The sequence below is a fragment of the Nicotiana tomentosiformis genome, chromosome 10 (assembly GCF_000390325.3).
Source record: "Nicotiana tomentosiformis chromosome 10, ASM39032v3, whole genome shotgun sequence".
Lineage (NCBI taxonomy): Eukaryota > Viridiplantae > Streptophyta > Magnoliopsida > Solanales > Solanaceae > Nicotiana > Nicotiana tomentosiformis.
In genome coordinates, this window is record NC_090821.1 from 139,232 (window position 1) to 211,320 (window position 72,089).

Sequence of the window (72,089 nt, forward strand, 5' to 3'; positions counted from 1 at the left end):
CAAGTCATAATATATCATATAGATCTACTCATACCCTCAAACTACCGAACGAAATGTAAATGCTCAAAATGACCGATCGGGTCATTACAATGAATAATTTGGAGTTTTCTATCTAGAATAGAAATCAAATTATTTCTTGGTTATTGATTACGCTTAAATGAAATTAAATTTAGAGCAGCTCTCTACATAGGCGACGCTGGTGAACAGTACTTAGAACCATAAAAATGGCCACTGCTTCTTCGTTCGGTGGTGAAAAACCACCGGACCAGTCCCAAATAATGCGTATCAATATTGCGCATAAACCCCAGGTAGGCGCCCCTATCAATTATTCCCCACCTGCTGCAGATTTCAACAATGGTAGAAGACTCAAGTTCGCAAAAAATTGCCTGGGCATGGCTGAAACTCCAATTCTTATTCCTGGGTCAAAACAAGTTACCCTAATTCATGGAGATTGTTATCCACCTCATATACAGTCGACCAACCAAGTCTTAGGCAACCTTACCGCCAGAACCGTCTTCTATCACCAACTGAGTAAACACCAGCTGGTCGAGCATGAAACTACAGATATCCAAATTAGACAACACCAGTTCCCAACGACTCCAACTGATCTCGACATTGACCATAATCCTTCAATCAATAATTACAATGAACCAACCATCACAACTTTGCAAAAAACCACTTATGCAGAGTTAGGCGTGCCTAATATTCGACAAAATGCCCAGGTTAGTTTTGAGGCCAATTGTAATGAGCAAATGAATGGTATAGATTCACAAAGTCATTTTGAGATTAGCCGTCATGAGAAGTTACAAGAACAATTAATAAAAGAAGTTGCTACATCTTTGTCACCTTCAGCACCAACAATGTACTGCGGACATGTTATCACTGAGAATAATGAGCCTTAACTTGTACTCAAGCAAGGGATTTCAAACGTACTCAATGACAAGCATGTAAGAGCCCAACCACAAACTTATCCAAATCCTTTATTGCCTAGTAATCTAAAGGAAAAAGAATGCACATCACAAGCAGGGTCACAGGTCTCCAAAGCTGAAGAATCCCCACCTCAAACCTCCCAACAACAACTAAATTTGAACAGTTCCAAGACCGTAAATAACCAGCCTAAGATCTCTACTAATTATGATCGACCTACCAGAAAAATAAATCCACTTAGCCAAGCCCCACAAATACATGTTACTAATACTTTAGGCTCTAAGGATAACATTAATACACATCAACCAGCAGGATCCAAAGAACATGTCAAAAAAGAACCAAACACCACTGAAACCACACCCCCTGACCTTCACTCACTTTTATGCTACTAAGATCAGGGCCAGATTTGAAGCAGAGAGAACACCTATTAATTTCACTCCTCCGAATATAACCACCAAGCAAGGCAGGCCTGCTGTTGTTTTTAAAAGAGAAGATTACATGGTCACTATGGCTGCTAGATGTAAGTACACTGTTGTGGGGAAGTTTAGTAACACTATGCCTAGAATGTAAATCATCAGAAGAAGTTTTGCCAATCAAACTGAACTCAGGGGAGGAGCTAAGATTGATCACTTCAACTCAAGGACTGTCTACATTGATCTAGACAATGAATATGATCATGTCACAGTTTGGAATAAGCAATTCATGTACATTCAAGGCCAACTGATGAAAATTGAAGCTTGGACACCCATCTTCAGCCCCAATGAAGATTCTCCTATTGTACCAGTATGGATCATCATACCTGAATTGCCTTGGCATCACTACTACATGGAAATTCCAACCCCATTTTTATCTTATGTTGGTAAAGCTGTATTCCTTGATTTGGCATCATTTCAAAAAACTAGAGGCAGTGTTGTTAAAGTGAAAATGCAGATAGACCTAATCATGTTTGGTTAGGTTATGATAAAAACCAAGATGAAAATAGAGATGGGCAATGGTTAGAAATACAATATGAGAGCATTCCTGAATATTGCTCTTACTGTAGACACCTAGATCACGCAGCCCATGTATGTCCAAAAAAAAGAAAGCACGAACATATGCAGAAGGAGAAAACAATTACAATTAATGATGAACATACACTGCAACATGGAAAGAACACAGCAGTGCCATATAACTCACAGCAAATACTAAATCAACAGAATTAACTCATTCAGCACAAACAGACTTCTCAACACCAGCATCAGATCAAAAAACCAAAAATGCAGCATAAGAAAATGCAAAACTTCACAACTTAGAGGCAAACAATTCACAAGAAGAATGGCAAACCCAGAAAAATAGGAAATTCAAAGGCAATGCATTGAACAACAACAAGAAGCAGCAAGCAGTCTATGTTGCCAAACAACCTATTGTACAGCTCCAGCAGAATTTGACAAAAGACCATGCAGTATTTGCCACCAAGAAATCAGATATGAATTGCAACATTCTTCCAGCTCCACTTGAGAGGAGTGATGATTCTGGTGCACAGACTCAACAAATCACCCCTATTATCCTTAATGTTTCTATTAATGATAAAGTCAATGGAGGAATGGAGATTCTTCAGGAGGAAACATTTGTTAATAAAAATGGGGATACAAATAAAGGGGGTCTTCCTCATGGTTTGAGTGAGAGTGCTAAGGCACAACTATCTGGACATAGGTTGGACCATACAACTGCTACCACTAAGGATTCTACACAGGTAGGTCCTTTGATTACTGTTACTTCAGAGGAACAAGTTGAAACTCTACTAAGAAGAAAGGCAATTAACAACCACCATCCTATGGAGTCAACTTTTTGGCAAAAGTAAAGAAGAGTTGAAGATGCTGAATGTTACCATAAACCAGTCATGCCAGGAAATACCCTCACAAATATTTGAAGACTCTGGCATAAGTGGAAAGAACAATGAAGTCAATTCTGAAAAACCATTATGGAGTGACGAAGCACAAGTACTGGAATATCAAGAAGGAACAAAAGCTACTTCAACAGGACAGCAAAACAGTAGTGACAACGAGGAAAGAATGCTGGACAATTTGAATCATATTATTGCAGATCAACATAGACTACTGGATCCCAGAGTTGATGGTAATCAGAATTTTTTCAAGCGACAGCCAATCTCTCCAGTTGTACTTGATAAAGAAGCTCTACTACAAGATCTAAACGAGGGAGGAAAATATGCAACACGCTTACAGATGTTGAATGTCAATGCAACAGTATCTACTAGATAAAGTGGAAAGGTTTTGTTCAATTATGAAGGTGCTTTGATCAATGTTGTAGATAAAGATCCAGATGGAGATGTTAATGTACGATCATTAGATATTTTCGTATAACCAGATCATCTAAAAGCTGGGTACACAGACACTCATCTCAATGAACTAATGATCTCAACATCTTTGGCTTCGGAAACACCTAGCTTGGAATCTATCTATGCTTTGCAATTCAAGAAGATTCAACAGACATTTTTCTGATTGTGAACAGAATGCTATGGTGGCTTCAGAACAATCACAACAACAACTTATACCACGACCAACAGATATTTTGAATCCTACTCTTATAGCATGTGTTACTGAAAATGGGAAGCCAATACAATTGCAGATGAACATACCACAGAAGACACCTTTGCAAACATTACATGACTTAGTGACACACAATTTTGCAACTGCTGAGATGATTTTAATGGAGCACCAACAAATAGAAGAAGAAGGAGATGATGAATCAACTGTTGGAAATTTCAAGCAAGTTGCAAAGGAATTTGACCTATCTCCTAGAACTATTATAAAGGGTGGTAAGAAGACAAAGAGGCATACTCAGCACAAAGAACCCCTACAACCACCAAGAATCTTGCCCAGAAGGGCAGCCTCACAAACTAAATGATTTTAAGTCATTAATCTGGAACATTAGGTCTGTGAATACACAGAAGGCCTTTCCTAGGGTACTCAATATGCAAAAGGAGGACAAGTTCATTGTCATTGCACTTCTGGAGCATTTTCAAAAGGCGGGTCATATACAAAGGTATAGAAGAAGATTGAATATAGAGACCTCTTTCTCAAATTTGAATGGGAAAATATGGTTGTTCTTTTATTCTATAGTGGAATGGGAACTGATTGTGGAAACTGATCAACATGTGACTATTAAATTATTTCACCCTGGCATTAGAAAATATATAATGATGACTTTTGTGTATGCAAAGTGTTCATCTTTGGAAAGTGTGGAATTATGGGACAATATGTATTACATGGCAAGTGATATAGAACTCCCTTGGTTAGTAGGAAGAGATTTCAATGTAGTGTTACATGAAGATGAGAAAATAGGGGGATTACCAGTTTATCCACCTGAATATGAGGATTTTGCATTTGTGTCAGCTCTTGTGGACTATTTGATCGAGGCTATAAAGGGAGTCCATTTACATGGTGGAATGGAAGACCTAACGCTCAATGTATATTTAAGAGATTGGATAAAATTTTGGTAAATTTTCCATTCCAAAATATGCTGCCATCAGTAGAAGTCGAGCACTTGATCAGAATAGGATCAGATCATGCACCATTGCTCATAACTTATGGTGTACGGACTACTAACTTTGTCAAGCCTTTCAGATTCTTGAACTTCTGGATAAAGCATAATTCTTTTAAGGATTTGGTGAGAAAGAATTGGGATGCTGACTTCATTGGGGATCCACTCCTTTTATTCAAACACAAATTAAAGAAGGTCAAGGTGGTTGTATCTAAATGGACCAAGGCCACATTTGGTGATATCTTCAAACAACTACATATCCTGGAAGATATTGTAAAGGTCAAGGAGATGTTGTTCGAGGGGGAGCCTATAATCGAGAACAGAATTGTCCTTCAAAAAAGTCAAGCATAATTGAAACATTATCTCAATTTAGAGGAGCAGTACTGGAAGCAGAAAGCAGGGATGACATGATTTTCTGAATGATATAGAAACACTAACTTCTTCAACAATTATGTCAATGGTAAAAGCAGAAGTTGAAGTTAAAAATGATACAGAATGCTGATGGGAACTGGTTAGAAGATCAGGAATAAATGGCTAATATTGTAGTTCAGTTCTACCAGAATCAGTTCACTGCAGAAGGAGATCCTACCGATTTTTCAATGCTGGAGAATGTACCTACAATGGTTACATTGGAGCAAAATTTGGAGCTGTGAAGATATCCAACACTAGAAGAAGTGAAGGCTGCAATTTTTGAACTTAGTGATAATAGTATCAGTGGTCCTGACAGATTTACTGGGCTATTCTATCAAGAATGTTGGGATGTGATTTGCTACGACATACACAACATGGTTCTTCACTTTTATGGAGGTGTTACACTACCAAAATCCATCAGTCATACAAATTTGGTACTACTGCCTAAGAAGACAAGTATTCAGACTTTCTCAGACTTAAGACCTATAAGTTTGAGCAACTTCATCAACAAGGTATTGTCAAGGGTGCTTCATGACAGACTAGAAATGTTCTTGCCATCTCTAATCTCTCTAAATCAGTCTAGATTTCTAAAGGGTAGGAACATCTTTGAGAACATACTTCTTACTCAGGAAATTGTCACCGACATAAGGCTGCGAGGTAAGCCAGCTAATGTGGTCATTAAGCTGGATATGTCAAAGTCCTATGACAGGGTATCTTGGAAGTATTTGTTGCATGTCTTAAGGAAAATGGGATTTGCTGAACACTTTATCACAATGCTGGGGAACTTGATATCTAATAATTGGTATTCAGTATTGACGAATGGGCAAAGCACAGGTTTTTTCAAGTAAACAAGGGGAGTCAAGCAAGGAGATCCTTTATCTCCGGCACAATTTATATTATCAGCTGAGGTGCTATCTAGATCATTGAATAAATTATTTAAGGATACAACTTTTAAGGGATTTGGTCTACCTAAGTGGACTGATCCCTTGAATCATCTTGCATATGCTGATGATACAATAATATTTGCCGTTGCTTATCCTCCATCCTTGAACAAGATCATGGCAGTCCTTGCTGGGTATAAAAAGGTATCAGGCTAGTTGATCAACAAAGCTAAAAGCTCATTTTTCATGCATTCAAATGTATCTCATGTATTGTCCCGGGCAGTGGAAGATATTACAGGAATTACTAGAGGTCAATTCCCCTTCACTTACTTAGGTTGTCCTATATTCTACTCAAGAAGAAAGAAAGATTATTATGCGGACCTAGTGAAGAAAGTGAAGGCTAAGCTGCAATCTTGGAAAGAAAAAATGTTATCTTTTGGAGGAAAAGCAACACTGATTGGTAGTGTTCTGCAAAGCATGCCACTGCATCTACTATCAGTTCTTGACCCCCCTAACAACATACTGGTCCACTTACATAAGATCTTTGCAAGATTCTTTTGGAGTAACAAAGAAGAAGGAAGGATTAGGCATTGGTCTTCATGGCAAAAGTTATGTCTTCCTAAAGAGGAGGGAGGACTAAGCTTCAGCTCATTACATGATGTTTCAAGGGCACTCTTTTCTAAACTCTGGTGGAGATATAGGACCACTAAGACATTGTGGTCTAACTTCATGTGGAACAAGTACCGCAAAAAAGAAATATCCATTGTTGTGCAATTCAGAAATGGTTCTCATGTGTGGAGGAAAATGTTATATGCCCTGAACAAGTAGAACATGAAATCCTTTGGGAATTAAAAAGTGGTACAACTAATATATGGCATGAAAACTGGACACGATTGGGTGCACTATACCATGTGGTGCCTCCAGAATTTCTAGTAAATGAAGAAATCGAAGAAGTGTCAGAATTATTGCAAGGAGGAGAATGGAATGAACAGTTAATAGAACAAAATATTCCTGAAGACATTGTACAACACATTAAAAAATATGTGCATTATGAAGGCAGTGAGGTATACTGGGACATTTCTCACTGGATGTCAAATCCTTCAGGCAAGTTTAGTGTTAGTAGTTTCTGGCAGATCATTTGACACAGGGACAACCCTAATCCAGAATTCAAAAACATGAGGATTAAATGATTGCCTTTCAAAATATCATTTTTCTTATGGAGATTATGGAGACATAAACTCCCTACAGATGATCTATGGAGAAGGCATGGATATATCAATGTATCAAGATGTTGGTGCTGCCAAAATCCACAGGAGGAGACATTTACTCATATATTCCTAACAAGCTCTACTGCTAACAAAGTTTGGAAGACATTCTTGGGGGCTGCAGGGATTACAACAACATTAATACAGCTTAAACAGGTTATAAGAGCTTGGTGGAATGCAAAGTGTTGTCCAAAATTGAAACCTTTGTTTCAAGCAGCTCCAACTATCATCACATAGGAATTATGGAAGAAGAGAAATACATGCAAAAATGGGGGATCACTGTCTATTAATAGAGTCATTCATGAAGTTTTCAAGACTCTTCACTTCTTGGCAAGAGTTAGGTATTCATGGTTATCCAACATAATAGATGCCATTGGCCCGTGCTAGCACAAGCCCAATAAACTGTGTTGACTACCTTTGATCCAAAATGTCTTTAAAAGTTAGGATTTTATACAATAGACGGTCGATTCACTATTTACTTCTCTTACTTGATTTATATATATTATACACTAATTATACATGATTATACGTATTGTATATGAATTATGCATATATTATTCATTCTCGAATTTTTTTTGTTTAAGCAGATGGGTAAGCGGCTATTTAGATTAATTCTTCTCCTTAAATTTTTGCACTCGTATAAAAAATCAATTATAACATTTATAATAAGATTATTTGACAGAATTATTCTTTATCTCTCTTAGTAAATACAATTAAGGATGGACAAATGATTGTTATATCGTTTATTAGACAATAAGCATAACTTTGAAATAAAAAAATAATTAATATCTTCTTGATTTGTTAAGATGACACTTATTTTGTACCAATTTTGAAAAGTTAAAATGCCTATTTTGGATCAAATGTAATAGTATATTTTACTTGAGAAATTTATTGTTTGTCATTGTTCAGATACTTTTTGCCACCATACTTTAGTGAGATAGAAGAAGATAAATTATTTGCAATCACATTATTATCTTAATCTTACATTTGAAGAGGACAGCGAACCAAACTATTCAAAAAATATAATACAAGTGTTTTATTAAACATATGATACAAATGTTATATAAAGATTGTTTTAGAAATATTTACATTTAAACCTTTAACTTAATACCTAAACTTATCATTTGGTTAGTACAAACTCCTAAAATATCAAGGTGTGACAAAGAGATGTCTCTCCTTACTTCTCAATATATGAGTAATTTTATGGATTAAACCAGCAAGCTAAGTCAATCGAGTACAATACAGTTTTTTAATATTAAACGCCAATCGTCGTATCATATGGCACGCAAATATAACAATCAAGTAAAGGACAAACAGAAAGTGAGCTAACTTTTGTTTGCAAAATGTTGTAGTAACCGTCCGCGTACACACTATTCTTCCCAAACCCACTAGTGGATTATGCTGAGTTGTTGTTGTTGTTGTAGCAATACTAAGTGAATTTTGGTTCTCAAGCAGGTTTATTTTGTTGTGCCAAAGACTATTGTTAATGTGATAGAGTAATGATTAACAATGCCTGCCTTTTTCTAACGTCAAATTGATTTTCACCTGACTCCCTTTATACAATTTCTCAAGATAGCAAATTTCATTAAAACATTAAACTTCTTTAAAAACCAAAAAGAAAAACTATAAAAAAAGATATCAGAAAATTTTCATTTTCTCTTCAAATTCACTTATTTACAGCATGCATCTTTTTAGGATATCATAAAAACATTAGAAAGAAATTGGACAAATCAAAATGGAGGAAACAGAATCAAGTTTCGCTATAAGAAAGCGAGTCCTAACTTTTTTTTTTTGCAAACTTTTCTCTGTAAAAAGTCCAAAATGTTTGGACTAACACAAGACTTTGGCCATATCCTTTGTGTGTTAATATTTTAATCCTAAGTCTTAACTATTATTTATTAAAGTAAAGATCGATGTTTTTTCAAATAATACTAAAACAAATGTATGCTATTTTATAAAGAAGAATTAACTCAAATAGTCGTCCACCTTATCATTTAAACTAAAAATAGTCAGTGAATATATAATATATGCATAATTTATGTATTATATGTGTATAATTATGTATAATTAATATATAATATATATATATTATTAGAAAAAGTAAACAATTAATATGGTCGGCTATTTGTGTAAAATCCCTTTTATAAAATCATAAAAGACATGATCTATAAAATTTAGAAAAAATAATTGGCGTCGTATTTTATTCGATGAAAGAACAGATTGAAGAAAAGGGGTAGAAGAAATTAAAAAATTGGCTATTACTAAGGAGGTCCCACAGGTAAGTGGATGTACTTTTTGAAGTATGAGTTAAAAGAAATGCAATTGGGCCCCACTTGTTCTGCCAAGTCTTCTCGTGTGTCCATAGAATTGAGCAAAAACAGTGTTGTTATTAGTGTCAAGCACAGAAAAGGTACACGTACAGAACAAATGAGTACAACAATATTGATGCACCAAGGCAAGCTGGCATGACGACCTTCAATTGCTTTCAAGACTCTTCTATATAGTAGAAGTAATAATATTTGATATATATAATTAAAAACTATTTTATACAAGAGGTATATATAAAATATTTATTATTATATAGTATAGTATAGTATAGTATAGATTATATAGAAAAGCCCTGATGGTCGACCAAGGATAAAATGGTAATTTCACATAGCTAGCCTTAAATTGAACTTTTTATTGGTTTGATGAAATACGTGTCCTCCCTCACATTCTTACTTCTAGAATCCTCTTTCACTATTTCTTTGTTAATCATCCACCATTTGCTACGATTCAAGCCGTAATTGTTCATTAGTAGTAGACCTCTCTCACTAACCTTTTCTTATACTTCAAATCTTCTTTTAGGATTTTTACTTTTTATTATTTTTAATCAGACTTTGAACACAACTCTTTGTTTCACAATTTGGGATAAACTTGTATACTGCTTCTTGCTGAATAAACTCTTGAAGCAGCAATCATTACTAGGATGGAGTATTTTTGGAGCTTTCGAAGGGCTGAATGAAAATATTGAGGTATACCCTTTCAATTGTTATTTTGAAGGGTTTATATATTATTTTTTCCTTTTTTCTATTTATGATAATTAGTCGGTCGAAGGTTGATTCTCTGCTAATTTTGAGGTATAACCCCTTTGAAACGTTGAATTTTTTAAGGTTTAAAATAGGGAAAATTTACTAATTGTTGATTTAAAATTTTGATGTATAACCCCCTTTTATATTTTTGTTTGCATTATCGGACTACATTGCACATTGATTCATCATCCATGCTCTTATAGTCCTGTTCTTTCGCTCACTTATTTTTGTGTATTTTTATTGTTTCTCTTTTGATTCTTCTTCCAACCTACTCTTGAATGAGGTTCAAGGTTGATCTCATGATTAGAAATGGTAGCTTTTGTACTTTTGATTCCTTTATTTTATTATTTTAACTATTCAAATATTTTTAGGAATCTCATAATGTGCGTAGTGGGTTGTCAATGCATAGTCAGTGCAATGTATGAGATTTTAGGATCATAAAGGTAATAATCAGTGGTTAGTTTTTGATGAATCATTTTTATAGTTTAACTGAAAAAAATTTGAGGAGACTGTGTGGAGATTGTTTATCTTTACGCCATTTGCTTGCTTCAGTGGCTGCCATATGAATAGCAAGAATAAGTCATTATAGATCAGTTACCTTACCTATCATGATTGTTGTTAAATTAAGAACTCCATACTACATTTCAATATGAGTACTTATTTTCGGTTCACACCTCAGAATATTCATTCTTACCAAACAAAAATCATGGATTCAGCGGTACGATGCCTACCTATTTGAACTTGCAGGATGTGTGTGTCATATTTCAACTATAATTTAGTTTATCCGCAGACATAACCAATGCTCACGTAAGATATTAAAAGTAGAATAAATGGTTTTATGTCCTGTACTCTCTTTTCTTTTTAAAAGACATGGTTAACTTATTGACATTTGTATATGACAATATATTCAAGTCCTACCGGTTATAATTGAACAATTAGTTATGCAAAAAAATAACATGTTGCAACATGTCTAATGATTTGTTATTCTCGATTACAGGAACCACATATGGCGAAGAAGAACACAATCAACTCAAAATTTTCAAACATTTGAAGAAAAGATAATTTCCTATTGAGCTCAACAGTTGAATACGACCTAAATACGAAGTCCATATGACTTAGAGTCAACTCATTAATTGGTCTCCATGTTCTTCTTTTTTTTTTTTGGCTAAAAACATCCACTTGCTATTTCAGTGATTGGGTTTAGAATAATGTATGAATACTTCTTTCTCATCCATTTGAAATCATTAAAAGTAAATTAAAAGTTGGCATGTGTACTGTTATAACTTGAACTTAGTGGGATCACCTTCCGTGAGTAAAATACTTATCTAGCTCATCTTATGAATACCACTTCTCTCTTGATAGTTTTCCTTATATCATCTCAATTACTGAAGTTATTATCCTCTGAAACCTTATCTACCTTACCTTATAAGTACAACATCTCTCTTTTGATAGTTCTTCTTCTCAATTACTGTAGTTATAATCTTTTCAAGTTGTATTTTGAGTCCTCTAGACATATTTTATTGTTACTTACATTTACTTTTTTCCTTGACACGCATGACATCTAGAATATTTGTAAATGCCTTTTCTTCTTTTACTTTTAGATTTATCATTATTTTTCTGTATATTCAGAGCTTATATTTTTGTTGTTTGTGGATTAGTGTACCATTTTTGTCTTATTTATTTTCTATGTTATGTAGCCACATGTGCAGGTACAACTTATCTTTCTTCCTCCCTCCCTCCTTTTTTTCCCTCCCTATAAATACTAGCGCACATCCATAGTATTGTTTAGTTCTTCTGATGGGGTTTTATGTCTGTATTTTGTGCCAGTTTTATGTCTTACGGAATAAGATCATATATACTTCTAAAAGTATTTACTTTCGATATCCTTGACACATAAAATTAATTAATATAATGTATGCTAGATACAAATGTTTATGTTCCACACTTCTGCTTGCTTATGAAATTATTTTTTAGCTTTGGTTAATAATCAGTCCATGTACAAAGTTTCGAAAAATTATAAGGAATACATCAATGCCAACTTGGAAGTGGTGTTGAGGTTGATCCACGAGCACATTCAGATGATATCCTAAAACTTATGATCGACCAAATCAATATTTTTGATCAATTTTTTTAAAGAAGCTTATACGACAATTCAGGACTTGTGTTCATGCAATCGAAACTAAGTGACTCAGCCTACGGGCTACATGAAAGGTAAGCTCCTAAAATTTTGAGGAAAATAATAGTAATTAAAGTCAGTAGGTTAGGTATTAGACTTGTGTTCATGTAATCGAAACTAAGTGACTCAGCCTACAGGCTACATGAAAGGTAAGCTCCTAAGGTTTTGAGAAAAATAATAGTAATTAAAGTCAATAGGTTAGGTATTAGACATCTGATTCACCAATGTCCACTAACTATTTTGACTTTGCAACTTAATAATTAAATGAGGATTCATTTATTTTGTTAAATACCGAATGATGTTAGCTAAGATGAAAATTCTGTCGTGGTGTTTGTGATGGATACTACTCTGCAGAATTTGAGTGATAATTACTATGTAGAATTTAAGAATAATGAACCTTGAATATTCCATATTTGGGTAATGGATATTGGGATTAGTCCTTTCATATTGGGTAATGAAATATTGGTTAATTCCTACGGCTTCTTTGACCATTCCAGTTGGATTCCAAATGAATTCTTCAAAGCATCATTCGAGAATGACAATCAATTTTTCAAAGCATCATTCGAGAATGATAGTCTGTTTAAATCTACAATGCTGGGCCCGTACCCTGCACGGGTAATTCTCATCTAGTTAATATTAATAAAAGGCTTGTTGGTGATTCCAATTTTGAATTGGATTAAATCACGTGTAAAGCTCACAAAAGAACTTGTCGCAATTTTATCCCATTTGGAATGGGATTAATATTTGATTAATATAAAAGTTTTCAAGCAACAGATTCAACTTTGAGTTGGAAAGATCTGACCGCCCCATTTGAATGGGATTCGAAATTTTATGGAAAATTTTACAAAGTTTAGTTTGGAATAAATTTTTACTCCAAGTAAATCTTTACTTCAACCGAATAAGAAAAGGTTTATAGGTAATGTTATGTAAATGGTGATGAAGAAAATTTGCCGTAAGAAATCTTGAGAAGAAAAACCACTTTGTGAAAGTAAGAGTGGAATACAAAGTCAAGTGAGAAAATACAATTAGAAGAAAAAATATTTCTTGTTCTTCTACCTTTGAGTTGAGCTTTTTGAGAAAAAATTCAACACAATATTTTTCGTTCAATTTGTTCGCCGATTTCATTAATCAAAGCGTTGATAGCAAGGGTTGGTCTCGGTGTGGATACACATAGGGTCTTCGCACTATCGAATTTTTTTCAAACAAGACTCATTTTACCAGGTGCGTCTTAAGTTCGATGTTTAATATGTAAATAAATTTTAAAAGCAAAAGATCTTCCTAGGATTATTATTGTCTTTCGCTGCGTGTAGGGATGGGCATATTTCGATCCGAACCGAAGAAACCGACCGAACCGAAAATATTTTTATTTCGATTTCGGTTATTCAATTTTTTCGGTCGGTTTCAGTTTAAAATTTTAAAATTTTAGTTTTTCGGTTATTAATTTATTTGGTTCGGTTAACCGAAAAATCGAATTATTAGCAAACCAATAAATTTTCGGTCAGTTTCAGTCTAATTTACCGAAATTTTAAAAGAAAACCAACAAATTCGCCAGTCCAATTATTACATAGAGAGAGCCCAATATGATAATATTCAAACCGAAAACCGATTAGAAATAAATCGAACCGAAATTAGAAAACCGAACTGAACCGAACTTATTTCAGTTCGGTTTAGGTTACTACTTTTACAAAATCGAAAACCAAAAACTAACCGAATTTCTTCAAACCGAATCGACCGAACGCCCACCCTAGCTGCGTGTTACAAACATTTATATGCAATCCTTCAAATTTATCTAAAAAAACAGTGAATGAGACAGTATTGTGTCATTAGAAGAAACTTCACTTCTCTATGTAACGAGCACGTATTTGGTCATTAGGATGACCATAAAGTTTTCCGTTAGTAGTAACTTGTAAACTAATGTGATCATGACATTGTAGGTGCTTGCGATAGGACGAATGTGACTTTCTTCAGTTGGTTTGGGTGGCATAGCCCTCAATTGCCGTACCCAGGCGTTAGTTTCTATAATCTTCTGGAATGTTCAATTTGTATGGTCTCAGTTTATGAGAATATTTTGTGTGCCACTTCTGATGATATATGCATTGGGCACAAGTATATGTCAGTTCCATAGATCAAGGCTTTCGAGAACTTCTGAGTTGGTGATTTGTCACCTGGCATCGATCGATTATCTACCCAAGAAGTTAGAGAGTCCCACATACGAGAAAAGATCACAAATAGAGTTGAACCAAGTAACATTGCAACAACATAATGATAGTAGGGTTGGAATATCCCCGCCCTCCGAACCGGATGTGAGGGTCTCCCCTCATCCGGCTCTCTGCAGGGAATCCACTTATCGCTTCTCCTAATGTTCCAATTTATGTGAACTTATTTGATTGGATATTGAGTTTAAGAAAGAAATGAAGACATTTAAACTTGTGGTCCTAAACAACCCATATCATTTTTGGGGATATAATTATGTGGCTATAAAAACTTCTCACTGAGGATAAAATTGAAAGTTTAAGTTAAATTATTTTCAAATTTAGAAATAGATCATTCTTTTTTTAACGGACTAAAAAAATATTAACATAAACTACCACCAGAACGGAGGGAGTACTTTTTGTGAATACCTAATTTTTACACTATTTTAACATCTCCTAAATCTATAAGTGTTTTATTACTTTATTCATTCCTTTTTCTTTCTCGGTTCTTACTTATTTTTATTGCATTTTGCTCATAAAAAAAAGACCAAAAAAATACTTTTCTTTTTGTGTGTGCTATTTTAATTGACTAATTATTTGATAAGTTAATCAAATTGATTTCTCATAATTGTTAGCTAATGAGTTTTATTAGGTTGGTATTTAGGTTAATTAGATTATAGTTTAATAAGATAGGATTAAAGGAAAATGAGCTAAAATTAAAATGGTTAGGTGTGTACTAGTGCAATGTCAATGCCAATTAAGTGGCTGTTAGGAGAGGGTTCAAACGACGTAGTTTTAAGCAGAACTACGCCGTTTCATTTAAGTAGATCAAATAAATCTCAGCCTTTATTCTCTTGATCTAATGGTCCTCACTCAATACCCCTCCTAGGTATATAAAGCTTAAAAATTCAGATTTTTCCCCATTTGTCAACCCTAAAGCCTTCCCCCATCTCTCTCTTCTCTCTCCTTCATCTGCCGCCGCCACTCCCTCACGGCGGCGGCGCCCGCCGGAATTTGTCATCGGCGGCAGACCACCTAAAACCCACCCAAATTGTATATCATTTTTCTCCTCTTTTCCTCATCTACCCGAATCCACAAGCTAAACCGCAAAAAAAACCTCCCCCCGCCGTGCTCTGCCACCACTGCCGCCGCCGCTCCGCCACTGTCCGGTGGCCCAAGTCACCTCCATAATTATACCCATCTCCTCCTCTCCTTCTCTTCTCTCCATATCTCCAAATCAGGTCCTCAAAATCCCAACCAAACTCCGTGAATATCCAAATAAATCAAAACCCTAGTCGCCTCTATTTCTTCGATTTCGAAGAACTTCCACCTTCAACCACCACTGACCAAACCACCATCCAAACGCTGCCTAATTACCACGACCGCTGCCCGAAGACCTCAATTCCGACCTAGGGCACGTTTTCTTTGAGTTAAAAATGCACGAGTCGACGGTCATGCACCGGAATTGGTTGCCTTGGTGTTTTAGCTCAAAGGAAGTGTGCTTGAGTCGGTTGTCCCGCCTTATCTCACTCCCCCGATGCCACGGATTGTTCGGTATGCTTCAATCTTTTCCCTTATTTTTCTTAATTTCTGTTTTCCCGTTTGGTTGTGCATTTTAGTTTAATCTTCTGTAATTTTTATTAGTAGTTAGTCTATGATAAGTGTTTTATGCTAGTTTCATGAAAAACCCACAAGAAGTTGAATCATTTATTTAGTTAGTTATTTGTTAGTTGTTATTAATTGTGTGTGATAGTTTCGCGATGCTCGTTTAGTTTCTGTTTCGCATATTAGCTTGTGATTTCAGTCGCTCGAGTTTAGTTTGCACAAATCGAATTCATTCAATCTAGTTTGTTTGAATATTTAGTTCGATTACATTTTAAATCTTGTTTCTACTTTGATAGTCCATAGTTGTTTGGGTTTGATTGTTTTGAGAAAATATTTGGTGTATTGGTAAAGTTGAGAGTGTAGTAAGGGAATGATGAGGGGGGGTACTATTTGGTTGCTTTCTACTGTTCAGGCACTATTTGGAGCATAATGCTCCAAAAACCTATCCACAGTTGGTAAAGAACACTGTTTCTTGGGTAGATTTTTGGTTTTGGACAAATTTTCAATCAAAAAGTTATCATTTTGGACAGATTTTTTGATAAACAAAATCTGTCCCAAGAGTCCTTCCTCTCCTATATAAAGAGGAGGTCTTTCCTCACTAAAAAGGATACACTCTACACATCTTTACACACACAAAAAAAGGATATTACCTTTTTCAGAAAGATGACAAAAATGCTTCTTGGTTTTCTTCTAGTTTCTTAGCACTTAAGTTTTCTGGGAACTTTAAGTTCAATTGTTGGGACTACTCTGAGTTTTTTGGCTGCTGTTCAAAGGTTGTAGCTGAGCCTCATTTCTGCTGTTGTCGAGCTCACTTTGTTGACATTAAAGCTCTGTTACTTAGGTATTAGTCTCAACCTACAATTTGAGCTTAATTAATATGAATGAATGCTGAAAAGTTTTCACTTCTCTGGTAGTTGCTGAAATTTCTATTTAAAAATATTGAAAGCTTTGCTAAAGTTCTTCTACTGTTCTTTGTTTTCTTTCAACGTTAGTATCTTTAATTTAAAGGTTGAGAAAGCCATGTAAATTGACTTGAAAATATTTTGGCATCTAATAGCTTAAAGTAAACAGAATGCCGCTTTTCCTTCTTTCTTTTTTAGTTAATACGGAGTGCCTGTTTGGAGTTCTCGTAAGTCTCATAAAAGCTCCTTAAGTAAATAGACTCATGTATTAGTGAAATACCAATGTTAGAGTAACATTCTTGATAACTAATTTTGACAAAAAAAAAAAATGAGTCCGCCTAACATGTTCTTAGTGGCTCTAATTTGTTTGCCGGTTTTAATCTTTTGGTCTTGTTCTAGATAGAGTAAAAATGTTTGATTAGTTTTCGCTACTCTGTTGAATCTGAGTCACACATGGTAAGCTTCAAAGTGAGATCAAATACTCTATTTTGATTCTTGTTTAAAGCTAGAAGACATTTAAAGCTCGTTAAGAAATATTTGTTTGGTTGAAATCATAGTTAAAAATAAGTTTCTCGTTGTGGATCCACAAATTCAGGCTAATGACCATGGGAGCAGTAAAGGAGTTAATTTGTTAAGAAAGAATGAATTAATGAGGTTTGGTTAAATGGTTGAAATTCCATGCTTTGAACGTTACTGGCCTTGATTTTCTTTCTTAGCTTTTGTTTACTTTCATGTTTATTCTTTATGTTCTTCTTTGTCGTATTTTTCTACTAAGCTAATGTGATTTCTTTTGGGAAAACTACCCTCTATAGTACCTCAAAATTTTAATAGCTCATGTTTTTTCCCACTTACACGAAATGGCCCTTCGGCCCAAACATATTACATCTAATAGCCTGAAATGTCTATTTTGTATATTTTTGTATAGTGACAATCTATTTTGTATAATGACAGTCTATTTAGTATATATTTAGTATATATTTAGTATAGTGACAGTCTATTTTGTATATATTTTGTATAATGACAGTTTAGTGTATATAAATTGTACAGTGGCAGTCTATTTAGTATATTTTTGTATAGTGACAGTCTATTTTGTATATACATTGCATAAAATTTGTATATAGAGTGTATCGTGCATCTTGCAATGTATCTATAATATATCATTAATGTATCCCGAGCGCTTTTGTGTATCCAAAGTGTATAGTCTGTTCTATAATGTATAAATTTTGAATATATAAAGTGTATCATGCATTTTACTACGTAGTGATGTAGTAAAATGTATATATGAAAGATTTTCTAGAATTTAATATTGTGTTAAAAATTACAATGATGATAGTTATTGACAATTTATATCTATTATATAGTATTTATTTGAATGAACATTTACTTTCTTTGTATGTAAAGGGGTATTTGATTTAAAGAGTGAAGAACATATTATTGTGTATTAAATAATTAAATAAACCCATGAAACGAAAACCATAACAATAAGGATATATTACTTTGATGATGACCGACTGCTTTCATCTAGCCAATTAAGAGTCAACAATAACAAGGATATATTTTTTTTGGGTTTTATTGTACACTACTCTATTTTTTATAATTGAAAGCTTTTTTGATTTGGTTAGAAAATTAAAATAGATTTGTATTTCACGTTGTTTGGGGATTAAAGATATATTTTTCATTTCTAAAAATGAGATTCTTAGAAGAAAAAAAAGCATTTGATATATCTGGCGTCGGGTTTGGGATGTGGCTGATGAGGCTTTTTGTTTCAGGTAAGTTGAAACTTATTTGGGACATTTGTGTAAGTTTCCCTTCTTTAAATTGATATTGGATGGCCCAAATTATAATATCATGGCTACCCACATAATTAATTTCCAATAAAATAGTTTTCCTTCTTTAATTAAAATAATTTAATAACGTAACCACTTCGAATAATTTAAGCGATAGGCGTTTAGGCACGTTTCAAATGTAGACTATGTGTTCATACACGATTTGGTCAACATTTAATTAATAAGACATTCATGTGTGCATTCCTGCTCTCTGACTCTTTAATAATAAATTGTGTTTGACCAGTGTTCATATCCGTTCCTTGGCTAAATGCACATGATTAAAAAAAAAAGACCTTGTGTGCTTACACACTCCTAGATCAACAAAATTAATACAATTTAGTTAATTATTAAGCGACAATAGACAATAATAGTTTCAAGGTAGATAACACACGATTTATCCAAATAATTCAAGCCAAGTTTTAGTCAATAAAAATGACCGTGCTAGAACCTCGGGATTCAGGGAGTATCTCACACCTTCTCCCCGGTGTATTGTTTTCGTGAACCAATAATAAAATCAAACCTTCTTTTGACTAGAGATTCAAATAAAAAGTGATTTGGAACACCTAGAAAATAAATTTCAAGTAGCAACTCTGTAAATAAAATAATTCATACTCAAAATTGTCATTTTAATTGGAAAAACTCTTTTAACCCGTAACAGTACACATATTATTTTGCGGGCGATAAAAAGTGGTGTGACACTTTTTAATATAAAAATAAATAAAAATTCACAAATGCAAGTATTGTTGAAGTTTTAGCAGGAAGTTATTTATCGAATGATAATTTTCATATCAGGGCTCTGCAACCAGCTGACCAGTGGGAACATAAGAAGGCAATAGACTATGTATTTATGCAAGGAAACGGCCCAGTTAATTTATACCTTGTAGAGAGGGGGTAATTAGTGCCGGGATAACTTATACCTTCTTCTTAGAATTTATGCAATTGTTATTTTTTATATAACACACCAAACAATGAATAAAAAATAATATCAGAATAACTAATCGCAACATAACTATTCTCGGCATAAGCCGTATTCAAACCAAACAACCCCTTAGTCTGCTACATATCTTCACATATATTATACATTAGTCCTTCCAATTCGTAACTTAAAAGGTGAGTCACTTATTTGATTGGGGGGGGGGGGGGGGGGGATATTTCGTATAATGGTAAATTATAATAACATTTCAGAAGTCGTTGGGAGAAAAGGGCAATAACATTTTATTTTTATTTTTTTTTATTTTGGAAGGGGGAGTAAGAAGAAAGAATAAATATAACATAATACCCCATATATACCACAAGTGCGGTATGGGGAGGGTAGTGTTGCGGAAGCCAAATGTATATATAGTGTGAATGAGTCACAACTACTATACCAAAAATTATGACAACCACTAAATAATAAACAAGACAATAAGACAACAATAAAAGAACACCAGAATTTACGAGGTTCGGCAAATTTTGCCTACTTTCTCGGACACAATCAATATTTTATTCCACTCCAAAATTACAAGTGAAATATTACTAAAGATAGAAGATACAAATGCCTTAAGAAGATAAAAAGGCAAATGAGAGGTGTGTTTAAATCCTAAACATTAGGCCTCCTTTTATAGGGTGAAATTCCCATTCAAAATTGCCATCCACCGATGTGGGACTTTTGACAATTTCAACAAATCTCCACCTTGGCAAAATTTCACATCTTCAATTTTCTCTCAATAACAAATTTTGATTGTGTCTTCATCTTCAATCTTTAGTGTTCAACAATGTTGATCAAATCCAAACAATGTTGAAACTTGACCGCAGTCACCATTTTTTTCAGCATATCAGCAGGGTTCTCCGTAGTATGAATTTTCTTCACCGTGACTCCACCTTCTTCTATGATTTCTCGTACGAAATGATACCGAACATCAATGTGCTTCGTCCTTGCATGATAAACTTGGTTCTTCGCTAATTGAATAGCACTTTGACTATCACAAAAAATTGTAATATTTTTTTGTTCAATACCAAGCTCCTTTAGCAACCCCTGAAGCCAAATTGCCTCCTTCACAGCCTCCGTAATAGCCATGTACTCTGCCTCTGTTGTAGACAAAGCAACTGTTGACTGCAAAGTAGACTTCCAACTAACTGGTGCCTTTGCAAAAGTAAACACATAACCAGTAGTTGACCTTCGTTTGTCCAGATCACCCGCAAAATCTGAGTCACAATATCCAACTACAGACCGATTGCCTTCCTGCTCAAAAACTAACCCAACATCTACAGTACTATGAATATACCGTAGAATCCATTTCACAGCTTGCCAATGCTCCTTTCCTGGATTATGCATATATCTGCTAATAACTCCAACGGCTTGTGAAATGTCAGGTCTCGTACAAACCATTGCATACATCAAGCTACCAACAACATTTGCGTATGGTACCCTTGACATATACTCCTGTTCAGTTTCATCCTTTGGCGACATAGTAGTACTTAGCTTAAAATGGGGAGCAAGTGGCGTACTAATTGGCTTAGTCTTCTTATCTATGCCAAAACGCTTTAGTACTCTCTTCAAATATTCTTTCTGAGATAAACAGAGTTTCTTTGAACGTCTATCTCTTATTATCTCCATTCCAAGAATTTTCTTTGCCTCACCCAGATCCTTCATCTCGAACTCCTCCTTCAGTTGAATCTTCAACTTATCAATTTCTTCCGAATTCTTGGAAATTATCAACATATCATCAACATATAGGAGAAGATATACAAAGGAACCATCATTAAATTTGCGCAAATACACACAATGATCGTATTTGCTTCTCTTGTACCCTTGCTGCAACATAAACTTGTCAAATCGCTTGTACCATTGTCTAGAAGATTGTTTTAATCCATACAATAATTTTTCAAGTTTGTATACCATATTTTCTTTTCCAGCAACTTTGAATCCTTCTGGCTGAGTCATGTAGATTTCCTCCTCCAAGTTTCCATGTAAAAATGCAGTTTTTACATCCATCTGAACTAGTTTCAAATCCAACTGTGCTACCAAAGCCAACATAATTCTAATGGAGGAATGTTTTACAACTGGAGAAAATACTTCATTGTAATCAATTTCCTCCTTTTGAGCATATCCTTTGGCCACCAATCTTGCTTTGTAGCGAACATCTTCTTGGTTAGGAAATCCTTCTTTCTTTGCAAATACCCATTTGCACCAAATTGCTTTCTTTCCCTTCGGGAGATTGGCCAATTTCCATGTATGATTCTGATGAAGGGACTGCATTTCTTCATTCATGGCAATCCTCCACTTATCTTCTTCTGAACTTTGGATTGCGTCTTTATAAGTGGTAGGAACACCATCAGCTACAATTGAGGTTGCACAAGCAACCGTCTCTATAAGACGAACAGGTTTCGTTATTGTCCTTTTTGGCCTGCTGGTTGCTATTGATTCAAGTTGTTGTCGAGGTTCCTGAGTTGGAATCTCCCTTTCTACTGGCTCTTCTTCCAGAGGGTAATCTTCATGAGTTTCCTCCTCTGCTTCTTGTGTAGGAAAAATAAATTTTCCCTCAAACTCCACCTGCTTTGATGCACCACCAGTTTGTTTGACATCTTCAACTGTCACCTTATCTGTTATGGCAGATTCATCAAAGGTAACATCTCTGCTGAATATAATATTCCTTGTCTCTGGACACCATAAGCGGTATCCTTTGACTCCAGAAGTAATCCCCATAAATATAGCCTTCTTTGCTCTCGGATCCAATTTTGACTCTTTCACATGATAGTATGCAATTGAGCCAAACACGTGCAAAGAGTCATAATCTACAGCAGGTTTTCCATACCATTTTTCAAATGGTGTCTTGCCATCAATAGCAGCAGATGGTAGACGATTAATGAGGTGGCATGCATATGTAATTGCCTCAGCCCAAAATTCTTTGCCCAAGCCAGCATTGGACAACATACACCGTACCTTCTCCAGTAAAGTCCGGTTCATACGTTCTGCCACTCCATTCTGTTGTGGTGTATTTCTGACAGTGAAGTGTCGGACGATGCCATCATTTTCACAGACCTTATTGAAATGATCATTTTTGTATTCACCTCCATTGTCTGTGCGAATACACTTGATCCTCCTGCCTGTTTGATTCTCCACCATCGTTTTCCATTTGAGAAAAATTCCCAACACTTCATCTTTCCTCTTCATTGTATACACCCACACTCTTCGGGAAAAATCATCAACAAAGGTTACAAAATAGTGCTTCCCACCCAATGAAGGTGTTTTGGAAGCACCCCAAACATCAGAGTGTACATAATCCAAAATGCCTTTAGTATTATGGATCGCTGTACCAAATTTAACCCTTGTCTGTTTCCCTTTGACACAATGCTCGCAAAACTCCAAGTTGCAAGTCTTTACGCCTTTTAACAATCCTTGATTAGATAGAGCTTTCAAGGATTTCCTCCAGCATGTCCCAAGCGCATGTGCCATAGCCTGGTTGCTTCTGCCTCTTTGTCATCACTGGATGTCACTGTCGCTGTCCCAATAACTGTACTACCACGATAGCGGTACATGTTATTGTTCTTCCGATTGGCCTTCATTACCACTAGTGCACCGGAGCATATTCTCATCACTCCATTTTCTGCAATGATTTTGAACCCTTTTGATTCTAGGGCTCCCACAGAGATGAGATTCTTCTTCAAACCCGGTACATATCGAACATCTGTTAATGTTCTGATCATTCCATCATGGCTCTTTAATCTTATTGAACCAATGCCATATGAGGTAAGAGGGCTGTTATCCGCTGTGTGGATGACTCCATATTCTCCTTCTTGAAAATTCACGAACCAGTCCTTGTTGGGACACATATGATAGCTATAAACCGAGTCCATCAACCATATGTCTGATGATGTTGATAACTCTGTTATAACTAATGAGAAGTCTGAATCATCACAATCAGCTACATTTGAATCCATAATGGCCTTTCCATTGTTATGTCTGGCCTTATTCTTCAACTTCGGACAGTCTTTCTTCCAGTGCCCCTTTTCTCGACAAAAGGCACATTCATCTTTGCTGGGTCTAGATCTCGACTTGGATCTTCCCTTCTTAGTCCTCGTTTGATTTTGAGGACGACCCCTCACAATTAGTGCTTCTTCTTCTCCGCCCTTCTGTTTTTCTCCCTTTCTTTGTTCATAGCTGTACAAAGCTGAACAAACTTCTCTGAGAGAAATTTCGTCATTTCCATGGAGTAGAGTAGTTTCAAGGTGCTCGTACTCATTAGGAAGTGACCCCAACAACATCAAGGCCAAGTCACCATCATCAAAAGTTGCATCCATATTTTGCAAATCTGTGACCAACTTATTGAAACTGGTGATATGTTCATTCATTGTGGTACCAGGAACATAGGTGAAGCGAAACAGTCTCTTCTTCATGTACAATTTATTTTGACTGTTTTTCTTCAAAAATTTATCCTCCAGTACTTTCCATAATTTACTTGCAGAAGTTTCCTTTGTGTATGGATATTTCTGCTCTCTAGCAAGGTAGGATCGAATGGTACCGCAAGCAACACGATTGATAATTTTCCAATCTTCTTCTCCAATAACATCTGGCTTCTTTTCTTCAATGGCAAGATCTAGCCCTTGTTGAAAAAGAACATCTAGAACCTCGCCTTGCCACATCCCAAAATGTCCTGACCCGTCAAAAATTTCTACCGCAAATTTCGCATTTGACACAATTCTTGTCATAAGCGAAGATGCCAACGATGACGTATTATTGACACTTGATGTAGATTCTTCTTGTTTACTGTCTCCCATTTTGACACAAATATTATTTAGTAGCTGACGACACAAATCAAGATTATTTCCTTTCTGGTGTGGAAGATCAGACTAAGCTGCAACCACAGAGCATACTCAGACAGAACCTTGACTCAGTTACCAAGATAGATCTTTTCTGATGTGGAAGATCAGACTATGCTGCAACCACAGAGCATACTTAGACAGTACCTTGGCTCTGATACCAATTGTTGCGGAAGCCAAATGTATATAGTGTGAATGAGTCACAACTACTATACCAAAAATTATGACAACCACTAAATAATAAACAAGACAATAAGACAACAATAAAAGAACACCAGAATTTACGAGGTTCGGCCAATTTTGCCTACTTCCTCGGACACAATCAATATTTTATTCCACTCCAAAATTACAAGTGAAATAATACTAAAGAGAGAAGATACAAATGCCTTAAGAAGATAAAAGGCAAATGAGAGGTGTATTTAAATCCTAAACATTAGGCCTCCTTTTATAGGGTGAAATTCTCATTCAAAATTGTCATCCACCGATGTGGTACTTTTGCCAATTTCAACAAATCTCCACCTTGGCAAAATTCCACATCTTCAATTTTCTCTCAATAACAAATTTTGGTTGTGTCTTCATCTTCAATCTTTAGTGTTCAACAATGTTGATCAAATCCAAACAATGTTGAAACTTGACCGCAGTCACCACTTTTGTCAGCATATCAGCAGGGTTCTCCGTAGTATGAATTTTCTTCACCGTGACTCCACCTTCTTCTATGATTTCTCGTACGAAATGATACCGAACATCAATGTGCTTCGTCCTTGCATGATAAACTTGGTTCTTCGCTAATTGAATAGCACTTTGACTATCACAAAAAATTGTAATATTTTTTTGTTCAATACCAAGCTCCTTTAGCAACCCCTGAAGCCAAATTGCCTCCTTCACAGCCTCCGTAATAGCCATGTACTCTGCCTCTGTTGTAGACAAAGCAACTGTTGACTGCAAAGTAGACTTCCAACTAACTGGTGCCTTTGCAAAAGTAAACACATAACCAGTAGTTGACCTTCGTTTGTCCAGATCACCCGCAAAATCTGAGTCACAATATCCAACTACAGACCGATTGCCTTCCTGCTCAAAAACTAACCCAACATCTACAGTACTATGAATATACCGTAGAATCCATTTCACAGCTTGCCAATGCTCCTTTCCTGGATTATGCATATATCTGCTAATAACTCCAACGGCTTGTGAAATGTCAGGTCTCGTACAAACCATTGCATACATCAAGCTACCAACAAAGGAACACCATAAGTCTGAAAATCTAGCCTCTCAATCTGAAGGTTTGTAGACGAAGTTATGTAGTTATTATCTTGGTGGGGGGACCTCATCAGCATAGATAGAAACATAAGCATCTGCTGCACCAGCAGCAAGCAGCATTTGATAGGGGTGGAAGGTAAGACATCTTACAGATCCTATCTTCTGAGCCATAAAGGTGGACAAATACCTAATAGTGCCTAACTGCTCACCCTCCAGGTTGAACACTTTGATAAGTTGCTTAGATGAACCGCTAGCTACAAGGGGTGCATGACGATGGACCGCCAGAGATGTAAGTGATCCCCTGTGAGCATAAATGGTCAAGTATGCCTCCTTGAGATTTCTCATATCAAGGAACTGAATATCACCAGCCTGAGATGCACTGACAACCTGAGAAGAAACAAGAGAAAGTTCATGACTTCTCATTTGCTTTGATAATATAGGAGAACATTTGTGAGAAAAAAACTTGCCACAAGTAGAAGTAATTGTTGGAACAAGTGATATTAAACACAGAGAGAAATAGAGAGACAGAGAGAGTGTGTATGTGTGCGTACTTTTTCTTTTTAAAGATGGTTTACTGACAAACCAGTAGCAGACAAGTTGACAGGCCAGATATGAAGGGGTTAGTGATAATCACCTTCGCTGGTTGAAGTTCAGGTTGAAAGCCAACCCCAACAACTCTTTCCACTTCGGGGTGAGGTCGTGTTGCACAAACAAGCCTAAACAAACACAAATTAAACAGTCAAAAACCACTGAATATTGATGTATTTTATGCATAAAAAAATTACATGCATGTGCGGATAGGTGGTATGGATCTAAGTTAATGCAAGTCCACACCACCAATTCGAATAATGTACTTGAGATCCATATACAAGAAAAAGTGTGCGTGCAGACATATATATGCTCATGAATTACTAGTACTACATCTTACATTTCTGGCATTTGAATATCGAATAGTTTGACCGATCCATCCACGAAGCCAGCAACAAATTGACCCGCATGAACTTGAGAAGCAGACTGCATAAGGCATGAAAAAGAATAGATGTCATCACAAAAATAAGTGGCATGGTTAGAGCATCCAGGAAAAACATGTAACATATACAACAACAACAACAACCCAGTAAAATCCCACTAATGGGGTCTGGGGAAGGTAGTGTGTACGCAAACTTTACCCCTACCCTGAAGGAGTAGAGAGGCTATTTCCGAAAGACCCTCGGCTCAAAAAACAAAAAGATAAAAGGACAAAAAATGAGACAATATTAGTATCACAACAACAATCATAGGATAAATAGGAACACCATAAAATCCAGAAGAAAGATGCAAAGCAAAGGGAGACAATATTAGTAAATATTAGTATCACCACAACAGTCATAAGAAAAATAGGAACACCATAAAATCTAGAAGAAAGATGCAAAGCAAAAGCGATAGCTAGTAAATAGGACATGCACTGAAAAGCGAAATAGTAAGCCACAACATTCCCACTAGCTATCTTAGACAAAAACTCTACATGGCTAGTCCCACCATGGTACGAAGTAAGGCACGACTCAACTACCTCCTAACCTACTACCCTAATACTCGACCTCCACATCTTCCTATCAAGTGTTATGTCTTCGAAAATCTGGAGCCTCGTCATATCCTGCCTGATCACCTCTCCCCAATACTTCTTAGGCCGTCCTCTACCTCTTCTCGTGCCCTCCGCAACCAGCTGCTCACACCTCCGTACCGGAGTATCTGGGCTTCTCCTCTGAACATGTCCGAACCATCTAAGCCTCGCTTCCCGCATCTTGTCATCAATGAGAGCCACATGCACCTTCTCCCGAATATCATCATTCCTAATCTTATCTATCCTAGTATGCCCGCACATCCACTGCAACATCCTCATTTCTGCTACTTTCATCTTCTGGATATGTGAGTTCTTAACGGGCCAATACTCAGCCCCATACATCATGGCCGGTCTAACCACCGCTTTATAAAACTTACCTTTGATTATCGGTGGCACTCTTTTGTCACACAGGACTCCAGATGCTAACCTCCACTTCATCCATCCTACCCCAATACTGTGTGTGACATCCTCGTCAATCTTCCCTCCCCCCTGGATAACCGAACCAAGGTACTTGAAGCTGCCTCTACTCGGGATGACCTGCGAATCAAGCCTCACATCCATGCCCACTTCCCCTGGCTAAGCGCTGAACTTACACTCCAGGTATTCCGTCTTCGTCCTGCTCAGCTTGAAACCCTTAGACTCAAGAGCCTGTCTCCAAACTTTCAGCCTCTCGTTAACACCGGCTTGCGACTCATCAATCAGAACTATGTCATCGGCGAATAGCATGCACCATGGCGCATCCCCTTGAATATGGTGTGTTAATGCGTCCATTACCAGAGCGAATAAGAACGGATTGAGCGCAGAACCTTGGTGTAACTCCATTACAACCGAAAAATGCTCAGAGTCGCCTCCTACTATCCTAACCCGAGTCTTAGCCCCATCATACATGTCCTTAATTGCATAATGTAGGGAATCGACACACCTTTTGCCTCCAGGCATCTCCAGAGAATTTCTCTAGGAACCTTATCATACGCTTTTTCTAGGTCAATAAACACCATGTGCAGATCCTTCTTCCTCTCTCTGTATAGTTCCACCAACCTTCTAACAAGGTGTATAACTTCTGTAGTCGAACGACCCGGCATGAACCCGAATTGATTGTCGGATACAGACACTGTCATCCTCACCCACGTGATAAAATTGTTTAAAATGCCAATAAAACACTACATGTTTTAGCACAGAACCTGAGGATAGCGGAAAAAGGGGATAAAGCAAAGACGAACAAGAGATCTAAGAATTAGTACTCCCAAAAGAGACAGGCCAGCCTATTTAATTGAAAAAAATATATATATTACCTCCTCCTCCACCCAATGCAAGCCATACAGATATATCATGACAATGTAAGCAGGTGGTGGAAAATAGGTTCCCCACGACGACCCGAAGACAACCCCAACATTAATTTCTCAAACTTTCATCAAATCAAGTAACCCATTTTAAACCTTCAAGCTTTTTAAAGACCCCATTAATGGTGTTTCGATTTGAAATGAAGAACTCGGACTCAATCATTTTTAATCAATAGGGACGATTGTTGGTTCAAACTTTCGAGCTAAATCAATGGTGGAGGCACAACAATGGTGAAAGTGGAGGAGGCAGTGGTGGACATAAAAAAGAAAAAAAACAAAAAAATCTATTTTTTGGGCTCTTCACGCGCCTATATTGGGTGAAACTCTATTTGCCAACTCAGCAAGAAGTGCCTAATTGGAACAAAGTTCGTGTAATGTACGTGTTCATTAGGAACACCCCTAAGTTCAGGTGTCTAAATAAAAATTTGTGCCAACTTTAAGTGTCTCCATATGTATTCAGACTAAAAAAAAATACATATGTACATGTTTACGCACGCGCGTGTGTGTTGAGGAATGAGGGGTGTTCTTTGGAGACCATTTCATTCATCAATATTTCATGGTTCTTTAGCAGTTTGCTCAAATTTTACAATCGTCTTTATTCATTTCTCAATATCCAAGCACAAGATAGAAAACAAATACTTAAACAATGCTAAACGGTTTTCTAGTAAATGAACACATAAAATAATACTATAAACTCTCAGAGCAATGTGAAAAAACTCACCAATGCTGAGATGCTGTAATCCGAGGATGTTGGAGTAGTATTTACAAGCTGCTCTTTGTCAAGATCCCAAGCCATGATAGAAGAAATCTCACCAGATGCAAGCTGATGAGAAATTCAAATTGACATGTAAGCAAAATGTGTAAAACATCTACTTAAAGTTAACTTGTGCCACGAAATTACATGTAATTAGGGGTGGGTGGTCGGTTCAGTGTATAGTTTGTTCGGTATGGGCTTGGTATGCTGGCCTATTTTCTGCTTCAAAAATAGGCTATACTTGGTTTGGGCCTGACAATCGGAAAGTAATTAACACAATAAATAAATTGAGTCAGAATTGATTCCAATACTTATGTATTGATTCAGATTCTCCAGAAATTGATCAAACAGTTTTTGATTACCGAAGAATCAAATATGTACCAATTTGCTGAAATTACAAGCTCAAGCATTAGCGCAAGTTTTTTGTGCAAAAACACCATACAATCACGCTAAATATCCAACAGAAATATACCGTGGCAGACTACTAAACCAAACAACATTAATAAAATGTAAATACCCAAACTAGATGATGAGAAATAAAGAGTCACAATTCACAACCAAAGTACATAAAATATAATAAGTCTAAAATCCATCACCAAATACTAAACAATAGCAGTCACAATCTAAGTCTAGAATTCACCAAATCCAAAATAACACTAATTGTCAACACATTAACTTAAATACAAAGTTGTCTTCCTAGATGCAGATGATGCTCAAGACTGTTTTCTCACAGGAAAAGGTTAATCAAATGAATATTAAACTAGAGGATCAGATCACACAGAGTGAATCAAGAAACACAAACTAGTAGAGATAGTTATCTAAGACAAATGACAGCACGAAGATTCTGAAAGAAAATAAAGAAATTTGAACACTTTAATACATAGTTTCTACATAGTATATTCGATCAAAGAAAGAAAAAACACAGCGACAAACATTAAACGAAGGAGAAAAGAAAATACTCTATCAACATATTAGATTCCACAAATGTATCAGTAGATTCAGGTAACACCGGAATAAAGAATAAGAAAGCATTCAAGATCTTCAAAATACTAAGAAAATATAAAAAGGAATTTTTACACAAACAACCGGCCATATTCATTGTTTACTTTTTCTAACTATATACATAGATTATATATTGATTATACACAATTATACACATATAATACACAAATTATGCATATATTATACCTCCACCGGCTATTTTTAGTTTAAGCAATTGGGTGAACGACTATTTGGGTTTATTCTTCATATAAAAACACAGAACTACTTGTGTAAATCCAGCGGTAATCTCTTCCTTTCCAAAGTACTTGGTCGATGGACCTGACCGGAGGTTTTGTTTTCTGTAAGTTCATTACTTAGATAAAGCAGATTATGTATTATTTTGAGATGTTCTGTACCCGAAAAAAAAAGAATTTTAAAAAACCCAAAAGTTGGGAACTAACTTCCTATTGGTGATATTACCATAGTGAAGCAAGCATCCAAATGGATTGTGTCCAAGATCACAAAAACAAAATAAGATAAAGAGTAACAGCTAAAATTTCTTGTATGTTCTTAAACACTTGCTTTTTAAGCAAGTTGTGTTGTTGACAGAAACAGCACTAAGAAAGTTCTGTCAACTGGACACTCTAAAGACTATAGCTCCTTTTACTGTAAGATGTAATACATAGAACCCAAATAGGATCATTGAAATGGAAGAGTTCTACCGGATTGCTTTGCTATTAGAAGATACATAGCAAAGCAAAAGGTAAATTTTATCCAACATTTGCAGAACAAGCAATGTAACATGAGAGTGACTGTTGAGCATCTATGGCCCAGCATATCGACAAGATGAGTATTTTAGAAATGCGAATATTAAGATGATTGGTCATACAAGGTTAGATAAGATCATAATAATCACTTTAGATAGAAGGTACAAATAACACACACAAAGGACAAAATTTACAGGTCGTCTAAGATGAACAATGTCCTACAAAGATCTTCAAATGCACCTGTAAGTGTACTATGATGATTCAAGGCGTTAACAAAGGGCATGATAGACCTAAATTCACATAAAAGAAAGTAGTCTCAAAAGACCTACAATCTCTCAAAATCCTTACACATTTAGCTAAGAATAGAACGCAATGGAAAGAAAAGATCCAAATAAACGACACTAAAGAGTTGTGATAACTCTCGTGGTCGGGCATTTCGCATCGGAATAAATTATCACGTACTAGAACGAAATGGATCTAATGGAGTGGAATGGATACTGAGGTTCCATATGACCAACCCAAACTACTTTGTGATTAAGACGTTGTTATTATTGTTGTGGAAGGATCCCCTGCTCTCCCATAACAACATCTAATATTTATTTTGTTCCAGATTGCCATATTAAACACAGATTGATGATAGCATTTCATAGAGCCTTATGCTGCTTCTTATCCTCTGTCTTTTAGCTGCAGATCACATCGAGAGATTTTCACCAGTTAATACTAAATGGGTTATTGAAGAATCCCCAGATTTGCCAAGACATGGGACAGTGCAGGAACTGTTGTTCCGATGTTAAACGAAAGAAGAAGAAAAAGGCATCAACTCCACATGCCGAGTCCCCAAAGTTTACTAGAGTTAAACATGTTTTGTGTAATGCAATCCAGGTGAAGCACGCTACTTTTCTCGCATTTTCTCGATTCTCTCTACCGTGTCTATTATTTTTAACTAATGGTAAATAGGTCCAGAAAGAGATGGTGAGACATTTATATGAGGAACAATATAGATAAAAATGAAACATTGGAAATTTAATATGAGAATGACACAGGTGATGAGTCAAAGCAATTCATGTACCTTATCAACAGCAAGGATCTTCGTCCAAATGAAGACAAGAATTTGCCTAAGCTCTGGAGTCGTGGTTTGCAAAAGCTTTAGAACGTAAGGAAATATTCCAACAGACAAGACCTGGAAGTAAAATTGCTCACTTAAGTATTACTTGAAAATTAGACGCAGAAAGTTAGATGCAACCAGCCTAATTAACAAGAAACTTGAAATGCAGCACCACCAATAAGTACCAGATCTACAGCCCAAAGTCCCATATCGAGAAATCTCCCAAGAAGAACCAGTGCACGGAACCGGTGGCATTGAGTATGTAACACCTAATAACAAAGAATAACCTGGTTATCATCCCATACAAAGAGAAAAGTGCACCAAAATAACAAAGCCCTCGAGGGTGTTAAGAGAACCTAATAAATAGGAAAAATTTCGCAAGATAATTCGCAATAAGTTTGTATCTTAGGGAGAACTATGGTTTTTCAATTTATGCATCCTTCTGTCGGGTCAAGAGGATATACACCAAGTAAATCTAGACAAACTTCACAATTCAAACAAAAATATTTGCTCGTGAAATGAACGGTACCGATTATTCTTCAGGAAAACCCTCCCAAAAAAAAAACTAAGAAATTGTTTTAACTGAGACTAACATTACTAAAACCAATGCTTCTGCTGTTTTACCATCAGAAACTTTAATCACTTGCCTAGTGGTAATTTGCTTCTGCAACAGTAGGGAAATGGGATACACCAGAATTGACAAAAATAGTGCAATAATCTGCCATAGATTGTTAGATTACTCGAGCAAAAAAAATACAGTAAGCAAAACATGAAACAAATGAAGACCCAATTGTGCTGAGAGGAGTATCCAATACTTGATGACCTTTTAAGTAATATAAGAGGAGAGTTAACCGTTCCTCATATAATGACATGACATTCTGGTTACTTTTTTCTCCTTACATGAGAACATTCTATTATTCTAAATTTTAGCATGATATCCAGAAAATTGTTCTCCTATTTAAACAAACTGAAGCAAATGCAGAGAGGTCAACTGAGGCTTCATCAAGTAATATAAGAGGAGAGTTAACCGTTCCTCACGTAATGAAATGACATTCTGGTTATTTTTCTCTTTACATGAGAACATTCTATTATTCTAAATTTTAGCATGATATCCAAAAACAATTCTCCTATGTAAACAAATTTAAGCAAATGCACAGAGGTCAACTGAGGCTTCATCAAGGAACAAGAATGCTAGCAACCAAATGTTTTCACTCCACCTTTTCATCATATTAAGTCACACGAATTGAAAGGGGGTGCGGGAATGAGGAAACATGCACCACTTAAAGCCACCATTTCATGGTAAGAAGAACCAAGAATGCCATTCCTTTTATTTGAACCACAAGAATTCTTACCTGTAGAACAATGGGCAACTGCTCTGGTGGATTTTTATTCTCTGATCCATGATCAAGCCAAACCTCAAAAGCTGTCAACTCTTCCGTGAAGAATGGGCTAGGCTGAAGAAATCAAAAGATGGGAAACATTTAATCTTGAAAAGATACATGGACCAAATTTTTGAGAATATAGACCAAGTTTTATGAACTAAAAATATACAACCAAATCATTACCCCACCTGAAATTCCACATTCGGATCATCAATCAAAGTAGGAAGCTGCAAAAGGCAGATTTCTGCTGCCATGTCCCAAGAATCCCTGTGGAACAAGTGCAGACCCCAATGAGGGGAAGGTAATACATGAATTTGTGTAGATTGTTGAGTGTTTCGTGTAGTTACCACATGTGGTGCTGATGAGTAGGTGGTAGCATTGGGTATGAAATTGGTGAACAATTTGCAGAACGCACGATTCTTTCAGCAAGTAAAAAATTTCTGAATAAACTAGCAACTAATAGGTCTTGCCTGAACAATTTTTGAAATAGATCTGTGGTTTTGAAGCTCACAGATTAGAAAGAGTTTAAACTGCAAAAAGGATTAAGAAAACTGCATCAAACTAACTAGTCTATCACATTACCTCGTGGATTCCAGGCAATTGTGTCAGTTACTGCAGTGAGAATCCAATTCAATTCACCAAGAGGTGTCTTTCGATCAGTTTGGCGTCCAGGAATTCGATCTATTAGACCATAATCAAGTGACTCACGAATCAATGACCGTGTGCAAAACCTAACAGCCAAAAACAGAATTAAGTAGATTATGAGGAATGAATAACTAGCTATAACATATTTGACCAAAAGGTTAAAAAGAAAAAGAAAACAAACACAAAGCATTTCTTTTGAAATAAAAGATTAGTCATAACGGTTGAAAGAAAATAGCAGCTTATCAAGGAATTCTGACAACAAATATCAAACGTGAAGCAGGCTCAAACATACTAAGTGGAAATTCCCTAAGACATCATATTAATCTATAGCAACGGTTGGCATAATAGACAACCATGTGGTTCCTGAAATATGAGGTGCCATGTAACTTTGGGGCATCAAAGAGACTTGTCCTGTTGTTCAAGTATTCTTTTGGTGAGAAAGGCTGTTCTAACTTTCCAAATATATGGTTAAATAAGACATGATGTTTAAGATAAACTATGGAATACCATAAAGAGAAAAACATAATATTCCATCAGTCGGGAACCAAACCCACTGAAGGTATGCCAACGTTTCCAACAATGAAGTATTGCAGCTAGTTCGCCCCATTGTAGAATTGACCAGGTTTAGCAGAAAGCAGGAAAAAGGGTGGAAGGATAAAGGATAAACAACTCTTGCTGAGAGCATGTCACCATCTCAATGCCATTTTGATTGGAGTTGTGAGGCAGGAAGTGAAAACATCAGCAGGAAATTCAGCACTTTGAGGAAGTGTCTCATGTGCTTCACAAGCAGCAAGCAGAATACAATCTCTTGTAGAAGGTCCAGAGGAATCAGAGACAGTCAAGTCTTGGAGCTGCATTAAACAAATCACCAGGTAACTGATTAGCCTCAAATTCTGTGTCTCCTTCCTTCAGCCTTTTTTAGCAGATGGGTAGATCACCTCATAGTTAAGCATGTAATGCATTATTACAATATGTACCTCTATAAAGGTATTAACAATCATCCCAGCAGCTGAGGAGTCAAAGACATAGATCGATGGTGTCTTCAACCAAGAGTCCAGGTCAGTAATCGGCAATGGGATATACTGCGTATAACTCTAAACCAGATGTCCCAATAAGAAAAAGACAGATATCACAACAGCTCTGAGAAATCAATTTGAGTAAGAAAGAAAACCTTATTAAATAGCCAAATTTCACCATTGGATGTTGGTTTTGGCACACCATGTCCATTATAATGGAACAGAACTCGTTCTGACTTGGCATACTGTCTACATGTTGTGCAAAGTTTCTTAACATCATCAACAGTAGGATCCAAGGAGATCTTGTAGTGTGCCTACATATAGTTAGATATTTGGGTCATTTATAATTAAATTATTGATTACCTCACCACAATAATACAGCCTAGACCTTGTCCACGCATGATATCTATTAACACAAAAACATTTTTCTTACCCTAGGTTGCCACCTCTCATATTGTTCATTCAATGTTCTCCCAATTGTTTCAAGGGCTTTTTGAGGTGCCACAGAAAATGGATCTGTCATATGGGAATAAGAGTAAGTACTTAAATAACTGCTGGTTGACAAAATTTTCAAGCACTAGGATTTGAAAATTGCTGACTGCAACTAAGAGGTAAAATCTTAACTAAATTCATCCAATCTCCCCAAGAGAATATGAACTGTTTACTACGGAAGCCAGGATAGTTGATACCAAAATAGATTCAAGTAAAACAACAGATCAGACAAGAAGTACTATCATCAACTATTGTGTTGTCATAGTGATAACATAAGCAACAACATGAACAACAGACCAGGAAAACTTCAAAGGTTCCCAAAAAGCTACTCCACAAGTATGGCACAGAGCCTTCAGCAAATGCTATGTGACGGACTGAGAGCCCTGAAGAACCTGCAAAGATTATTATTCACAAAAGGGCAAAAGCTAGAGGAGAGAGATTCCTAGGGGCAGGAAACTTCACATTAGAGGGTTAAAATCATGAAAGAACAATACGGGGGTAAGAATTGGCAGAGAGAAATTGAGTGTAGGAATTTGTCACTGGAAGATGTATTGAGTGAAATCCAAAAGTAAAAAATGCAACCGAAGTCCAAAATGAGAACATAATCTAGAGAAACAAGACGAAAGAAACGGGAGGATTGCCCATATTGCTCTTGATTGGACATGATGGACGAAAAATCAAGAGAAAGGCTTTGACAACAGAGCACTGGAAAGCTATTCATCCCCCACAAACCCCCAAAAAAATCATAACGGCAAGCTCTTCGCCTAAGTTGAACAATGTCTTACTAGGAGAGGCCTATGTTGAATATGAAATCAGAAGCGGGCATCAGTAGAACACAACGACCAAAGGTGTCGAGTAGAAAGGATCACAGTTTTCCCACTATTCTCACACTTATGGGCATGCATTCTCAAAACTCCAAATAAGATCTGCTTTTTCATTTGGTTAGCAGTAAGGGAGACCATTCTCACAATGAAAAACTAGAGGAAGAAAGGACTACATAGGTCAGTTGGTGCTACATGTGCAGAAGCACGAGAGATTGATCACCTACTGTTACACTATCAGGTTGAAAATCAGTTATGGTTAACTGCGTTAAACTCTTTCGGCATCCAGTGGATGACAGAAATCACAATCAAGGATTTATTATTCAATTGGGCCTTCAAACAAGGTAAAGGAGGTGTAGAACTTAAGATATAACACCTTTGGTCTTATGTAAGTTGTATGAAGAGAAAGAAACATGAGATTTTTTTTTATAATCTTGGTGTTCGGGTCAGCTTGCGTGCACCTCGATTAATTCCGCAGGGTACTACCTGCTACCTCCCACCAGCAGCATGAGAACTTTTTAAGGGTGGATATTACTTAAGTAGCATGTCTTTTGGTTCTACTCAATTTTTAGAGCACCGATGAGGTCCAGTTAGCATAGATGATTTGGTGTTCTTCGTAGAGAATCATATCTTTGTGCATAACTATTTACATTTTGTGTGCCCCTATGCCTGAGTATTCACGTCAGTAAAATATTCACCGTGTCTAAAAGATAAGGAATAGTAGCAAAAAGAAGAAGAAGTACTTGTTCTTTTAGAAGCAAAAGAAGAAGAAGATTTTAGCATACCAACCCAACACTGCATTCGAGCACAAGGAGATATCTTTGTTACATCAGTTGGATCAACGCTGATGTTCAAACACAACACAAGGGCAACACATCCCGTAAACGTTTTGTACGCTTAGATGTAATAGAGGTAAAGATATCAAACATTTGTTTACTCCATGAGAATGAAGCCCATTGCTCTGTAAGATATTAGCTAGCTCAAAAAATAAGATAGAAACAAAAGGTCATCAAGTACTACATGTGTAAGATTTTCTCTTTTTACATAATACAACAAGCAACAGGTATAAATAAATCAAATCAAGCATTTGAAAATCCAAATCTTATCTTCAAAAATTTGCAAAATTGTTATGCTGTAATAACATCTTAAAATCAACCTTTTCTTTTGGATCTAAATAAAGCATCTCTAAACAACCTTTTACGCAAAGACGAAAATATATACATAATACATCTTTAAATCATTTTTATTTCAATGGTTACTTAAGTTGAAGAAGATAGTAGCAACTAAAGCACTACAAGGTTAAAGCACGCACACAAGATTATTGAGTAACATCAATTTAGCAAAAGTCAGAAAGGGCACACAAGATATATTACCATTAGACAAACTGTCATTAAAAATTTAAGAAAAGATAAAAGAAACTAAGACATCAGTACATAACAGCCTCGTCTTACCAAGCTCTACTAGATTAGAGGTCTAGGTAAAAGCTTAACTTTTTCACACAGCTTTTTTCAAGGTGTAAATCACAACAACTGGAAAATAAAATATCCCGAGATTAAACATGACTTTATCAAAGCCATAAACCATTTACATTCCCATGAAAATTTTGAAAGAAGCCTAAATGACTCATATATTGCTCTTATTCCCAAGAAAGCAGGTGCTAAGCTAAAGGTTTATAGACCAATAGGTTTGATTGGTATTTTTTATAAGGTGCTGTCAAACTTCTTGCTAACAGACTTAAAACAGTTATGAGCAAGCTGGTTTCCCCTTCCCCAAACGGCTCCTGTGAGTGGCAGAAAGATAACAGATGCTTCTCTTATCGTAAATGAGTGTCTTGACTCCAAACTGATGCAAGGAAAGGCTAGAATTTTGTGTAAACTAGACATTCCGAAAGCTTTTGATATTGTGCATTGGGATTCCTTATCAACATGCTATAGTCTATGGTCTTTGGTGAAAAATGGGTCAAATGGATTCACTTTTGCATCTCCACTGTAAAGTTGCCCATTATCATAAATGAATCTCCCAAAAGGTTTCTTTGCATCACACAAAGGCTTAAGACAAGGAGATCCCGTCTCTCCTTTTCTTTTCACTTTTGTCATGGAAGGCTTAGTTAAAATGTTGGCAGCAGCTGAGATACGGAAATGGATTAAGGGCTTTAATCCAAGCATGAGGAACCAGGGAGAAATGCACCTCACTCAACTTCTTTACGCAAATGACTCTCTTACTCTCTGTGATGCAGACCGTGAGCAGAATTTCTATTTATGCATGGTCCTCCTCTTTTTGTAGCAGTATGGGGCTCCACATTAATTACTCCAAGAGTGTTCTTTTCCCTGTAAATGATGTTCCCCTATAGGAGATTGTAAGCATTATGGATTGTACAGTAGATTCCCTCCCTACCAAATATTTGAGCCTCTCTTTTGGAAACAAGGTGAATACTACTACAATTTCGGATGATACCTTGGAGAAGTGTCAAAAGCAACTCTCCTGTTGGAAGAAGAAATATCTCTCACTTGGGAGAAGGCTAGTGCTAATCAATAGTGTAATAGATTCCCTACTCACATGCACTATGTTCTTGTTCCCTCTACCGGCTTCTGTGGCGCAAAGAATGGATAAACTAAATAGAGATTTCATGTGGCAAGGTAATAAAGAACATACGACATTTTAACCTGGTAAACTCGGGGGGGAGAGGGGGGTATCTACCGATAAAAAAGCAGGACGTTTGGGTCAAGACTTGAGGGCTAATAGCATTAGTCTACCATACAAGTGGCCCGGAGGTTTAACAAAGAAGGAGCACTACGAAGAAATGTCCTTGTAACAAAATTTGGTCTTCTTAATCTATCGATCACCAAACAAACTCGTATTCCTAGCAAATGTCACACCTGGAGGCATGTGGGGCTCTCTGGTAAGCTTTTTGATCCCTTTCATCTATAGGAGTTGGCAATGGCGTGAGAGATTCTAGAATGATGCATGCCTGGGTACTTCTCCGTTAAGGAATCAATATCCTTCCATGTTTACTTTGGTACAAAATCAGGAAGCATCATTAGCAGAATATTGATATGTTTTTGGTTGAAGCATCACATTCAGACACAATATTACTGACAGGGAGACGAGCAGTCTTGCCTCTATGCTTTCCCAATTTCATGTTCCTCCTCTACTGTCTACACCTGATTATTTGAGGTGGAATAGAAATACAAAAGGTTTGTTCTTCATTAAAGCAGTTAAAGTCCCCCGATATAAATTAGCCTTGGAGATGCATTTGAAAAAATATGGCACCATTGAAAGTTGAATGTTTCTCTTGGTTGGTGGCAAGAGGTGCCTGTCTTACACACAACAAGCTTCAAAAAAGGGGAGTCAACATATGCAGCAAATGTTTGCAATGCGACCAAAAAACCCAAGATGCCAATCATTTATTTCTACATTGTTTGTTCACCATGCAGGTATGGGGCCTTTTTCTCAACATTTTAGGAGTTAGATGGGTAATGCCAATGACAACAAAGGAGCTTTTACAGTGTTGGCAGCTGCGAGGTTTGGGCAAGATAAAAAGGAAAATCTGGAATACCATTCCTTCAGTGATTTGATGGACTATTTGGGACGAAAAGAATGCAAGAGTCCAAAAAAAGGTGTGACTCTTGCAAATTACACTGTGGACATGGTTGATAATTCTGAACTCATTACATAATTCCTAATGTAGCCGCCCTGTACTTATTTCTACAGTACTTATCGCTGAAATTAACATACTACTTTTAACAAATATAAAAAACGGGTGAACCTTCCACCTAGGGAGAAGAAAAAGTTATTTTTTTATAAGTGCTAGAGGGTCATAATTGATAATTTGTGGGAGAAATTTTGAAAACCTCAGTGCATAAACCAATTCAAGAGGCCAACCATTATCCATACTTTCATAAATGCATTGATCAGGGACCTCTTTGCACCCATAGTACCGGGAAGACGAATAGAACAATCAATGTTCATATGGAGAAGAAAAATTTATTCAAGGAAGTACCTAACATTTAATCTAACGTCACCAATCATTAAAAATAAGCTTCCAAATTCACACAATATCTTCTACTCCTATAAAATTGACAAACACTAAGATGTGTAAATGAAAAGAATCACATCTTACTCGATTCTTAATCCGCTGCTTGGAGATTAAACCACTACGAGACGGTCCAGAAGGAACATATTCCTCAAACCGGTTGGACTACCATCCAAACTTTACGTAAAAACTTTATCACTTAACTTACAAATCAAAATATGTTGATATTCCATGGTGCACATTATCCTGTTGCTGATGACTCCCGAATGGACTACCATGATCCAACACACCAAAACTAGGCATATTCCAACTGTCTGTTGGTTCGTAGCTTGTAAAATTCATATTTGGCTGGTACTCCCTGTGTAATATATGAGTTTTAATACAAATTCAATACAAAAAAATAAACTTCGTAAACAAAGGAAAATTAGAGTTTACCACTTTGCTTGTGGATTATGTAAACTTGGGGATAAATTATGTCCTCGCTCCTCATTCGCCCATGGAGATAAGTTTAGATCTGGCCAAACTCTCTCACCCGCAACCTGTTCGTATAAAACTGCTCCAAAACACCAACCGATGATTGAAGGATATCCCTATTTTTTGAAACCTCATTATTGCGAACGTCTTCAGCCTTGACGTACATTTTCAACATTTTTATCACAAGAAGTTCACGGTGTTCATCTGAAGTCCTCAAAATATCTGTTAGAGTTTCATCGCCCTCGATGTTAAACATAGCATAACAAGCAACTCCTTGCAGAGTAACAGAATAGGGATATCTTCCAGTCACTTTAATATTAACCGAACGTTTGCTCACACTCATTGTTTTGCATAATAATGATACCAATCTATCGTATTCCATCGTAAGCGGCAACTTAACATGACACAGTGGAGAATAACTATAGCGTACTGAGTTATTCTCCATCACAACCTCACCCCCAGTATAGTGAAACCCTAATTTTTCGCTCTTCGGACATTATGACAAAATGCAAAATAACTTAATGAACAAATATTTAGGAAGATCGGAAGGATCCTAAATGAATTTTTATCAAATTCTGAAACTCCTTAAATAAGGGGATTTATCTCTACCTTTATCATAAAATGTAGTGGCCAAACCAGATAGTCCATTTTCTCTCTTTTCTCACTCCTCAAGAAAGACGGCTAGAAACTTCCTATTAGGAATAGCTTCCTTTCAGGTTGTGTTGTTATAGACCAGATTGTTCTAATAGGACATGGGAGACAGATAACTAATCTAATACAGTACAACTATGATCGGGCAATAGCGCAGATAAGATCAGACTGAATGTGTGAAGTATATGGTTCTAGTTCTCTTCTGTCTCGTTCCTTCCATCAAAGAAGAATCCATGAACAAAACCAATCCAGGGGGTACAATTATTTCATGTATAGTACATGCATATTAGGCGCTATATATGTAGCGCGCATACTGCATGCGCTATACCCATATGAATTATTGGTGGATCAATAAAGTGCAGCTGAATTATTGGTGGGGTAGAAAAGTTCAAGTATAGCGCGGTTATTCACCGCGCTATACCTTAACGGACAAACGTGTCGTTAAGGTATAGCGCGGTGAATAACAGCGCTATATATAAAATGGTACTCAATTTTGTTTTACCTATTTTTATTGTTTGAGTCCAAAAAGACCACAATTAGGTTTCAGACTCCCATTTCGTATGCCTTTTTTATGTCAGTCAATGAGTTTTGACGCAACGAAAAAGAAGTATAATAATATCACAATCAATAGATGTACAATGAAAGATGTAAGATATATTGAAACAACCAATATCATTTAAATTAATGCATATGCATCACATTCACAAAAATAAAATATGTTTATATTGTCTCATATATTCCTAAAAATATTGTAGATACTTCTGTGACATAAGTTATGTGCCTTTGTATTTTGATGATTTAATAAACTTCATATGAGAACCAGATAGGGAACCTGTTACACAACCTCAAAGTGCTCATAACAACAAGTCACATGTCTGGCACAAGTTCCAATATTATCAATCAAAGAAACAGCAGAGGGAACAGATGGCTATCAGTTCCTTCGGTCATAGTACAAGTCAACTTCTTACAACTGTTAAAGTCATTACACTGCACATGCAACAGTGCATCAGTCACTTTATGGAGCATGCTATGTACTAGATACTTGCTTACATCATCCCAATGACCTCACTTATATATTATTAACATGAGGCAAGGGAAAACACACACTTGCAAACCATAAATCATTAAGTCTCTCTTAAGTGTGTTGCTTTCCTACTCAGCTTAGTTAAAATCATCTTGTAGGACATCTTCTGTAAAACCATAAATAATGTGTTTGTGTTTGGCTAGAGTTAGCCAAAGTTGTGAGCTTTATAATAGAGTTATCACAAAGGGACTTGCAATAGAGTTATTGCAAGTGGGTGAGGGATTAAGAGTTTAATTACTAGGTTACAATAGGTTGTAATCTAAAGTTTGCTCGGTGAGTGAAGTTGAAATCCTACAAGTGTATGTCGTGATTTTTAATCCCGTGAGCTGGGAGTTTTTCACGTAAAATACTGTTGTGTCATTTACTTACTAATGTGTGTATTCTGTGGGAACTGATAGAGAACCAAGTTCTCTATACAGTTTGGTGGACTCTTAGTTTACATCAATTGGTATCAGAACAGGTTCTTTCTATAAGGCTAACACCTAGAAAGGATCCACATGGATGCTCCATCAAACTTTGAAAAAGATCAATCAACCTACAGACCACCAAGATTCAATGGACAATACTACAGATGGTGGAAGACAAGGATGCATGATTTTATCATGGCTGAATATTCAAAGCTTTGGGATATCATTTGCGACGGACCCTTCGTCCCTATGAAGACCATTGGCGAGCTAGCAGTGACAGTTCCAAAGACAAGAAAGAAGTACAACTATGTTGACCACAAAGCTATAGAGAAAAACTTCCGAGCAAAGAAGATCCTCATCTGTGGTATTGGACCAGATGAGTATAACAAAATTTCAGCTTGTCAATCTGCCAAGGAGATCTGGGAGGCTCTCCAAACCGCACATGAAGGAACAACTCAAGTCAAGTAGTCAAATATCGATATGCTCACTTGTAACGACCCGGCCGGTCGTTTTAAGAGTAATAGCTCTGATCCCCTATTAACTGCTTTTCCCAAATTTTTTTCTGCTATTGTCACTTGTCGGGATGATTGGTTTTGAGTTTCGGAGTATTTTGGGACACTTAATCCCTAAATGAGAGCTTAAGCCTTAGGATTTAGACCGTAGTCGGAACTGTGCGAAGATGACTCCGGAATGGAATTCCGTTGGTTCCGTTAGCTATGTTAGATGATTTTGGAATTTAGGAGCATGTCCGGATTGTGTTTTGGAGGTTCGTAGCTCATTTAGGCTTGAAATGACAAAAGTTAAATTTTTGGAGTTTTGGACCGGCAGTGAAATTTTTGATATCGGGGTCGTTTTCCAATTCCAAATGTTGGAGTAGGTCCATAATGTTGATTATGACTTGTGCGCAAAATTTGAGATCAATCGGACGTGATTTGATAGGTTTCGACATCAGTTGTAGAATTTTGAAGTTTCAAGTTCTTTAAGTTTGAATTGGAGGGTGATTCGTGATTTTAGCGTTGTTTGATGGGATTTGAGAGCTCGACTAAGCTCGCATGGTGTTTTAGGATTGGTTGGTATGTTTGGTTGAGGTCTCGGGGGCCTCAGGTGTGTTTCGGATGCTTAATGGGTGAAAGCATGGACTTAGAGGAATTTCTGATTTTTGCTGGTTCTAGTGTTTTCGCACCTGCGGTGGGGGGTCCGCAGGTGTTGCCTCGCAGAAGCGAGACTTACAGGCGCAGATGCAAGAAAGTCAAGAGTTGCCTTGGGGTCGCAGGTGCGAGGAAGTTCCGCATCTGCGATGCCCGTAAATGCGCAAAGCTGTTCGCGCAGGTGCGACCCTTTCGTCGCAGGTGCGAAGGCAGAGGGGGTAAGTGAGTTGCGCAGATGCGTACATTTTCCGCACAAGTGCAACCGCAGGTGCGAGCCCAGGTTTCTCAGGTGCGGAAATACCTGGGGAGTGATTAAAACCGAAGGGCTTCGCGATTTTTATCATTGTTGGCTTTGCAAACTCGGGTTGGGGCGATTTTTGAGAGCATTTTCGAGGCATTTCTTGAGGTAAGTTCCTTGTGCTTATTTTTGGTCAATAATCTTGCCTTGCCATGTATTTTCTCACCTAGTTAATGTGTATTTAAGGTAGAAATTGGAAGTTGGAGACTAGGGATTTGGAAGTTTGAATTGTGGATTGGAGGACCATTTGGTGTCGGATTTTAGTAAATTTGATATGGTTAAACTCGTGAGTGAATGAGATTTCTATTTTCTTGATTTTTGTCAGGTTTCAAGACGTGGGCCCGGGGGCCGGGTTTGAGCCAATTTTGGGTTTTGGCCTAATTTTGTAGTTTTTCTTATGGGATTCATTCCATTAGCGCGTATTGATGGTATTGTACTGTTTTGAATAGATTCATGCCATTTAGAGTCGTATACTCGTGGCAAGAACGTGATATCAAGTTGATTAGAGCGGTTCGAGGTAAGTGGTTTGCCTAACCTTGTGTTGGGGACTTCCCCCCTAGGATATCTTGATATTATTTGGTGTGTGGGCGCCGTGTACGTGAGGTGACGAGTACGTACACGGGCTATTATTGCAAAAATCCTGTTTAACCTTTTTAAATCATAAATTTCTTCTCTTATTAAGTTGTACTAATATGTTTAAGTGTATAGTTTAGACTAAAAAAATATGCTTACGTGTTTTAACTGCCTAATTGACATTCTGTGCGTCATGTTTAGCTAAGTCCTTATTTTCCTTATCTGTGTCCAGTATAAACTATATAACTCGATGTCATACCTGTCATTTCATCTTGCGTTGCATATTTACTTTGGGACTACGGACGTATTCCGGGAGATCCCCCTGTACTACATTTTTACTTTAGGACTACGGACGTATTCCGGGAGATCCCCCTGTACTGCATATTTACTTTGGGACTACGGACATATTCCGGGAGATCCCCCAGCACTGCACATTTACTTTGGGACTACGGACGTATTTCGGGAGATCCCGCTGTACTGCATATTCATTAGAAACTATGGGACGGTATCCCGAGAGATTTCCCACTGTGTTTACCTTGTTTTAAGCCGAGGGCTCCCTTAACTGTTAAATTTTTGAGAATTTATTTAACTGTGTTACCGTAAATTCTACTTATATCTTTTATTGTTTAATTTATTATATTTACTCTGGTAGGGCCTTGACCTGACCTCGTCACTACTCGACCGAGGTTAGGCTTGGCACTTACTAGGTGCCATTGTGGTGTACTCATGCCCTTCCCTGCACATGTTTTCGTGTGCAGATCTAAGTATGAGCTATCAGCCTTGGGGTTAGTGCATGCTGCTGATTTTAGGAGACTTCAAGGTACTTCTGTTTGCGTCCACAGATCTTCGGAGTCCCCTTCTATTCCCTCGTCTAGAGACTTTCCTTATTATCTTCAGACTTTTGTATAGAGCTACATAGATTATAACAGCTTGTGACTTAGTGATATTCCGGGTCTTGGGAAAACTATTTTGTATATGCCGAGTGGTGCTACTCTTGGCTATTTATAATATGCTGTTTATCTCTAAAATGTTGTGTTTTTTATATATTTTTTGAAATATTAGGCTTACCTAGTCGTAAAGACTAGGTGCCATCATGACCCCTTATGGAGGGATAATTTGGGTCGTGACAAGTTGGTATCAGAGCACTAGGTTCGTAGGAGTCGCGAGTCACAAGCTGGTTTATTAGAGTCTTGCGGATCGGTGCGGAGACATCCGTACTTATCTTCGGGAGGCTATGTAACTGTTAAGAACAATCATATTTCTTTGATTTCCTTGTCATGCGAGTTATTGACACCAAACAATTCTAAGATTCTATTCTATTCTTTCTCACAGATGGTGAGGACCCCAATGTGAGGACCGACGATCTGGCATCGAGCCCCCTGCCAGAGCCACCAGAGGCCGGGGTCGGGGTAGAGGACGACCACGTGGTGCAGCCCGAGGACCTGCGAGAGCTGCGTCAGAGGAGCCCCCAGCAGCTCCAGCTGGAGGGCCAGCGCCGGAGATCCCTATTGCTACTCAAGCCCTCCAGGAAACTTTAGCTCAGTTCTTGAGCATGTTCAGCACTTTGGCTCAGGCTGGACTATTTCTGATAGCTCCCGCTACATCTCAGGCCAGGGGAGGGGCACAGACTCCCGCAGCCCGCACTTCTGAGCAGAGGGTCCAGGTTGATCAGGCCCTAGAGTATATTCCTATGCCCTCAGTGGCTCCGGTTCAGCATGAGATCAGGGTAGCTGCTCCTGAGGCAGAGCAGCTCAAACTTGAGAGGTACAAGAAGTACCACCCACCTACTTTCAGCGGACTAGCTTCAGGTGATGCTCTGGTTTTTTTTGAGGAGTGTCATCGTATTCTCCGCACTATGGGCATTGTGGAGACGAGTGGGGTTTATTTTACCGCTTTCCAGCTGAGGGGAGCATCATATCAGTGATGGTGTGCCTATGAGCTGAGTAGTTTGGACGAGGCAGTCTCACTCACTTGGACTCAGTTTTCAGAGATATTCTTGTGTGAGTATGTTCCTCATAGCCTCAGGGATGCTTGGCGCGCAGAGTTCGAGCAGTTGCGTTAGGGTTCTATGACTGTGTCGGAGTATGTAGTTTGTTTCAGTGGGTTAGCTTGCCATGCACCGGCTCTGGTTGCTACAGTCAGAGAGAGGGTTCGTCGCTTCATTGAGGGACTCCACCCCAGTATTTGGACCAGTATGGCCAGGGAGTTGGAGATGGACATCACTTATCAGCAGGCAGTGAGCATTGCTAGGAGGGTGGAGGGCATGTTTGCCCGAGACAGAGAGGAGAGAGAGGCCAAGAGGTCTCGAGAGACTGGTCATTATTCAGGAGCTCGTGCACCAGTAGCACGCTATGGTAGGGGTTTTGTGAGTCGCCTTGTTCATTCAGCTCTTCAAGTAGCCAGCGGTGTCCCAGCTCCTCCTAGACCTCAGGAGCCCTATTATGCACTGCCAGTATCCAGTATGCCTCCTACTCGAGGTGCTATTACAGGCCAGTCCAACAGGCCAGGTCCGAGTCAGTCTTAGCCGCTGCATCCTCTGAGAGGTTATTTTGAGTGTGGTGACACTCGTCACCTGGTTAGAGATTTCCCAGAGCCAGGAAGGCTGCACCTCCACAGACTTATCAGCCTCCACGTGCTCCACCGGGTCCTCCGGCCATTCTTCCAGCAGCAGCTACTACCCCACCTCCTCAGCTAACTCGAGGTGGAGGTCGGGGAGGTCGAGGTTGCCCTAGAGGGGGAGGCCAGGCCAGGCCAGGTACTATGCCCTTCCAGCCCGTTCAGAGGCCGTTGCTTCAGATTCAGTTATCACAGGTATTGTCCCCGTGTGTCATAGGGATGCATCATTATTATTTGACCCAGGCTCTACGTATTCATATGTGTCTTCTTATTTTGCTCCACATTTGGGGATATCTCGGGATTCATTGAGTTCCCCTGTTTATGTATCTACTCCCATGAGAGATTCTCTTATTGTGGACTGCGTATATCGGTCGTGTTTGATTGCTCTTAGTGGTTTTGAGACCAGAGCCGATTTGTTATTTCTCAGTATGGTAGATTTTGATGTTATCTTGGGCATGGACTGGTTGTCGCCCCATTATGCTATTCTTGATTGTCACGCTAAGACCGTGATGCTGGCTATGCCAGGGAGGTACCTTAGAGTATACTCCCCGCAGGGTTATTTCATTTCTTAAAGCTCAGCGAATGGTTGAGAAGGGGTGTGATGCATATTTGGCCTATGTGAGAAATATCAGTATTGATACCCCTACAGTTGAGTTAGTTCAAGTAGTGAGAGACTTCCCAGATGTGTTTCCATCTGATCTTCCGAGCATGCCGCCCGACAGAGATATTGATTTTGGCATTGATTTGTTGCCGGGCACTCAGCCCATCTGTATTCCTCCATATCGTATGGCTCCTCCTGAAGTAAAGGAGTTGAAGGAGCAGTTGCAGGAGTTGCTTGATAAGGGCTTTATTCGGCCCAGTGTGTCACCTTGGGGTGCTCCGGTCTTATTTGTAAAGAAGAAGGATGGTTCTATGCGTATGTGTATTGATTATCGGCAGTTGAACAAGGTTACAGTGAAGAAAATGTATCCTTTGCCTCGTATTGATGATTTATTTGATCAGTTACAGGGTGCCAGGGTGTTTTCCAAGATTGACTTGCGTTCTGGCTATCATCAGTTGAATATTCGGGAGCCAGATATCCCGAAGACTGCTTTCAGGACCAGATATGGTCACTATGAGTTTCTTGTCATGTCATTTGGGCTAACTAATGCCCCGACAGCCTTTATGCATTTTATGCATAGTGTGTTCCGGCCTTATCTTGATTCATTCATCATCGTGTTTATTGACGACATCCTGGCATATTCCTAGTCTCGGGAAGATCATGAGCAGTACCTGAGGATCGTGCTTCAGACTTTGAGGGAAAAGAAATTGTATGCAAAATTTTCTAAGTGTGAATTATGGCTTGATTCAGTGACATTCTTGGGCCACATAGTGTCTTGTGATGGGATCAAGGTAGATCTGAAGAAGGTGGAGGAAGTGCAGAGTTGGCCCAGACCGTCATCAGCTACAGAGATCCGCAGTTTCCTTGGTTTGGCGGGGTATTACCGTCGCTTTGTGGAGGGATTTTCATCCATTGCAGCACCTATGACCAGGCTGACCAAAAAGGGTGCTCCGTTCAGGTGGACCGAGGAGTGTGAGCAGAGCTTTCAGAAGCTCAAGACAGCTTTGACTACAGCCCCAGTATTAGTATTGCCTACAGGTTCGGGGTCCTACACTGTCTATTGTGATGCCTCGAGGATTAGCCTTGGAGCGGTATTGATGCAGGACGGTAGGGTGATTGCCTACACGTCTAGACAGTTGAAGGTACATGAGAAGAATTATCCGGTTCATAATCTGGCACCATTATTTGGACGGTGTTCCCTGTGAGATTTACACTGATCACCGGAGTTTGCAGTACTTGTCTAGGCAGAAGGACCTTAATTTGTGTTAGCGGAGGTGTTTGGAGCTACTTAAAAACATGATATCACTATATTATACCACCCGGGGAAGGCCAATGTAGTGGCCGACGCCTTGAGTCACCGGGCAGAGAGTTTGGGGAGCTTGGCATATCTTCCTGTAGCTGAGAGGCCCTTAGCCTTGGATGTTCAGGCCTTAGCCAATCAGTTTGTGAGATTGGATATCTTAGAACCTAGCCGGGTATTAGCTTGTGTGGTTGCTCGGTCTTCTCATTATGACCATATCAGGGAGCGCCAATATGATGATCCTTATCTTCTAGTTCTTTAGCACAAGGTTCGGCGAGGTGATACCAGAGATGTGACTATTGATGATGACAGTGTGATGATGATGCAGGGCCGGATCTGTGTGCCCAATGTAGATGGGCTTCAGGAGTTGATTCTTGAGGAGGCCCACAGCTCGCGGTACTCCATTCATCTCGGTGCCGTAAAGATGTACCAGGATTTAAGACAGCACTACTGGTGGAGGAGGATGAAGAAGGATATAGTTGGGTTTGTAGCCAAGTGTCTCAACTGTCAGCAAGTCAAATATGATCACCAGAGGCCAGGTGGATTACTTCAGAGGTTAGAGATCCCAGAGTAGAAGTGGGAGCGGATTACCCTGGACTTTGTAGTTGGACTTCCATGGACTTTGAGGAAGTTCGATGCTATTTGGGTGATCGTGGATCGGTTGACCAAGTTAGCCCATTTCATTCCAGTGTTGACTTCATACTCTTCAGAGAGATTGACTGAGATTTATATCATAGAGATTGTCCGCCTTCATGGTATTCCAGTATCCATCATTTCAGACAGAGGCACACAGTTCACATCCCGGTTTTGGTGAGCCATACGGCAGGAGCTGGGTACTAGGGTAGAGCTGAGCACAACCTTTCACCCTCAGACGGACGGGCAGTCCGAGCGCACAATTCAGATTCTTGAGGATATTCTCCGTGCCTGTGTGATGGAGTTCGGAGGGTCATGGGACCGATACTTGCCACTTGCAGAGTTCGCTTACAATAACAGTTACCAGTCCAGCATTCAGATGGCACCGTATGAGGCTTTGTATGGTAGGCGGTGCCGGTCCCCAGTGGGATGGTTTGAGCCGGGCGAGGCCCGATTGTTGGGTACAGATTTGGTCAAGGATGCCCTGGATAAGGTGAAGGTGATTCAGGAGAGACTTCGCACAGCCCAGTCCAGGCAGAAGAGTTATGCAGACCGTAAGGCTCGTGATTTGGCATTTATGGTTGGTGAGTGGGTCTTGCTTCGGGTATCGCCTATGAAGGGTGTCATGAGGTTTGGAAAGAAGGGCAAGCTGAGCCCTATGTTCATTGGTCCTTTTGAGATATTGCGGCGAGTTGGGGAGGTTGCTTATGAGCTTGCCTTGCCTCCCAGTCTAGCAGGAGTTCACCTGGTATTCCACGTGTCCATTCTTCAGAAGTATCACAGTGATCCGACACATGTATTGGTTTTCAGCTCAGTCCAGTTGGACAAAGATCTATCTTATGTTGAGGAGCCAGTAGCCATTTTGGACAGGCAGGTCAAAAAGCTCAGGTCAAAGAATATTGTTTCTGTAAAGGTCCAGTGGAGGGGTCAGCCGATCGAGAAGGCGACTTGGGAGACCGAGCAGGATAGGCGCAGCTAGTACCCTCATCTTTTCACAGTTTCAGGTATGTCTTTATACTCGATCGAGGACGAACAATTATTTTAAGAGGGGGAGGATGTAACGACCCGGCCGGTCGTTTTGAGAGTAATAGCCCCGATCCCCTATTAACTACTTTCCCTAAATTTTTTTCTGCTATTGTGACTTGCCGGGATGATTGGTTTTGAGTTTCGGAGTGTTTTGGGATACTTAGTCCCTAAATGAGAGCTTAAGCCTTAGGATTTGGACCGTAGTTGGAACTGTGTGAAGACGACTCTAGAATGGAATTCCGTCGGTTCCATTAGCTCCGTTAGGTGATTTTGGGTTTAGGAGCATGTCCGGATTATGTTTTGGAGGTTCGTAGCTCATTTAGGCTTGAAATAGCAAAATTTGATTTTTTGGAAATTTGGGCCGGTAGTGGAATTTTTGATATCGGGGTCGTTTTTCGATTTCGGAAGTTGGAGTAGGTCCGTAATGTTGATTATGACTTGTGCGCAAAATTTGAGGTCAATCGGACGTGATTTGATAGGTTTCGACATCGGTTGAAGAATTTTGAAGTTTCAAGTTCTTTAAGTTTGAATTGGAGGGTGATTCGTGATTTTAGCATTGTTTGATGGGATTTAAGAGCTCGACTAAGTTCGCATGGTATTTTAGGATTGGTTGGTATTTTTGGTTGAGGTCCCGGAGGCCTTGGGTGTGTTTCGGATGCTTAACGGGTGAAAGCTTGGACTTAGAGGAATTTATGATTTTTGCTGGTTCTGGTGTTTTCGCACATGCAGTGGGGAGTCCGTAGGTGCGGCCTCGCAGAAGTGAGACTTGCAAGCGCATATGCGAGAAAGTTGAGAGTTGCCCTGGGGTCGCCGATGCGAGGAAGTTCCGCATCTGTGATGCCCGCAAATGCGCAAGGCTGTTCGCGCAGGTGCGGCCCTTTCGTCGCAGGTGCGAAGGCAGAGGGGGTAAGTGAGTTGCACAGATGCGCACGTTTTCCGCACAAGCGCACCCGCAGGTGCGAGCCCAGGTTCCGTAGGTGTGGAAATACCTAGGCAGTGATTAAAACCGAAGGGCTTCGCGATTTTTATCATTGTTGGCTTTGCAAACTCGGGTTGGGGCAATTTTTGAGAGCATTTTTGAGGCATTTCTTGAGGTAAATTCCTTGTGCTTATTTTTGGTCAATAATATTGCCTTGCCATGTATTTTCCCATCTAGTTAATGTGTATTTAAGGTGGAAATTGGAAGTTAGCGACTAGGGATTTGGAAGTTTGAATTGTGGATTGGAGGACCATTTGGTGTCGGATTTTAGTAAAATTTGATATGGTTAGACTCGTGAGTGAATGATCTTTCTAGTTTTGTGATTTTTGTCGGGTTTCGAGACGTGGGCCCGGGGGCCGGGTTTGAGCCAATTTCGGGTTTTGGCCTAATTTTGAAGTTTTTCTTGTGGGATTCATTCCATTAGCGCGTATTGATGGTATTGTACTATTTTGATTAGATTCGGTCCATTTGGAGTCGGATACTCGTGGCAAGAACGTGATATCAAGTTGATTTGAGCGGTTCGAAGTAAGTGGCTTCCCTAACCTTGTGTTGGGGACTTCCCCCTTAGGATATCTTGATATTATTTGGTGTGTGGGCGCCGTGTACGTGAGGTGACGAGTACGGACACGGGCTATTATTGAAAAAATCCTGTTTAACCTTTTTAAATCATAAATTTCTTCTCTTATTAAGTTGTACTAATATGTTTAAGTGTGTAGTTTAGACTAGAAAAGCATGCTTACGTGTTTTAACTGCCTAATTGACATTCTGTGCGTCATGTTTAGCTAAGTCCTTATTTGCCTTATTTGTGTCCAGTATAAACTGTATAACTTGATGTCATACCTGTCATTTCATCTTGCGTTGCATATTTACTTTGGGACTACAGACGTATTCCGGGAGATCCCCCAGCACTGTATATTTACTTTGGTATTACGGGCGTATTTCGGGAGATCCCCTCGTACTGTATATTTACTTTGGGACTACGGACGTATTCCGGGAGATCCCCCTGTACTGCATATTTACTTTGGGACTACGGACGTATTCCGGGAGATCCCCCAGCACTGCATATTTACTTTGGGACTACAGACGTATTCCAGGAGATCCCGCTGTACTGCATATTCATTTGAAACTACGGGACGGTATCCCGAGAGATTTTCCACTGTGTTTACCTTGTTTTGAGCCGAGGGCTCCCTTAACTGTTAAATTTTTGAGAATTTCTTTAACTGTGTTACCGTAAATTCTACTTATATCTTTTACTGTTTAATTTATTATATTTACTCTGGTAGGGCCTTGACCTGACCTAGTCACTACTCGACCGAGGTTAGGCTCGGCACTTACTGGGTACCATTGTGGTGTACTCATGCCCTTTCCTGTACATGTTTTCGTGTGCAGATCCAGGTACGAGCTATCAACCTTGGGGTTAGTGCATGCTGCTGATTTTAGGAGATTTCAAGGTACTTCTGCTTGCGTCTGCAGATCTTCGGAGTGCCCTTCTACTCCCTTGTCTAGAGACTTTCCTTAATATCTTTAGACTTTTTACGTAAGTTAACTGTATCTTCAACAACAACATTTGGTAGTAGTTGTGGATCTAAAGGACATAATAGAAGAATTAAAAAAGGAAACCAGTTTGGGAAATGATCGAGGCCAAACCTACACCACTATAGAGTAGCGAGAATGGTCGATGCAATTTTACCCAACGAGGTCGGGATCGATTTCCACATGGAGTTAATTTGGCTTGGAGTTGGGTATCTAACTAATCTATATGTGCGTGTTGTTCCTAATTGCACTTCCAAACATTGTTGCAATTGATTCTATTCTAATTTTATTCTATTGTATGCTAAGTGTAAGCTATTTATAATATTTTTGGTGAAAGTTTTCAAGTGTTAAAAGGCACTAGGGAAGTGACTTCCGCCTAGGTGAGTATCTAATGGGTATCAAGAATCTAGGGCAAGCTTGTTGTGATTGGGGTCGTGATATAACCATCACACATAAGTGCTCACTCTCTACCTCTCGATAGTTTGAGTGACTTTACCCGATTTGGCTTTCTCAAACCCAAATGGGTGTTCATACAATACAAGTGAAATTGGCTGAAGTCGGGTATTACTATCTCTAGGTTTAACCCTTTAATTAGGGCTATCAATCTCTTGAGTTCATCCCAATTCCTTGTTAGCCTAATTTTTCTAGACTTAGTCCCTCTTTCTCAAGAAGAGCCTAAGTCATAAAGGCATGAGTCAGTGTTTGCAACCACTAATTCTATAATTTTAGCATGAATTAGGCTAAATATCACTAACCCATAAACAATTAAGCCCTAAAATTCAAGACCCATTAAATACCCACACTAGGGTTGGGTCACAACCCTAGCTATGGGGTCTAGCTACTCATAATAACAGCAGAAATCAAAGATAAAGATGAAATATAAGCCCTAATAATAAAGTACAAGATGGAAATCTAAAGTTTGAAGGTAAATCTACTCTAAATTTGCCCAGAAAGGGAAAAACCAGCCGTTCACATACTCTGCTAAACAAAACTTAACCTAAAATTGATAAAAGGATCTATTTATACTAGGCTAAAAATTTCGGACAAAAATGCCCCTGCAGAGGTTTCGCGGACGCGTAATTCTGACCGCGTCCGCGCTTGGGCTTTTGCGGCCGCATAATAGTGAGCGCGGTCCGCGTTTCTTCATATCTGGTCCTGGGTAGATCTTCGTTTCGCGGACCGCGTAATGTTCACTGCGTCCGCGTGAGATTTCTTTGCGGCCATATAATTTGGACGCGGACCGCCTTCTTTATTTATGCCCATCTTGTAAAGTCTCTGATCCTCAACAAACGCTGTCCGTTAAATTCCAACCGTGGCCGCGCCAGTCACTTTGCGGTCGCGTCTATTTGCCACTCTCAGCGTTCAATTTTAGTGCTCAAAACAACCCCTCTGAATCTCTATTTCGAGGTCCGCGGAATAATGGCCGCCTCAGCGATGATAATTTCGTGGCCGCCTTTTTCTATCGCGGTCCGCGTTCCACAGTATTGGTCCAGACTTGGTTTTTGTTCAAGTTTGACTCCTTTTATGAGTTGGTTATGGATTCTTTGGCTCATTTCGAACAAAACCCTCCAAGCAAGCACATTAAGTTAGTTTCCGGGAATACCTTCATGCATTTTTGGCCCAAAATCTAAGTAAAAGAGAACAAATAATAGGCTAAAATCCCTACTTATAAACTCCCCCAAACTTAAGCTTTTGCTTGTCCTCAAGCAAACAAGGTAATTCTTATCTCCACAAGAAACATAAATGAAAATTTCAGCTGTCCTAAGGTGACTTCATCAAGAATCAATTGGGACTAACAATTACCCTCAACACAAATGCATTATCAACAACATCATGCTATCACTGATTGATTTCCATAGTTCTAATGTGACACAAAAGCATCAAGAGTTGACACAATTCATCAAGGAAGCTCGCTCTCTCACGTAAGTCATTGTGGATCCCAAACTCCTCCTCCTCTACTCTCCATGAGCAAATCTCTCTTTATAGAATGTGACACTCAAAACAAGGATTGTAAAGAAGTGAGCTCATCACTCTCAAAAGAATGCCACAAGTCCGGCTCTAAGTACCATAAGCTTGCCCCTTATGTAAATCACCACTAATATAAGCTCACTCAACTTGAAATCATATAGGGCTTTAGCGGGATGTAATGAAGGCTTTTTGGATCAATGTAGGACATAATGAACTATGATGGTTTCATCTTTCCTTAAAAACTCCATTTTCTCATTTCAATTCATACTTTCTTGACTCTTTGAGTCATTTTCTTCTTCCTCAAGGGAACTAGAGAGACACATTTTCACTCTTTCTTGTTCATGACAATCATTTTTATCCTTTTCTCATCATTCCATGCCTTTCAACATTGTTTTCTTTGAATCCCTTCAACCTTTTCTTTCTTTTTGACATATTTCTTTTTAACTCTTCATACTTTTCTTTGCCTTTCCTTTTCATCAATTCTTTTTGTTCTTTGTACCTTTCATCACTTTGAAATTCCTCGTCTCTCTCCCAAACTTATATTTTTTGATAATTGCTCATCATGAATGCTAAGGAAAGATTGGGTGCCAAGAGAGGGCTATTATAAAATGGATGAAGGCTTGTAATATGGCTATTGAATGAAAAAGGCTTAGGCTCAAAGAGGTTGACTAGGGATATCATATTGGCAGGCTACAGAAGCTTTCACAGTTCAAATGGGACCAAGAAGAGCCTACAATCACTTCTCAAGTCGAGCTACACTGAATTTTGCCTAGACAAACATTCAGGGCAAGTTCTAGACTTATTGGCACGGGACTTGGACTTGCAATTCAATACCTCACCTATCTCTCAAGCTAATGGATTATTAAAAAGAATAGAGTCGAGGGCCCACAACAACCCTAGCTAAGATTGAAGATCACAGATGGCTCAAAGAAACCACTTGATGATAGTTTTAGTCAACTCAAGATTCTAAAGGTCACAACTAGAGCTATTCTTTGTCAATCAACTTGTTTCTAACCATGAGGTCAAAGGTAAATGTGTTAGTACCAAGTGAAGCCTACTTGAGACACTTTTATTCATTACTAGTACATATCAGAGCTAATAGAAAAATAGACCCAATCCCTTAAGAAGGTTGTCACGCCATCCATCGTTGGGAAGAGCCACCCGGTTCACACAATATTCACCTTTGGAAAGAACCGTGGCATTAAGAAAACAAAGGCTTATTGATCACGTAAAAATGTGAAAAGAAGCTAAAAACTCAAAAAGAGGCTACTAAAGGAAATAAGAAGCTAAGCTATTAAGGAAAAATACAAAAGAAGTTATAAAGTAAACCACAGAAAGTAAAATGAATATGTACAATAATGGAGTGAACCGAATATATACAAAATGGAGATGAATATATATATGGAATGGTAAAGTTATATACATACCAAAAGTGAAAAATAACGAAAGTGAAAATAATGATAAGTTAAAATAAAGGAAAATAGTATCATAATTATTACATGACAGTCATCAAATCAAAATAAGACCCCCCCCCCCCCAAATAAAATATAGCATTGTCCTCAGTGCTAAAAGAAAAAATAAGATTAGGGAAGGGATAGAGAGTAAAGAAAACTCCCTATGTGGTCTTTGTCTGCATAGGGTCAGGCTCACTAGTGGGGACCTCGGACTGCATAAGATCATCAACTCCCTCCGGGACCTCCAACTGTATCACCGGGTCCTCTGACTGGGGCACCACAAATCCTCTCACCGGCTCTCTGTCAGCCTTCTGCTCTGATGCCTGTGCTGTCTGTGTTGTAGGGGCAGTCTCCTCCATAAGCAGGTCCAGTGGAATATCTCTGGTAGAAGTGAACTTCTCTACCTCCTTCTTCAGCAGCTCCACTGATTCTTTTGAAGCTTGAGTCTTTTTCATCTTTTTGACCTGCTTTCCCAGCTCCTTAATCACCTTCCCATGAGTATCTAATGTCTCCAGGATTTTCTTTTGGTTGTCCAAGAGCTTCTTCTATTGTCCAGAAGCTCCTTCAATGAATCCTTCACTGATGGAGGTACCTGAAGCTGTGCTGGGGCTGCCTGTGCTGCGACTGCACTAGATAAGACAGACAACTTTGATGTAGCTTCCTGCAATCAGTTGTTGACGCTGGATAGCGTCTGAGAGACCCGCAGTGAAGTATGAGGATATGTGGAAGATTAGGGCATAAATAATGGGCCTGTGACAGATGGACCGGATGAGGGAGGTGGCATAGCAGCCAAATAACCCTCCGCTGTGGAAGGCTCGGAACCAGTGGCCACTACCCTTGGCTCTTCAGACTGGCCAGTGGAGGTAGTGGCTTTGCCTTTGGACTTCGGGTTGTCTGCTCCCTGAAGGCTATAACAAGAGAAGGGAATTTTCGGCTTCTCCTTCGTGTCAAAGTGTCTCCCCTCAACCCCCTGGTCCTCTAGGTACATAGTGATGAAATTGGGGTAAGGGTAGGATCTTTCTTCCTTCCCAGTTGCCTTAGATGTTCTGGACCATGAGGTTCCCCACATTTATTGGGTACCCTACCATGATGGACGCTATGAGGATCGCCCGGGAGAGTGGAATGTCATTGTCATGCTGGCACGGATCAAGGCGGCTTCAGACGAAGGTGCACCACCCTTTGGCTTCAAAGCTAAGGGTGTTTCTGGCAATTGAGACTCCCGGTGTAAGCCAGGCCAGTGTTGTCCCTGGTATGGCTATCACCTCTGCTACCCATGGATGGGCTGCTTCATCTAATGCCAACTTCTGTATGTATAGAGCAATGTCTACATCATCAAACCCGGCATATGTATTCAAAGTTTTGCCATCAATTCGGATCTTCTTATTTCGTACCTTAGTCACATAGGTACCCTTTTTTATGTGGGCAACATTGGCGTAGAATTCCTTGACTAGGTACTCATTTGCTTCCGGCAACTTGCTAGTGAAGAATTTCCACCCCACTCTTTCATCAAATTGTCTTTTCACATTCGGGTTGTACGGGAGAAGGTCTCTTTATATGAAATTTCGCTCAAGGGTGAGCGACCTTTGTGGCCACCATTCCCGGAATTTGTGGTAGGCCTTCTCACTCACGAACCTATCTTGCCACACTGCCGGCTTCCTTGATCTAATCAACCCCCCATGGGTATCACCTCCTCTCTCATCATCCGGAACCTCTTCTTCATCATCAATATCAATAGGAGCAGCTGTTGAGGTCGGAGTTGCAGCAGGTGGGGGAGATGGTACTGAAGTCTCACTACCTCCTTCTGCGCCATCAGACGACTTAGATGAGGAGGTGGGTTGATTGACGAGACGGAAAGGTTGATATTGAGCCTCGGGTTGTTTTGCAGATTCTCCCTCGGAAATCTCCCGGGAAGGGAGGTATTCACTAGTGTCCGGGGAGTCAGCCTGAGGTCTCACATGTGTAACCTTTTTGCTAATAATCTTCTGAGGTGCTAAGGGTGCAGTCTTCTTCCCTTTGCCTCGGCCTCAGGAGGATTCTCCCCTCCCTTTTGATTTGTCGGGACCACCACGAGATCGCACCATTATCTGCACATACAATTAGTGAAAGATCATTAGTATTGTTGTTCAATGAATCCTTAAAGAAATGCAGATGAAATGAAACAGTGCTTCCCAAAACAGTGCATCGCGAACTGCGGAAAAATAGGCGCGACCGCGGAAGGCCCATAGCGGACCGCGTAAAAATAGGCACGGTCACGAGGAGATTGGACTCAAACTACCAACTCTCTGATCATGGTTTTTCGCGGACCGCAAAATTTGGGACACGGCCGCAAAAGATCAAACGCGGACCGCGTAAAAATGGACGCGGCCGCGGAAGCAATTGCCAAACTCTCTGAAACTCATGAGCGCGGATCACGAATTTTGGACGCGACCCCGTAAGTTCAAATGTGGACCGCTGAAAAATCACCGTGTCCGCGAACATGCAACCATAATCAACTCTCAAAAATTAAAGAATGCAGACTGCGCAAAATGGACCGCGGTCCGCGGAGTTCAAACAAAACGGGCACTGGCACATTTGAAACCTAGGGTTTTCACTAAGTGCAAAAAATTAATGCAATTAACATGCATAGTTAATAACCCTATCCCCCATTAGGCTTGTAAAATAATTACCCACATGAATTTAAGCATTAATTAAGCATGATTTTGAGATTGTGGAATGCATTAAACCCTAACTAAAAAGAAAAATTAAAACTAGAAGAAAAGAAAAGAAAAGAAAGAGATAAAGTCAATGCAAAGATTTGAGCATACCAGTTGTGAAATTGTAGAGGAAAATAGATTCTTGATTGATATGAAATGAGATTGTCAGTCAAAGAAGAGGAAGATGAACAATGCTCTAATGTGGTGAAAGTTTGAGGTTCGAAAAGTGTAAAAGTTCTAAGGACTTTCTATTTATACCAAACCGATGGGGACCCACATACTTACCTTAGCGAAGTCCGCAGAATTCTACCGTGGTTCGCATTTTTTACCTTTCGAAGAGTTGCTGCAAAATCCTGGGCGCGGTCCGCGAAAAACTAGGTGCGGCCGCGAATGTTACCACGGTCCACAAAATTATGAACGCGGACGCGAACTTAACTTCATAGAGTTGATATTTTGGTCTCTTAAAGTACGCATCCGCGGATAAAATATGTCACCGCGAAATGCTAACGCGGATCGTGAAATTTTGAGCGCAGTCCGCGAAATTCTCACACTTAGTCAGATTTTTCCCAGTCAAAGTCCTGCACTGCACAACCAATTCCTACACCAACTTCACAACTTCACAACCAATTCCTATAATGCCTAATCTAAGAAGAAAATCAAAAGGGTTGCCTCCCAAGAAGCGCTTGATTTAACATCGCGGCATGATGCATGTTACTATCATCATGTGAAATTGATCAAGGCCACCACATGGCTGTCATCAAACTTGCCGAGGTAATGCTTAGCTCGGTGCCCACTAACTCTGAAGATTTCACCATTTTTGTTTTTCAAATCAAGAGCAACAAACGGAGTTACATGCACTACTTCAAAAGGGCCACTCCATTTTGACTTGAGCTTTCCCGAAAACAGTCGTAACTGAGAGTTGAATAGAAGAACCAAGTCACCCTCCTTGAATTATTTGTTCAGGGCATATTTGTCATGTAAGTACTTCATCTTGTCCTTATACAAGCACGAGCTAGAATAGGCATGAAACCGACATTCATCAAGTTCAATGAGTTGCTCTACCCGGAGATTGGCTGCTACATCTCATTCAAGGTTTAACTTCTTGAGCGCCCACCTGGCCTTGTGCTCTAACTCAACCGGAAGATGGCATGCTTTCCCAAATACCAACCGGTACGGAGACATATCAATTGGAGTCGTGTACGCAGTTCTATAAGCCCACAAAGCATCATCAAGTTTCCTTGACCAATCCGTCCGGTTTGCATTGACAGTTTTTGATAATATGCTCTTTAACTCCTTGTTGGAGGCCTCAACTTGTCCACTAGCCTGGGGATGATAAGGGGTTGACACCTTATGATTGAGATGATAAGGGGTTGACACCATACTTGGAAAGTAAAGTGTCGAAGGCCTTGTTGCAGAAATGAGAACCCCTATCACTGATGATCGCCCTAAGAGTGCCAAACCTTGTGAAGATATTTTTCTTTAAGAACGCCACCACACTCCGTGCCTCATTGTTGGGTAAAGCTATAGCTTCAACCCACTTGAAAACATAATCAACAGCAACCAGAATGTAAGTGTTACTACAGGAACGCACAAATGGCCCTATGAAGTCTATGCCCCACATGTTAAAAATATCAATCTCAAGAATAGTGGTGAGAGGCATTTCATCCTTCTTGGAAATTCCACTAGCTCTTTGGCATTCATCACACCTCTTAACAAGCTCACTTGCATCTTTATACAGGGTAGGCCAATAAAATCCACAACTAAGAACCTTTGTAGCAGTTCTCGCCCCACCATGATGACCACCGTAGGGCGAGGAATGGCAAGGATCAAGAATATTCATTTGCTCCTCTTCCTGGACACATCTCCGAATCACACCATTATTGCAAATCTTGAAAAAATAGGGCTCGTCCCAATAATAATCCAAGTTGTCCCATTTGAGTTTCTTTCTTTGGTTAGAAGAGATCTCACTCGGGATAGTGCCATTCACAATAAAGTTAGCCACATCGGCGAAAAAAGGCATACCATTCAAAGACACGGAGAGGAGTTGTTCATCCGGGAACGAATCATTAATTTCGAGGCCATCGTGGGGCCTCCCCTCCTCTTATAAGCGGGACAAGTGGTCCGCCACTTGATTATCACTTCCTTTTCTATCAATGATTTTAAGGTCAAACTCTTGAAGCAGAAGAACCCATCTCATCAACCTAGCCTTCGAGTCTTTTTTGGTCATCAAGTAACGAAGTGCCGCGTGATCGGTGTGCATAATCACTTTGGCACCCATGAGATATGGCCTGAACATTTCCATGGTAAAGTCAATGGCTAATAACTCTTTTTCGATAACCGTATAATTGACTTGGGCGTCATTTATCGTTTTACTTGCGTAATAGCCCAGATTAAATATCTTGTTGACCCTTTACCCCAAAACCGCTCCTACCGTAACGTCACTAGCATTTAACATGAGCTCAAATGATAAGCTCCAAATTGGGTGCGGTAATGATGGGAGTGGTTGTCAATTTATACTTGAGAAGCTCAAAAGATTTCATGCAATCTTCATTGAACAAAAACTTTGCATCTTTTTCTAGCAGCTTGCACAGAGGGTTTACCACTTTTGAGAAATCCTTGATGAAACTTCGGTAGAACCCCGCGTGCCCAAGAAAGCTCCTAACTCCCTTGACGAAAGTCGGAGGAGGGAGTTTTGAAATAACTTCAATCTTCTCTTTGTCCACTTCAATACCGTTCTTTGAGATCTTATGGCCGAGGATAATGCCCTCCTCAACCATAAAGTGGCATTTTTCCCAATTAAGCACTAGGTTGGTCTCTTCACATCGGCCCAACACTTTGTCAAGATTATCCAAGCATTGTTCAAATGAGTCCCCCACAACACTAAAATCATCCATGAACACTTCGAGGAAGTCCTCCACTATATCCGTAAATATTGCCATCATACACCGCTGAAAGGTAGCCGGTGCATTACACAAACCAAACGACATCCGTGAGAATGCAAATGTGCCATACGGACATGTGAAAGTGGTTTTCTCTTGGTCTTCCGGTGCAATGAGAATCTGGTTGTACCCTGAGTACCCATCCAAAAAGCAATAGTAGGCACGCCCGGCAAGTCTATCCAACATTTGATCAAGAAAGGGCAATGGAAAGTGGTCTTTACGGGTCACTTTGTTTAGCTTTCTGTAGTCCATACATACCCTCCATCCGATGACAGTACGAGTGGGGATCAACTCATTTTTCTCATTTGTGACCACAGTCATACCCCCTTTCTTCGGCACACATTGTACCGGTGAAGTCCATGAACTATCCAAAATAGGGTACATAACCCCTGCATCAAGCCACTTGATAATTTCCTTCTTGATGACCTCTTGCATAGCCTCGTTCAACCTTCTTTGATGTTCCACGGAAGGTTTGGCATCATCCTCTAGTATAATTTTGTGCATGCAAAAGGTGGGGCTTATACCCCAAATGTCAGCCAAAGTCCATCCAATTGCCTTTTTCCTTCTTTGAAGCACCGCAAGGGTGGATTCTACCTGCACGTTAGTTAGGCAAGCAGAAAGAATAACAGGTAATGTGGAATAAGGTCCTAGGAATTCATACATGAGGTGTGAAGGCAAAGGCTTCAACTCCAATGTTGGTGGCTCCTCGATTGACGGCTTTTTTGGTGGAGTCTTCCGATTTTCCAAGTCTAAGGAAAGTTTACGGGACCCATATGAGTAGGATCCCATTCCTTGCAACACATTTGCACATTCGACCAAGCCTTCCTTTTCATCATCCTCATGGTTTAACAACACAACCTCCAAAGGGTCTTCCACATTGATCATGTCACTCGTGTCATCAACTATCACCTCCGTCACAAGATCCACAAAAGAGCAAACTTCATTGCTATTTGGTTGCCTCATTGATTTGCACATGTGGAATACAATATTTTCATCGCCCACTCGGAAGGTGAGCTCCCCTGCTTCCACATCAACCAATGCCTTCCCTGTTGCTTGGAAAGGTCTCCCCAATATTATAGGTACCTCATAGTCGACTTCGCAGTCGAGAATCACAAAATCAGCAGGCAAAATAAACTTGTCGACCCGGACTAGAACATCATCAATAATACCAAGCGGCCTTTTCATTGTCCGATCCGCCATTTGTAATCTCATGGAAGTAGCTTTTGGTTGCCCAATACCTAGTGTCTTGAACACGGAATATGGCATCAAATTAATACTTGCTCCCAAATCACACAAGGCTTTTGGAAAATCGGCGCTACCAATGGTGCATGGAATTGTAAAGGCACCAGGATCTTCAAGCTTTGGAGCCATCGAGGGCACAATGGCACTCACTTGATGAGTCATTTTGACGGTCTCACAATTCATAGATCTCTTCTTAGTTACCAAGTTCTTCATGAACTTGGAATATCCCGGTATTTGTTTGAGAGCTTCCACCAATGGCACATTGATTGACAAACTTTTCATCATCTCAATAAACTTCTTGAATTGGTTTTCATTATTTTGCTCTGCAAGCCTTTGAGGATACGGTGGAGGAGGCCTTGGAAAAGGGGCCTTGGCTTTAGGCACTACCGTTTTCGGTATGTCTATCACGTGTTCCCTAGACGGGTTCACATAATTTTGAGTCTCCTCCATGTTGTCATCAATATCGATCCTTACTTCATCATTCACATTCTCATCATTGGCTTGAATCTCATCATCTTCTTGCAACAGAACATCATCACTCACAATCTTCTTTGGATTAGAGGTACTTGCATCTCCACCTCTACCGCTTCTTGTGGTCACCGCCATAGCATGGTCTGTATTGTTCCCACCCTTCGGGTTTACTATCGTATCACTTGATAGTGCCCCCTTAGGGCGAGTATTCAATGCTTGAGAAATTTGACCCATTTGTACTTCCAAGTTGCGAATAGAGGTAGTATGGGAGGCTATTTGGGCATCGAAGTCAGCATTTCTTTCCATCATTTGTTTGAACATACTCTCTATCCGCTCCATCTCATTATTTGAAGAACTTTGCCCTTGAGACGAATATGGAGGCGGATTGTTAGGTTGTTGATACATCGGGGGCCTTTGAAAGCCTGACCCCCGGTTGCCTTGATTATTATTATTCCAACCCCCTTGGTTTCCATTTCCGCCCCAATTGTCATTGTTGTTCCCCTAATTCTGATTGTTGTTTCCCCAATTGTTCGAGTTGTTGTTGTTGCCATTGTTCCAATTCCCTTGGCCTTGGTTGCCCCAATTTTGATTGTTCCCTTGCGATCTCCATTGTTGATTTGGAGCATTTCTCCATTGACCTTGGTAGTTATTGGCATATAACACTTCCTCACTTTGATCATCATAAGAATCGTCTTGATTGTAACCACTACCACTTTGCTCATATTGATCTTGATTGTTTTGCACTTGTTGACCATGTTGTCTCCTCTTGTTGACCATGACATTTACCCCTTCCATGGCATTTACTTGCTCTGTCCATTGAACTTGCTGAAGCTGGGGATTTACTAACTGATTCATAGTAGTTGTCAACTCGGCTATGGCTTGTCCGTGATCATGAAGTTCCTTGTGAAGATGGATGACATTAGGATCACCCTGAGGAACATTTGACCGACTTTGCCAAGCTGAGGATGTGTCAACCATCTCATCAAGTATGTCACAAGCATCGGCATAAGGTATTTTCATAAAATTTCCCCCAGCTAGCTGATTCAGCACACTCTGGTTGGTCGTGTTGATGCCCCAATAGAATGTCTGCTGAATCATTGCTTCAGTCATATCATTGTTTGTGCATTCATTGAACATTGTCCGGTATCCCTCCCAGATTTCATGTAGGGGTACATTAGGTTCTTGTTTAAAGGCTAAGATCTCATCCCTTAATGCTGCCATATGACCCGGTGAGAAAATCTTGGCTATAAACGTTTTTGCCAACTCATGCCACGTTTGTATGGAGTGGTTGGGTAGCCTCTGAAGCCAGTCCAAAGCTTTCCCTCCAAGTGAAAATGGGAAAAGTCTCAATCTCAGAGCGTCCTTCAACACGTTCGTCTGCTTGCTCCCCCAACATGTGTCTACAAAACCCTTTAGATGCTTGTATGCATTCTGATGAAGAGCTCCAGTGAAGAAGCCCCTTTGCTCCAATAGGGTCAGCATGACATTTGTAATTTTAAAATTGCCTGCCCAAATCCGGGGCGGGACAATTGCACTTGCGTAACCTTCATTGGGTAGCACCCGGTGTGCTGCCCGTGGAGGAGGTGAGGGTAGGTTTGGAATGTTGTCATTAGCCTGACGGCCTCTTCTTTGGACTTGAGGTTCTAGATTAACCTCATCCTAACCATTGTCATCTACCTCATCCTAACCATTGTCATCTACCTCCTCCCCCGGAAGAACATGTCCGAGAGCATCATTATGAGCCATTTGGTACCTAAAGTGATTGATACACAAAAGTTAGAAAAATAGAAGGAAGGAAAAACAAGATACACAAATAGTTAGATAGATAGCCAACACCGTCTAAATCCCCGGCAACGGCGCCAAAAAGTGATTAAGGCCAAACCTACACCACTGTAGAGTAGCGAGGATGGTCGATGCAGTTTTACCCAACGAGGTCGAGATCGATTTCCACAGGGAGTTAATTTGGTGTGGAGTTGGGTATCTAACTAATCTAGATGTGCGTGTTGTTCCTAATTGCACTTCCAAATATTATTGCATTGATTCTATTCTAATTTTATGCTAAGTGTAAGTTAAGTACATTATTTTTGGTGAAAGTTTTCAAGTGTTAAAAGGCACTAGGGAAGTGACTTCCGCCTAGGTGAGTATCTAATGGGTATCAAGAATCTAGGAAAAAGCTTGTTATGATTGGGGTCATGATATAACCATCACACATAAGTGCTCACTTTATACCTCTCGATAGTTTGAACGACTTTGCCCGATTTGGCTTTCTCAAACCCAAATGGGTGTTCATACAATACAAGTTAAATTGGCTCAAATCGGGTATTACTATCTCTAGGTTTAACCCTTTAATTGGGGCTATCAATCTCTTGAGTTCACCCTAATTCCTTGTTAGCCTAATTTTCCTAGACTTAGTCCCTCTTTCTCAAGAAGAGCCTAAATCATAAAGGCATGAGTAAGTGTTTGCAACTACTAATTCTACAATTTTAGCATGAATTACGCTAAATATCACTAACCCATAAACAATTAAGCCCTAAAATTCAATACCCATTAAATACCTACACTAGGGTTGGGTCACAACACTATCTATGGGGTCTAGCTACTCATAATAACAACAGAAATAAAAAATAAAGATAAAATATAAGCCATAATATTAAAGTACAAGATGAAAATCTAAAGTTTGAAGGTAAATCTACTCTAAAATTGCCCAAAAAGGGAAAAACTAGCCGTTCACGTGCTCTGCTAAACAAAACTTAACCTAAAATTGATAAAAGGATTTGAAACTTAACCTAAAATTGATAAAAGGATTTGTTTATACTAGGCTAAAAATTTCGAACAAAAATGCCCCTGCGTAGGTTTCGCGGACACGTAATTCTGTCTGCGTTCGCGCTTGGGCTTTCGCGGCCGCGTAATAGTGAGCGCGGTCCACGTTTCTTCATATCTGGGCCTGGTTAGATCTTCGTTTCGCGGACCGCGTAATGTTCACCGCGTCCGCGTGAGATTCCTTCGTGGATGCATAATTTGGACGCGGACCGCCTTCTTCATTTATGCCCATCCTGCAAAGTCTCTCAACCTCGACAAATGTTGTCCGCTAAATTCCAACCACGGCCGCGCCAGTTACTTCGCGGTCGCATCTTTCTACCGCTCTGAGCGCTCAATTTTAGTGTTCAAAATAGCCTCTCTAAATCTCTATTTCGCAGTCCGCGGAATAATGGTCGCCTCAGCGATGATAATTTTGTGCCCGCCTTTTTCTATCGCGGTCCGCGTTCCATAGTATTGGTCCAGCCTTGGGTTTTGTTCAAGTTTGAATCCTTTATGAGTTAGTTATGGCTTCTTTGGCTCATTTCGAATAAAACCCTACAAGCAAGCACATTAAGTTAGTTTCCGGGAATACCTTCACGCATTTTTGGCCCAAAACCTAAGTAAAAGAGAATAAATAATAGGCTAAAATCCCTACTTATCAGGAAACACTTCAAAAGGTAAGGAAGTGGCAAGTGAGGCACACCTTAAACTCGAAAATGAGCTCAAAATGGTAAAATCGAGTGTATGTGCTGAACTTGAAAGAAATAGACAACTTTAGGAAGATCTAAGCAGGGTTAAAAATGATCTAGATAAATCTCTAAAGTAGATCTGGTCCTTTGATACAATCACTTATATGTATAAAAGTAACGGGGGGAACATGTAGGGAATTGGGTTCCAAAAAGAAAAGGCTCCTTACAACCCACATAGCAAGCATGTCATTGTCCCTGATAACTGGCTTTGCACTCATTGTGGTAACACTGGGCATTTTAAAGACTCTTATAAAGCTAGATTTCAGTCCCAGCAGAAAAATAAAGTTTTTGTTGAAAAAGTACCTACTGCTAAGGAACCTGGTCCCTCCAATAAAAACGTGTGATGCTTGCTTGGACAAGAAAAAATTAAATTCTCCCTTTTCCTCACTACACGGGACCCAAACTTGTTTGGATTCCTAAGTCTAATCTTTGATTTCCTTGTGCAGGGAGCAGTGAAAGGAAGCAGCCAAAGATGGTATATGGACAGCGACTACTCTAAGCATATGACTGGAAGTACTGATGATTTCCTTTCACTCAAAGCCCTGCAAGGTGGGAGTGTGTCCTTTGTAAATGGCAAAAAAGGATACATTCTGGGAGTTGGAAAAGTTGGAAAGATACTCACTCACTCAATTGAGAATGTGTATTATGTGAATGGCCTAAAATACAGCCTGCTGAGTGTTTCTCAAATCTGCGACAAAAGAAACAAAGTGGATTTCTTATCAAAGACTTGCACAGTCACCAATATTGTGACTGGTGAAGTGGTTCTGATGGCCAAAAAATTCAAAAACATCTACGTCGCTGGCTTTGAGTCCTTAAATAGTGGGGATCTTACATGTTTGAGTGTTGTTGATGATGATGCCAAACAGTAGCACAGAAGATTGGGACATGCAAGCTTCTCCTTGCTGAACAAGCTAGTTAAGAAGGACCTGGACCGTGGGCTGCCAAAGTCAAGGTTCAAGGATCACAAAGTGTGTGATGCATGTGTGAAAGGAAAGCAAGTCAAGTCCTCCTTCAAGCCAAAAAAGGAAGTAAGCACCTCAAGGCCATTGGATTTTCTTCATATGGATTTGTGTGGAACTATGAAGTTGACCAATAGAGGAGGAAAGAAATATATTTTTGTCATTGTGGATGACTACTCCAGATTCACATGGACCTTGTTCCTCAGAACCAACGATGAAACTTTCCAGTCTTTACTGCTTTTGTGAAGCAAATTCAAGTGAAAATGAGCCATAATGTTGTAAGCATAAGATCTGATCATGGTACAGAGTTTGACAATGCAAAATTTGACGAATTCTGGGCTTAAAATGGTATAAGTCATAATGTTTCAGCTCCCAGAACACTCCAACAAAATGGTGTTGTGAAGAGGAAGAATAGGACTCTTGAAGACATGGCAAGGACGATGCTGAGTGGAGAAGTGGCACTCACTTTTCCATGGATGCTGATGATGGATCCCACTTAGAGGAACCTAGGTCTTCTCACCATGAGATTCAGGTGTCCAACTGGAAGCACAAAATCTCATATCCTCTCCAAAATATGATCACTCCTCTTGCTTCAGGGATTTAAACCAGATCAAAGACACGAAGCATGTTTGCCTTCTCAGCCTTCATGTCTTAAATTGAGCCCAAAAATATCAAGGAAGCATTGAAAGATGTTGATTGGATTATTTCTATGCAAGATGAACTCCATCAATTTGAGAGGAACAAAATGTGGCACCTGGTTCCTCGATCTTAAGATAGAACTATTATTAGAACCAGGTGGGTATTCAGAAATAAGCTTGATGAATTTTTAAATACAACAAGAAATAAGGCCAAGTTGGTGGTTCAAGGTTATAATCAAGAAGAAGGTATTGACTATGATGAGACTTTTGCTCTAGTTGCACGAATGGGGGCCATCAGAATTCTCATTGCTTTTGCATCACATATGGAATTCAAATTGTTCCAAATGGATGTCAAGAGTGCATTTTCTAATGAATATTTAAAGGAAGAAGTCTTTATCAAACAACCACCTGGTTTTGAATGACATGAGCATCCTGAACATATATTTAAGCTCGACAAGGCACTATATGGTTTAAAGCAGGCCCCTCGTGCATGATATGAAAGGTTGTCCAGGTTCCTTTTGGAAAATGGGTTTACAAGTGAAAAAATTGACAACACTCTCTTTTTGAAGAAAAGAGGGAGGAACCTGCTGATTGTGCAAGTTTATGTTGACGACATCATATTTGGTGCAACAAATGATTCTTTATGTGAGGAGTTTTCCAAGCTTATGGGAAGCGAGTTTGAGATGAGCATTATGGGGGAACTGAACTTCTCCCAAGTCTGCAAGTTAAGCCAACCTCTAGGGGAACAATAATAAGTCAGCAGAAATACATCAAAGAGCTTCTGAAGAAGTTTGAGATGGAAAGCTCAAAGACCATTGATACTCCTATTGCCACTGCTACTCGTCTGGACATGGACAAACCTGGTTCCCCTGTGAATGAAACCATATATCAGGGTATCACTAGTTCACTCCTGTATCTCACAGCCAACAGACCTGACATTGTGTTCAGTGTGGGATTATGTGCTATATTCTAATCAAGTCCAAAGGAATCTCATCTGAAAGATGATAAGAGAATTCTGAGGTATCTCAAAGGAATATAAGACCTGGTCCTCTACTATCCCTCAGGAGACAATTTTGACTTAATTGGGTATGCTGATGCTGGTTATACTGTTTATTTGGTGGATAGAAAGAGCACATCTGGGATGGCATATTTTCTAGGATCATGCTTGATTTTATGAGGTACACAGAAACAAAACTCTATGGCTCTTTCTACTGCAGAAGCTGAATATGTGGCAACTGCTTCCTGTTGTGCTCAATTGCTGTGGATCAAGAAACAACTGGAAGATTTTGGTGTGTTCTCTGATTGTGTGCCATTAATGTGTGACAATACAAGTGCTCTCAACATGGCAAAGAACTCGGTTCAGCATAAAAAGACAAAGCACATTGATGTGCGACATCACTTTCTCAGGGACAATGTTGAAAAGGGTCTCATCTGTATGAAATTTTGCAAAACAGAGGACCAGGTAGCTGATATCACCAAAGAATTGAGCAGAGAGCATTTTGAAAAGAATCGACTAGAGTTGGGACTAATAAAATTGAACTGAGCACCAGGCCCCTCAATGATTGACTATGAAGGAATAAAAAAGTAAACTGCTAAAAAGTATTTTCTGGTAATTTCTAACTCAATTCTATACCGTTGCAGAGCAAACAAGTAGCTAATGATATTGCATTTTGGTAGAAGGATGATGCTCATATTTATAAAATTCAGTCAGGGAACCTGGTTCTCTAGACTCAGGTTAGTAGTTCCTTTTACACTCATGCACATTTTAAACGGCTATAAAAGTGTCACGCCATGATTAAAATATGCCCGCTTTTCTCTCATCCTTTTTAAGCCCCAATGTCACACTAGTTACAAACTGACCTGTCTACCCAGTCCATTGCACCCATTTGTAACCGGTCCCTCATTCCCTCTAAATAACCCCAAAAGACGTTTTTCGCACAATTGTCTACATAAAATTCATCAAACTCTTATCCTCTCTCAGAAAACCCTCTCTCTCTCTCTCTCTCTCTCTCTCTCTCTCGTGTCTTTACTCTCAAAAATCACCATGTCTTCCCAGAATCCAGAGT

The 72,089-nt window shown here is 39.1% G+C and overlaps 2 protein-coding genes and 1 long non-coding RNA gene across 3 annotated transcripts; 2 read left to right on the forward strand and 1 right to left on the reverse strand.

Annotated features, from left to right (window-relative positions):
* The first annotated feature begins 15,393 nt into the window (after positions 1-15,393).
* Positions 15,394-18,157, forward strand: LOC104100418 (uncharacterized). Its single transcript, XR_687237.4, has 2 exons — positions 15,394-16,017; positions 16,842-18,157. It is a non-coding gene; the product is annotated as an uncharacterized lncRNA (long non-coding RNA).
* A 7,680-nt stretch (positions 18,158-25,837) lies between these two features.
* Positions 25,838-41,605, reverse strand: LOC104093721 (regulatory-associated protein of TOR 1-like). The gene is made up of 19 exons (XM_070187696.1): positions 41,321-41,605; positions 38,994-39,099; positions 38,729-38,880; positions 38,531-38,597; positions 37,541-37,651; positions 35,876-35,958; positions 35,598-35,756; positions 35,404-35,520; positions 35,117-35,277; positions 34,364-34,512; positions 34,129-34,273; positions 33,970-34,048; positions 33,752-33,853; positions 32,585-32,668; positions 32,364-32,474; positions 29,514-29,615; positions 26,781-26,866; positions 26,487-26,568; positions 25,838-26,239 (listed from the first exon to the last, which is right to left on the reverse strand). The coding sequence occupies exons 1-19, from the start codon at positions 41,603-41,605 to the stop codon at positions 25,901-25,903; spliced, it is 2,520 nt and encodes an 839-aa protein (XP_070043797.1). The 3' UTR covers positions 25,838-25,900.
* A 27,004-nt stretch (positions 41,606-68,609) lies between these two features.
* LOC138900596 (uncharacterized) lies at positions 68,610-69,295 on the forward strand. The gene is made up of 2 exons (XM_070187697.1): positions 68,610-68,648; positions 68,873-69,295. Exons 1-2 carry the CDS (start codon positions 68,610-68,612, stop codon positions 69,293-69,295), a joined length of 462 nt encoding a protein of 153 aa, XP_070043798.1.
* The last annotated feature ends 2,794 nt before the right edge of the window (positions 69,296-72,089 follow it).

What these genes read in the sequence shown, in the direction of transcription:
- LOC104093721 (XM_070187696.1), bottom strand. Translation starts at nt 41,605, where the DNA reads ATGAGTGTGAGCAAACGTTCGGTTAATATTAAAGTGACTGGAAGATAT. An exon ending in ATGAGAGGTGGCAACCTAGG is followed by an intron (nt 35,757 to 35,875) that starts GTAAGAAAAATG and finishes AACTATATGTAG; the next exon opens with GCACACTACAAGATCTCCTT. An exon ending in ACTCATCAGCACCACATGTG is followed by an intron (nt 34,049 to 34,128) that starts GTAACTACACGA and finishes CTTGTTCCACAG; the next exon opens with GGATTCTTGGGACATGGCAG.
- LOC138900596 (XM_070187697.1), top strand. Translation starts at nt 68,610, where the DNA reads ATGTCATTGTCCCTGATAACTGGCTTTGCACTCATTGTG. An exon ending in CTGGCTTTGCACTCATTGTG is followed by an intron (nt 68,649 to 68,872) that starts GTAACACTGGGC and finishes TTCCTTGTGCAG; the next exon opens with GGAGCAGTGAAAGGAAGCAG.